Source organism: Nicotiana tabacum, chromosome 13, assembly GCF_000715075.1.
Source record: "Nicotiana tabacum cultivar K326 chromosome 13, ASM71507v2, whole genome shotgun sequence".
NCBI lineage: Eukaryota > Viridiplantae > Streptophyta > Magnoliopsida > Solanales > Solanaceae > Nicotiana > Nicotiana tabacum.
Genome location: NC_134092.1, coordinates 39,000,205 through 39,072,293, shown reverse-complemented (window position 1 = coordinate 39,072,293; position 72,089 = coordinate 39,000,205). Strand labels below are relative to the sequence as shown.

At 37.6% G+C, this 72,089-nt stretch overlaps 2 protein-coding genes across 3 annotated transcripts; both read left to right on the top strand.

The window, feature by feature from the left end:
• Nucleotides 1-34,217: 34,217 nt before the first annotated feature.
• Nucleotides 34,218-34,878, top strand: LOC142168078 (uncharacterized). The gene is made up of 2 exons (XM_075228738.1): nt 34,218-34,355; nt 34,675-34,878. The coding sequence occupies exons 1-2, from the start codon at nt 34,218-34,220 to the stop codon at nt 34,876-34,878; spliced, it is 342 nt and encodes a 113-aa protein (XP_075084839.1).
• Nucleotides 34,879-41,338: 6,460 nt separating this feature from the next.
• On the top strand, nt 41,339-56,345 carry LOC107807095 (OVARIAN TUMOR DOMAIN-containing deubiquitinating enzyme 11-like). 2 transcript variants are annotated; one of them, XM_075227923.1, is made up of 10 exons: nt 41,339-41,584; nt 41,967-42,195; nt 43,244-43,317; nt 43,917-43,971; nt 44,060-44,134; nt 50,038-50,111; nt 50,193-50,241; nt 54,340-54,424; nt 55,220-55,276; nt 55,852-56,345. In XM_075227923.1, exons 2-10 carry the CDS (start codon nt 42,013-42,015, stop codon nt 55,893-55,895), a joined length of 696 nt encoding a protein of 231 aa, XP_075084024.1. In that variant the 5' UTR covers nt 41,339-41,584; nt 41,967-42,012; the 3' UTR covers nt 55,896-56,345. The 2 variants fall into 2 exon arrangements, with proteins under 2 accessions (XP_075084024.1, XP_075084025.1); XM_075227924.1 differs by lacking the exon at nt 55,220-55,276 and having other exon boundaries at nt 41,340-41,584.
• Nucleotides 56,346-72,089: the final 15,744 nt, after the last annotated feature.

Here is a 72,089-nt window from a genome sequence, read left to right as displayed (position 1 = left end):
AGGTACCGTACAATGCTGAGTGATTGAGTGTGATGAGTGAGAGTTGAGACAGTCAGATTGAGTACTCTGAGAGCGTAAGTACATGTGAGTATCACTGTGATGCATTGCATTTAACATGAATATTTATTTATGTCGGCATAGAGATGTAACATACCTCATGCTAGATATACTTGGCACATTTTACCGGTATTGAGGTTAATTGTCGAATTTGAAATCATGTCTGTATTTTTGTACTATGTAAAAACTGATTATGAGATTTCTCTAAGTATTACTATCATTTTCCTAATATACCATACTGTTATTATTTGGATTTGGACTGTACCTTTCTGGCTTGTCATTGATTTCAGCCTAAGGTTAGGCCTGTTACTTATTGAGTACATTGGATCGGTTGTACTCATACTACTCTACACTTCGTGTGCAGATTTAGGTACATCTGGACCTAGTGGTTGCTAAACTTGGAGCATTATCTGCTTGGAGACTTTTGAGGTAGCTTCTTTGGCATCCGCAGACCTCGATTCTCCTTCATTTCAATTTATCTAGTACTGTTCTATCTTTCCAGACAGTTGTATTAGAAGTTTTGACTGTGTTGTCATATAGTAGCTCGTGTACCATGTGGCACCCGAATTTTGGGAATTTTGTATTTGGGTCGTAGTTATTCTTATCAATTATTTATGAGATTATTCACTGTTAAACTTATTTCGGCATGTTTACAATTTTAAAATGTGTAGTTATTTGTGATTGTCGGCATACCTAATATTGTGATAGGCGCCATCATGACATGTGAGATTTTAGATCGTGACCATTGTTTCGAGAATTAATGGTTGCAAACATTGATTCATGCCTTTTTGACTAGGTTCTTACTTGAGAAAGAGAGACCTAGTCTAGAAAAACTTAGCTAAATAGAAATTGGGCTAGTTAAGATTTTGGCTAGCCTAATTAAAGGTTTTGAACTAGAGATAAGGAAAATCCGACTTGAGCTCATATCAACTACTTGACTTGATACCCAATTGGGATTGAGAAAGCTAATCTGGGCAAAATCACTCTATGACCAAGAGGTATTGAGTGGGTAACTAGAGTTGAGAGCTGTAATATACCCCGATGACGAAACAAGCATTATCATAATTAACGCATTAAGGTAATACCTAAGTGAAGGTTACATCCCTATGCCTTTTACCCTTTTTGAAAAACAACAAAAATAATTACTCAATCTCTAGTTTCTTTTCTCTAGTTAATCTCTAGTTTCTTTTCTCTATTAATCATTGCATGGTTATCCATTTTGCTTCTGTACTTCAAATCTTGTTGTTCTTTCTGTTTTCACCATTTAATTTCAAAAGCCCTAATCATGGAGTCACAGACCAAAACGTGAAACTTGAATTCGTCTGGCCTTTCAAATCGAAGCAAGCATGAAGACATTAGTTGGCTTCATCATTAATATTCGATATCCAGAGGTCAAATGTAATGATCTTTGGGTATTAGGGTTCCGACCGATGGTCTCTCATGCTTCAACAGTTGATCTCTCACTTCCCATGCCCAGATAATTATCTATCACTGTTTTTCACCTATGCTTATCTCTGATTTTCAATCAATCGTGCTCACATCATCAACTCTCTGTCATCTTCCACCATCTAGTTTGAATATGTGAACCTAAGGCATTGAATTCCACTATAAATAGAGCCTTCAATGCTCTCACCTAACAGATCTTACAAGAGCTAAGAAACCTAATACGAGCACCAAAAACCACACTAAGATTTCAAAGTTTAAGCTCTCTTATTGATTTATGTTTCTTTTTTGTTTTTGTGTTCTTTCACTGTTTCAAAGCTTGAAATTTTGGTTTCTAGACGGCTACGTTAAACCTTTGTTTGGCATGTTGCACATAAGGAGGTCAGTATACCTCCACTCCTTCTTTTTTGATTATCTTATTCGAAATCATGAATACACTGTTGTATTTCTATTGACTGCTTTCGTTTATGATGTTTGTTATTAGCTTATAACTATTTGTTCCTGCTCATAATGATTTGTTATTGATTTATGACTGACTGATATACTTTTATGTGTCTTGAACCAGTATTGATTGAACAATTATGCGACCTTGATGACTGTTATTCTAAATCAAACAGCCTATGCAATTAAGATCCTTGACGTGCCTTAATGACTTTCCATATTTATCTAGACTTCATATTTCTTTAATGTTCTGCTATGGTCTTCATATCTATCACACAATTTTCGTTTAGTGTAGTATGTTGTTCTGTATTTGAGGTTGTTGTTTGATGACTTTAACTAGAACATACATGAATGCTTAAGGTTTAATCCTTTATCACTTAGTTGGAGTATATCAGTCTAAGTGTTTAAGTTGCTTTCTTTCTTCACTAGAATATTTTTTTAATTCTGAAACAACCTTTGAGTCATTACTGTGAAAGTCTTGTATCTTTATTTAACTGTTAATCACATCTGTGAGCCTTATTATATGAAGTAATCTCACTAAGGTAACTAGGCCAACTCTAATGAACTTCAGTAACTATTCTTGTGTGTATTCTGTCATGATCAAGTCATCTCTCATGAATTAAGCTATAATCATATTTGTTGTGGCTGAGTATTAATTATTATGCCAGTAGGTTGAATAGAACTCCATCATGTTCGGACCATCACCCCTTTATATGTACAGCTAAGTTAAACCTACTTAGTATAAAGTCTCCCTTGTCTTGAACTTCTTTAATGATATTATTGACTTGACTTTATAAGGTTTGAAACTCAACCATGTTTGTAAAGTCATAGCCTTGGCTCAAATATCTTATGTATGCACTTGAATGAAAGTTTTGCATCCATCTTCGTTTGTCCTTTATGTTCATGCTTGTGCATCCAGTATCATTAAAACCTGCTGAGGTTATCTGAGTCTACTATAATCCACTATTATAATCAATGAAAGACTTTGAGATTATCTGCTTTGCTTGAATATTGAAATGTGCTTTGACCTTCAAATAAAGACAGCATGAATGTGAGATATAGAGCTCTTTGAAAAGAAAGCAGTCGTGTCACATGATTAGGGAAATATTGGCCTGTCAATCAGCACAAACAGCTCTGTTAATGCTCTTAAGAGATTCCTAAATGAAGCTAACAACTCAACATCTAACACAAGTCAAGACCTAGTTTATGATCTCTGCTATTTGTTTTTAGCAAATCCACTAGGCAAGGTGCCTAGGGATAGTTTTTATATATATTTAAAACCAAAACAAAAACAAGATAATGTGATGCCTTACAAAAAGTAAGGGGATATCCTATGAGAATTACATAAGCCTAATACCAATTTTGAGAAAGAGATACTCAATACTGGTAATACAATTTGGTCTAATACTAACATGGCAAAGTGGTCTACTAAAATAGCAAAAACACTGCATATAAACTAGCCCTATGGAGTAATCAAAAATGTACTCATTTATCCTCCAAAGTTAAGAATTCATCGTCTTCAAGCGTATCCTCATGTATGTCCAGAATTTGGGCAGAGTTACTCGCGTGTATTGTAGCTGCTTTGGTTTCAGTTTTTCTTATGATTGTGAGTGTAAGTAGCAGCATAATGTTCGATCATATTTCCCTCCATGTTGAGAAGATAGCCTACAAACACTAACCATTGAAACTGGCCACAGTAATTCATACTTGGTGCATTTTGCATTGCCCATCCTTGTAATTTCTTGTTGCCCAAGCAAGTTGACATCCAATTGTCGTGTATGATTCATCCTCTAATATCCTAGATAGTAGTTTTACATGGTATTTCTTGTGAAGTTGACCCAAGGCTCCCACATAATTGCCCAAAAGACAGTGTGTTAGCATGATACCACTCGCAATTTTGGGTTCAAGCAGTCACCTCTATACCATGTGATTTGATATCCTATGTTGGTACTTGTATCTGCTAGCCAAAATAAATTAGAATTACATTAGATATTACACATTTTTGCCCAGGTTTTATGGCCATCAAGAAATCTGGGCAGTGGTGGCTTGAACTGGTCAGCTGCATTATGTCTTGTTGTCTCCATGCTTATGCTTACCATCAACACTTGTTCAAGGGAATGAGTACAAAGTGCTAATACCATGCATTGAATTTGTGTTAAATGGTAAGACATGGATACAGTAACATCTCCTGCAAAAAAGAACACATCGTTAGTAAAAAGACTGCTCACCATGCTCTCCTCCATAAGGATTTGAACATGATGAACCAAGCCAATGAATCCAGCCTTCTCCATGGTCTTACTATTCCTCTCCTACATAAGGATTTGAGATTGATTACCCATAGATTCCTCCAGCATTTTTCCACTTTGATCCTCCTCACCTACTATCTCCATATCAGTCAACTCCTGGCAACCTTTATCCATAAATATGGACATTGTGATTTGTCACTATTAACGAGCCTTCTACCTTGTGCATCTAATTGATCAAAATTGTTCACCTCAATAAGTCCATTATCAAGAGCAAGATTTGCTAAGTAATCTGCCAACCTATTACCCTCTCGCATAATATGTGAGACCCTAACATTGCATCTCTCCATGATGACCTTGATCTCTTCAATGTATGCAGCCACTAACCTAGGTGTCACCCACGTACCTTCCACCACATTCTTCAATAGCATGGAGTCAGTTTGCAATAATACTTGTGTATACATGATGCACGCAGTGTCTTAGTGCTTCTAGAATTGTGAGTGTTTCAGCCTCAGTATTAGTAGCCTTCTGAATTTTCTTTCCCCATGCAAACTTGACATCTCCTTCCTCATCCCTTACTACAAAGCCAATTGCGCTCTTGCCTGGGTTGCCCCTTGATACCCCATCAGTATTTACTTTCATCCACCCTTGATCAGGAAAATCCCAAACCACCTTTGTGACCTTCAAGCGTGGAGTATATCCTTCCAATAGTTGTATTATGTCTAGCCATTTGTGAGGTACATTCTGTAAACTTGGCTTTCTTACTCTGACCAGTGCTTGCAGTATAGAAGATACCTGATATATCACTCTATTAATTGATACAGCTTTACCATATTTATAACAATTCCTTCTCTTCCAAAGTTCCCACACAATTATTGAAGGTTGAGCTTGAAATATAGGTTTAAATCTTGGTATGACCTGGGAAGTCCAACATTTTGTTATTGCTTGATGTAATGTAAGTCCTCCATTGATATCCCTGCATTCGATAGAAAGTAGTACCTTTGTATATATTTTTTTGTGATCATGCACTCCTTCTGTTCTTCAATGATCTCATACATGTTTGCAATGTCTTGAAACTGCATTAAGCTCTCTCTCTCTCTCTCTCTCTCTCTCTCTCTCTCTCTCTCTCTCTCTCTCTCTCTCTCTTTTAAATCAATTGAACCTAGTCTGTGAACTCTAAAAATCTCTTGTTGCTACTGCTTAGATATAACAACATGCTTATTCTTAGTGAGATTAGTGTGAGGTTAATATTCTTAGAAAAAGGTGATCATGCCACTAATTTCAAAGATAGATAAGGCTGGTAGCATGAGATTCTGTTGAGCACTCTTAGGAGTTCCATTTTAATTTGAAACTTGTAGTCTTGTTGAACTCTTATTGTATCTTGTTATTTCTAACAGCATATGTAGAGGTCCTGACTATGACTATTTTGTTTAAATCCTTGTTGATGCTTTCAAAATCTTCCAGTAGTGTTGTTAACTTATGTGTACTAAAGACAGAAGTTGTGTTAAGCTAATCAGTGCTTAGTCTAATTAGGGGTTGTCAAGACAAATACATATGTATTCATAAATTATTGAAGATTTGAACTATGTGCTCTTTCTCTATCCTAAGATACATGATCTCAGTTATTTGGTTCTTTAGTGGTAACATGATAATATCTTTGCCTTTATGTGTGTTTAAAACGTAGCCTTTGGACCTGTTTAATATGTTAATCACCCACTTACTTTTGGAAATATGGTTATGAAAATGTAGATAAAACTATCTTGTGCCCTTATGATATTCTGTTTGGTCCTCATAAGAGAGTTGTATACTTCGGTGGTATGGTATTGTTATGGTGATTGGTTTACATTGAAAGTGCCTCATTGGCACTTAAACCTTTGGGGAAGAGTGAGTCATTAATGGTTAGGGGTATTTGAGAGTATAGTTTAACTCTTGATTGGGATGCTCTCCCTGACACAAGCATTGCCCTGGGCCCTAGAGACCCTTGTGAACTTTGAAGTGTCAGGGTATTCAAAAGGGGCTTTGATCTCGAGTGGAACTCTACCCTTAGCCCCTAATCCATTGATGTTCATTACTCCTTTTGGTTTAGTGTTTAATGATAACGAAAGATTTTCAATGTAAATCATTTACCATATATAACCTCTACATTAGTATGACCTTTCATAAAATTTAAGTACTGTTAGTTGCTATATTTTGCTCAAGTCATTTACTCATATATTTCATGTATGATGTATGTATTTAATATCGTTTCTAATGACTTTCTCTCTTTCTTTTGAACATGTACAACTATTGGGTCTGCCGAGTTCTCACAGAACTCAAGCCCAAACCCTGCATCATGCATATAAAATCTGGAGCATGTTGCTATCTATTCTGCTAATTATTGGGCCTACCTCTTTCAGGCACAAACCAGAGTCACTCTTCATCCTTTACTGCTTTATTCAAATATTCCCGCATTTCTCTTTCATCAACAACAGAGAAATCACAAGTTGAATCTTGTTTTGACTCATGCAAAATAGGGTGCAACGGGATTAGCACAACTAACCAATGTGTAGTGAATCAACTAGCCGGTGGAAACTTCATGACAATGCCTGATGCGGAGGCGTGTGACATTCTAGATGAGATGGCGGAAACGTCATCAGCTTGGCAGTCCCGAGCTACTGTTCATCAAGGTGATCATAATATGATACACCTCGACAAAGAGTTGCAAGACCATGGGTAAGCCATTTCCAAATTGATAATAACCATGACTCAACTAGCAAAGGCCCAACTAAATCAAGTGCAAGCTCCTAAGAAAGTTCATGCTATGAAGGGAGTTAATATTTTGGTGAACAAGAAGAGAATTAGAGGACCGAGGGTCTATGAATTCAAACCCAAGTGGAGAACTATGTGCAAGATGATAGCGTTTTTTTATCAAGATGATTCTTATAATGAGGAAGAAGAGGAAGTTCAATATGTGAATAATTTTCAAGGACAAAGAAACAACTTCCAAGGCTCAAATCAACAACACTGGCGACCACAAAATAACCATGGCAATTGGAATTACAACAATCAAGGAAACTGGCATAATAACAACAACCAAGGAAATTGGAGTGGAAACAACTAAGAAAATTAGGGAGGCAACAATCAAGGTGGTTGGGTGAACAATCAAGGCAACCGGTGTCGAGTTTTTAAAGGCCCCCAATGTATCAACAACCAAGCAACCCACCTCCTTATCCTTCCCATGGTTCAAGTTCTTCAGACAATGAGATGGGACATATTGAGAATATGTTCAAGCAAATGATGGAAAAAAATGCTGATTCGAATGCTCATCTTGCCTCTCACAACACATCAATCTTTAATCTAGAAGTTCAAATGGGGCAAATCTCTCAAGTTCTAAATTCTCATCCTAAGGGTGCACTACGAAGTGACACGGTGGTAAACCCAAAGGGTGGTAACAATACGGGGCATGCTATGGTGGTTATTACAAGAAGTGGAAGAGACGGGAATGCACCCACCTCAAATAAAAGGCTACTTGTCGATGATGACCAAGTGATGCAAGAAGAAGAGATCACAAAAAATATTGTTCAAGTAAATGAGGAAATTCGGATTGATATTGATGATAGTATTGAAGAGACTCAAGAGGAGGTGAACCCGTCTAGGGATCACATCATTGACATACCGGAACCGGTAGTGCAGAAGGAAAAGGCACCATTGCCTAAGCCTCCACCTCCATAGCCTCAAAGACTTGCCAAGCAAAATGGTGAGAATCAATTCAAGAAGTTCATTCAAATGATGAAGAGTCTTTCAATCAATGTGCCATTGGTAGAAACTTTGGAGCAAATTCCCGGTTATGCAAAGTTTATGAAAGATCTTGTGACCAAGAAGCGGTCGATGAATTTTTAAACTATTAAGGTCACTCATCAAGTGAGTGCAATTGTTCATTCAATGGCCCCTAACTTGGAGGATCCCGGTGCTTTCACGATTCCTTGTACAATTGGGAGTGCCTAGTTTGCTAAAGCTCTTTGTGATCTTGGGGCAAGTATAAACTTGATGCCCTATTCAATTTTTAAGACTTTGGGAATTGGAAAACCAAGACCCACTTCTATGAGGTTGCAAATAGCTGATCATACCATGAAGAGACCGTTGGGTGTGATTGAAGATGTTTTTAGTCCGGGTTGATAAATTTATTTTTTCGGCGGACTTTATTATTCTAGATTGTGAAATTGATTATGAAGTGCCCATCATTCTTGGGAGACCTTTCCTTGCTACGGGTAAGGCTCTTTGTGATGTAGACGCCGGAGAACTCACTTTCCGGGTTGGTGATGAAAACGTGGTATTCCATGTGTGTAAGTCCATGCGGCAACCAAATGGGAATGAGGTGTGTTCTTTTGTGGACTTGGTGACCGATGTCATTGTTGATGATACAAGTGCAACAATCAATATTGGTGATATGTTGGAGGCCGTTTTGCTCAATTTTGATGATGACGAGATGGATGGTTTCATGGAAGGTGTGGACTCTTTGCAAGGAATGGGGTCATACAACTATGCACCCCAGAAATTATCTTTGGATCTTGAGAATAGGAAGACTCCTCCTACAAAACCTTCTATTTAAGAGCTACCTACTTTGGAGTTGAAGTCATTGCCTTCACAACTTCAGTATGAATTTCTTGGCCCTTGTTCTACTTTACTGGTTATTCTTTCCTCTTGTTTGACTAACGTGCAGGTTGATTCCACAATGGCGGTGTTACAAAAGAGGAAGAAGGATATTGGGTGGACTTTGGTGAATATTCGGGGTATAATCCCTGCCTTTTGCATGCATAATATCAAGTTGGAGGATGGTGCTAAACCGTCCATTGAACATCAAAGAAGACTCAATGAGGCTATGTAAGAAGTTTTCAAGAAGGAGATTATCAAGTGGTTGGATGCGGGGTTGTCTGCCCCATCTCTGATAGTTCATGGACATCTCCGGTTCAATGTTTCCCAAAGAAGGGGGGCATGATTGTGGTTACCAATGATAAGAATGAGTTGATTCCTACAAGAACGGTGACCGGTTGGAGGGTTTGTATGGATTATCGCAAGCTCAACAAAGTTACAAGGAAGGATCACTTTCCACTTTCTTTCTTAGATCAAATGCTCGATAGATTGGCCGGCCGTTCTATCTATTGTTTTCTTGATGGGTACTCGAGCTACAACAAAATTCTCATTGCTCCGAAAGATCAAGAGAAAACAATCTTTACATGTCCCTATGGTACTTTTGCTTTCAAGATAATGCCATTTGGTTTGTGCAATGCACCGGCGACATTTCAACAGTGTATGATGGCTATTTTCACGAACATGGTAGAGAACTACCTTGAAGTTTTCATGGATGACTTCTCGGTGGTTGGGGATTCTTTTGATGATTATCTTGCAAATTTGAACAAAGTGATGGCTAGATGTGAAGAGACCAACTTGGTACTCAATTGGGAGAAATGCCATTTCATGGTTGAAAAAGGTATTGTCCTTGGCCATAAAATCTCAATGAATGGAATTGAAGTTGACAAGGCAAAAAATGAGATGATTTCTAAGCTTCCACCCCCAACTTCTATGAAGGGTGTGCGAAGTTTCCTAGGCTATGCGGGCTTCTACCGGTGCTTTATCAAAGATTTCTCTAAAGTGGTGAACCCTTTGTGTAAGCTTCTTAAGAAATATGCCAAGTTCAATTTCAATGATGATTGCATGAGGGCTTTTGAACTATTGAAGCTCAAGTTGACAACTACACTTATCATTACCACTCCAAATTGGAGTTTGCCTTTTGAACTCATGTGTGATGCAAGTGATGTCGCGGTTGGGACAGTTTTGGGGCAATGTATCAACAAAATTTTCTATCCGGTCTACTATGCTAGTAAGACCATGAATAGTGCCCAAGGCAATTATACCGTTATGGAGAAAGAGCTCCTTGCTATTGTGTTTGCAATTGAGAAGTTCCGCTCGTACTTGATGGGTGCCAAATTTAGTGTCCACATAGATCATGTGGCGCTTTGATATCTTATGAGCAAAAAAGATTCTAAAGCCCTGTTAATTAGATGGGTTCTCTTGTTGCAAGAAATTGATATTGATATCCAAGATAGGAAAAGTTGTGAAAACCAAGTGGCGGATCACTTGTCTCGTTTGGAGGAGGAGGGGAGGCCGCATGATAGCCTTGAAATCAATGGCACCTTTCACGATGAGCAACGTTTGGCAATTTTAATGAAAGAGGTGCCATGGTTTGCAGACTTGGCAAATTTTCATGTGAGTGGAATCATTCCGGATGAGTTCTCTTCAAACCAAAGGAAGAAGCTCAAGAGAGATTGTCAAGATTATTATTGGGATGAACCATACCTTTTCCGAATTTATACGGATGGGGTGATTAGAAGGCGTGTACTGGAAGAAAATCAAGCGATATTCTTAGGGCTCGTCATTTTTCACCATATGGTGGTCATCATGGTGGAGCAAGAACGGCGGCCAAAGTTCTTAGTTGTGGTTTCTATTGGCCTACTCTTTACAAGGATGCAAGTGATTTAATGAAAAGATGTGATGAGTGTCAACGGGCTGGTGGAATCTCAAAAAAAAATGAAATGCCTCTCACAACCATCTTGGAGATTGATATTTTCAATGTTTGGGGCATTAAATTTATGGGCCCTTTTATGAGTTCTTGTGGTAACACTTACATTTTGGTCACGGAGAATTATGTGTCCAAACGAGTTGAGGTCGTTGCCTTACCCAAAAATGAGGCGAGAAGTATAGTGGTTTTTTTGAAGAAGAATATTTTTACAAGATTTGGTACTCTACGTGCAATCATAAGTGATGGGGGGTCACACTTTTGCAGCAAAGCTCTTGACACTTTACTTAGCAAGTATGGTGTTACTCACAAGGTCACGACCCAATATCATCCACAAGCTAGTGGGCAAGTGGAAGTCTCCAACTGGGAGATAAAGAGTATCTTGTCTAAAACAGTGAATGCTAATCGGACGGATTGGTCCAAGAAGCTTGATGATGCGTTATGGTCTTATCGGACGACTTACAAAACACCTATCAAAATGTCTTCATACCGGTTAGTGTTCGGTAAATCTTGTCATCTTTAGGTGGAACTAGAGCATAAGGCAATGTGGGCTGTAAAGAAATTAAATCTTGATTCGGATGTAGCCGCTAACTTGCGGGTTGCACACTTGAATGAATTGGATAATTTCCGGTACCATGCATATGTGAGTTTGTCCTTGTACAAAGAAAATATAAAATATCTTCATGACAAATACATTTGAAACAAAGAGTTCAAGGTGGGAGATCTTGTATTGTTGTTTAACTCAAGGTTGAGGATGTTTCCCGGGAAGCTAAAATCCAAGTGGATGATCCATTTGAAATTGTTGGTGTGACACCTTTCGGTGCATTAGACTTGAAGAACAAGAACAATGAAGTATTTTGAGTCAATGGTCACCGGGTGAAGCATTAGTTAGTCAAGGTTAGAGATAGCCACATGGTGGCGGTCATTTACTTCACTTGAGGATGTTTTGACATTGGTCGTGTCGCGACGTTAAATCAGGTGCTTCATGGGAGGCAATCCATGTTCTTTTCCTTTTTCTTTTGTAGTTAGATGTTATTTGTTGTTCTAACTTGATTTGAAGTGTACTACAGGGTTGAGTGTTACAAGCAAGAAAGGTGGACTTAAAAAGGCTAAGTGTTGAAGGAACTACGGACCGTACTTTAATTGTGCGGAGCACAAAATTTCGTGTGCCACAGTAGAAGTGCTTGTGCGCCCGCACATTTCACATGCGGACCGCACAATTGGAAGCTTTCCAAAGTGTCAAAATGCAAACTCTCTGAAGTTTGAGGCTGTCAGTACGGGGCTAATCTACGACTGCAAGAAAAATTATATGACCGCACTCAAAACTGTGCGGACCGCATATGAGGATCAGAAAAGTCAGGCCCAGGTGAAAAAGTGTGGGCTAAACTTGGATTTGTGCGGCCGCACTCGGTCTTTTTCCCTCTCAATGACTCTAAATATAAATAGGAGTTTTGATTTCATTTTACACTTTTCAACCTCCTCACAATCACTATTGCTCTGCAAGTTTTACTGAGAAATTTTCACCGTCCACCACACACACCTACTTGTGGTTACACACCTAGTGCACTCACTCTATATGGTATGCTTCATTTCATGTTAATCTTTGTGTTAGTTTAATTTTTGAAATTTTAGTTTCTATTTAGGCCATATGTTATTAGAGTTCATCCATGTGTTAATGTGCGGTAGATTTGTACTGGGTAGTTGTTAATACATGCTAAAATGGGTTGGGTTAGTCAAACTTTATGTGTATACTATGTTTCCATACTGATTTGTATAGGTAATTGCAAAATCTAAGTGAAAAAGACTACTGTTCGTGAAAATTTGAAATTTGCAGCCGCACTTGAATTTGTGTGGTCCGCAGTTTATTTATTCTGGGCAATAGTTAAAGGCGAGTGCTTCTGCTGTCGCACTTTAATTGTGCGAACCGTAGAATTCTGACAGAGGCTGCACTTAGGTCTACATTATCTATCAGAGATCTACCTCTTGAGTAAACAAATGTGTGGACTGCACTTAAAATTTGGCGGACCGCAGATAAATTCTGCGGCTGCAGAAAGGCCATTGCACTGTCTTTAGAGAAGAGGCACTTGAGCCTCTAAACTGTTTTGTAAGAAGCGCGGCCGCACTTGAAAATGTGTAGTCCGCACTCCCTTTCTGTGGCCGCACATCAGAAATGTGCGGACCGCAGTTCCCATTTCCTACAACATGTTAATCTATAGTAACCCTACTGTGTCCATAATGCTCTCCATTGCCTACATGAGGCGACTCTTCTAGGGGTTGAGTAAAGGTACCTTGCACCTCAGTGTGACCAAAACCATCAGGAAGAAGTCCACAGCAGGCAGAGAAAGGGTGTAGACCTCTTTGAGTCTAGTTTTTATGTCCCATCTAGGGAAGCTTCTGAGGAAAACTCCGTGTCTATTCCAGAGGAGTAGGAAGTTGCAAAATCTAGGCCACATGGGAGATCTGAGCCCATGGATGTGGTTTCATCATCTCACAACACTTCTGAGGGTTCGGAAAGTTCTATCCAGGCTTCCGAGCCAGCAGCTGTTCCAGAGTCAGATACGCAGAATGTTCAGGATATCCCTGATGATGGTAGAGGGGAGAGGGTACATCCACTAGTGTTGAGAGGTCAAAGAAGAAGGAAATATGGGAAGACAAGTTTGTTAGTTTGGCTGCTTTCCCTAATTTCCGGATGTGGTGGCCGATGAGATCATTGACGCATGAGAAGTAGTTTCTGTTGAAGGATCTAGATAGATACAACTCTGTAGTGTTGAGGAATTTTAGATCGATGAAGGGTTGGATGTTGTTCACTGAGAGTAGTAGTAGATTTCAAGAAGCACCTTGTCCGCGAGCTCTATGCCAATATTTCACACATCCGTAAGGCGACAAAGGTGACAAGAGTATGCAACCTAAATGTGAGATTTGATCAGCACACAATGAACGCGTACTTGGGTTTTGAGGACTTAGAACCATAAGAGTACCTAGAAAAGTTGGCTTTGAAAGAAGAAGCCCATCCATAGCTTGCTGAGATCTTAGCACCCGGGACCACCTCCACCACGGATCAGTGCTGGGGTTTCCATTCAGCGGAACACGCTAAGCTTTGAGGAAAAAGGTTGGCACACATTTGTGTATAGCAGGATTGACCCTAGCCAGAATGAGAACATTTTGCCTATTCCCCGTGGAGTTCTAGTGGCTTCTATCATGGCCGAGTACCCGATAAATGTGGGTGCCATGATGTCGGCCAACATCACATTGGTAGCGCAGCAGACTAATATGGCTTACCCCTATCTCAGCACTATCACAGAGTACCTTACTGATGCAAAGGTAGAGCCAAGAATAATTGATATAAAGGTGAAGCCGAATAAGCCATTTGAGTGGTTCTCGCTGCAGGATGCGACCAACACAAAGAAGAAAATCCAGCCTTCTACCACTACAGGCCAGTCTGATGAGCCGGCAGTGGTAGTTTATGATACAGCTGATATTCCATCTACATCAACTGAACCCTCTTCTAGTGCCGCTGCTATGCCTCCACCACCATCTTCAGCTCCATCCTCAGCTCCATCCACAGCTCCTAGGGCATCCCCTACTCCAGTTCTAAGGTCGGTGCCCATGCCTACAGCTCTATTTTCTGCTATGCGAGTTTCCCAGACATTGGTGAGTCTCAATAATTAGATGCACGCAGCTACTTCAAAGTTGTCTGAGATATCTAGTACTATTGCAGGGCAGTCATCCACACAAGCACCGCAGGTTTCTACTGACCTTGATGAGATGTTGTGCATGATTTTGGAAAACCAGAAGTTGATCATGGACACTCTGGTACAACATGGGTCAGCTATTGAGGACTTGACCAAAGAAGAGAAAAAGCTGAGAAAGTCCCAAGAAAGCAAGAAATCAGTTGACAAGCTTAGAAGGAGGTGACCCGACTTGCAACAACTGGGGATTTACCATTTGACATGCTGCTTGACCGAGACCAGTCTGCCCTAGATCCATCTGTACCGGTTGCACTAGTTGGCCAGTCTGATGAGCCATGCCTTGCTACTGACACTACTGATGCAGTGCGTGCGATGTTTGCTACTCCCGGCACTCCCAGATATGATGATGATGATGATGATGATGATGAGATATAGTTGGCCGAGCCAACGAGAGTTGATGTTGGTGGGGAGACTGAGATGTCCAAGGATGCTTAGAGAGTTTCATCGCCCTCTCTCTTTTCACTCTTAGTTTGGTAAGCATTGGGGACAATGCTTACTTTTATTCGGGGGAGGGGGAGGGGGGAGAGTTTATTTGATTCGCACATTTGGATACATTTGGACTGCAATAATTGGATAATTCTGTTTCTTTTCTTATTTTTAATTTATCTATCTTTAGTTATTTATTGCTTTAATTAGCTTCTTTAAATGTTTACTTTGATTTTTGTTTTGTTAGTAGCTTTCATGTTTTTCGTAGTAGTATAGATAATAAGCCTTTGTTTTTTTTAATGCAACTGTTCTTTCCAAAGGTAGTTTTGTGTGAACCGGGTGACTCTTTCCGAGGATGGATGGTGTGACAACGTACTTAAGGGAATGAGTCCATTTTTGTGTTTAGGTAATAATAATAGTAATAGTAATGAATAAAAGCCTTGATCAAGTCATTCTCTAAAAAGAGTTATTCATTCTTCATTTGGAACCAACACACTTAACTGCGTGCTTATGGTTTGAAACAAGATTTTTAAAATACAATAGCTCTAGTTAGTGACTTTGAGACTCTTGATTTGACTTTCATAATCATTGAGTGGTTTATTGGACTATTGTGATCTTTAACTTGATTGTGTTTGTTGTAGTCGAATGTGCTTCAAGGCGAAATCCGATGTTTTCTTGGTTTGGGAGATGATTGTAGGCTTTCCTTGGTTCATTTGAGCTTTCTATTGCCAACCAATGTTGTTATCCCTAGTTAACCTCCTTTGAGCCTTTAGCCTTAATCATTTTGTAACCATGTTATAAGCCTTTACCTATTTTGTCGTAGTCCTCTCTTGGCACCTAGACCTTCCTTAACACTCTTATGTAATAAGTGGCTTAAGGCATAAGTTTGGGGGGGAGGGGGGAGTTGATTAATTTGAAAGAAGTATCAAGGCACCAAAAAGAGGAAAGAAATGATCTCTATAAAAAGCGAAAGCAAGAAAAGAAAAAGAACAAAAAGAAAATGCCAAAAAGAGAATAAAAAGGAGGGTTGATGAAATCAAAGAAAAAAAGAGGCATCTATCTCTAGTATGAGCATCAAGGGAGAAAAAGAATGAATTGAACAAGAAAGAGTGATGTCAAGTCTCTCTTGCCCCCAAGAAAATGAAAATGCCTCTAAGAGTTGGTAAATGTGAGCCAAGAAATGAAAATGTGGAGTGCTTAAGGAAGGGTGTAACCACTTACCCATATGACATCCTACCCCAATCCAAAAGCCTTCATTACAACCCGAAAGAAGTCCTACTTGATTTTGAACCAAGCTTACATTAGTGGTAATCTACATGAAGCCTATGGTACTTGAAGCCTTACTTGTGACATTCTTTTCTGAGAGAAGACTGAACATTTCATTGATCTAAAAACTGAGTGCTAACTCTTGAAGTGAGCTTGGCAAATGGAAGGTAGAGGAGGAAGAGTTTGGAGTCCACCGTGATCTACATGATAGAACAAGAGTCCTTGATGAGCAAAGTCAATTCTTGAAGCTTAAGTGTCACATTAGAACTATATGTGCATAATATGTTATTTGTCACCTTGTTGAAAATGCATGAGTATTGTGGATAATTGTTGGTCCCAACTGAGTAAGAATAGCTTATCATTGACTCTCTGAAATGACCTTTCACTCTAAGGAGGTTTGAACTAATCTATTTGCTTGAGGACAAGCAAAGACTTAAGTTTGATGGAGTTAATAAGTGTGGATTTTGACCACTTATTAATACCTTCTTGCTTTAGTTTTAGTCCGAAAGTGTTGATTTATGTTCCCAAAACTAATGAAATTGTGCAAATTAAAGGAATGTTGGAGAATTGGACTTCAATGATCTAACTAAAAAAGGAGTGTTCTGGTTCATAAGGAAATAAGGAGCGCATCAGGCCAAAAGTGTGGTCCGCAAAAGTAATTCTATCGCCACAGAAGAAAGCGTGGACTGCAGAATTCTCTCTGCAGCCGTAAATCTGGTGTTGAGGCTCAGATAATGGTTGGAGCAAAGTACGGACCGCACACACAAATTTTACGGCCGCAAAACATGGTCACACTGACAAGAATTCAAAAAGTTCAGAGTGTGTACAAAACGACCAAGAGTGAAACCTTGCCAAAAGTGCAGCCGCAAAAGGAAAAGTGCGGTCGCAGAAGCTGAAGTGCAGCCGCAGACCAAATTGTGTGGCTACAGAATTCCTCAACCCGTAGAACCTAGAAAAGTGTGGACTGCACATGGAATTGTGTGGCCGCCGAATATCCCGAAGGGCATTTTTGTCAGGGAATTTTGGACCACCATAAATAGACGGGAATCACTTGTTTAGGGAAAGTTTTATAGTTTTTTGAATTGTAGCCATTGTAGTTTACTACTTTTGGTAATTTGTGACCAATTTGGGTTAAAATCACATTAGTTTATCATTTTAATTTTGTATTATGACTTTAATTAGTTTTTCTTCTTTATTTTCTTTCAATTCTATTATGAGTAGTGAGATATTTTGTAGGGTTGTAACCCAACCCTAGTGTGTAAACCTTATGGGTAATTAATCTAATGCTTGTTTATGATTGGGTGTTTGTTATTTAGCCTTGTTCATGCATTATTTCTAGAATTAATGGTTGCAAATATTGATTCATGTCTTTTGACTTGGTTCTTACTTGAGAATAAAAGACCTAGTCTAGAAAAATATGGCTAACAAGAAATTTGGCTAGTTAAGGTTTTGGCTAGCCTAATTAAAGGGTTTGAACTATATATAGGGAAATACGAATTGATCTCATATCAACTAATTGACTTGATACCCAATTGGGCTTGAGGAAGCTAATTTGGGTAAAATCACTCTATGATCGAGAGGTATTGGGTGGGTAACTTAGAGTTGAGAGTTATAATACACCCCGATCATTATAACAAGTGTTATCGTAACTAACCCATTAGGCTAACACCTAGGTGAAGGTTACATCCCTAGGCCTTTTACCCATTTGAAAAACAACAAAAATAATTACTCAATCTCTAGTTTCTTTTCTCAAGTTAATCATTGCTAGTATAGATTGCATAAGTAAATTACAAAGCCATCTTGTTTGAAAGTGTAATTGAGCTATTTAATCTACGCTCATCAAGTGTACACACTAACACTCACATTTAATTCCCTGAGAAAATTGACTCCGGCTCATTATTGGGTATTATTCTTCCAATGATCATTTCCACTCATTGTTGAGTGTAGATTGGGCGTGGATCAGGTTGTCCACTCATATTTCTCTCTTGATGGCGGACACGCAGGTTGTGAGAGATTGATGGGTTTCTAGTTGATTGTGATGTGGGATCCTATGTGATGAGTTATTGAGCATAAAGGTAGAAGCTTGACCATTCGAGTGATCCTTTATGCAAATTCATGCATTTACATGCATTAATTACGCATATCATCTACATATGCTAGTTGATGCATTTTACACATGCACGAGACTTAATAGTGGGTTGTTGGACACTTGGAAAGTGTCAAATTACTATAAAAAGAGAGTTATCATCATACATTGAAACGTTAGACTCATAAATGTGATATTTGAAAACTGATATGGACTTGGATCATTGTTATGTGAGTATGAGTATTTGAGCGCACACACTACTTGGTACATGTCTCTTTGTGTGCGGAGCTGGTGCAAGTTATATTTGCTTGATCTGTTTAATTGGAAAAGCTTGTTTATTACCTTTCCCTAGTTGTGCACTTTTATTATTGATATCTATTATCCTGTGATTGCCTCCCTGGATATTTCTTTGTATTGTACATGTTATTGAGATGCACGCGTCATGTAAAGTGAGTGTCTTTTGACTTAAAGACCTCGTCAATGCTTCACCGAGGTTAATCAAAATAATTATTGAGTATTGGGTTGTATTTGACTAAATTCGAGTTATTTGGTGTTGGATTTGAATGAAAAGGTGTATTTGACTAGATTCGAGTTGTTTGGTCGATTTGGACTTGGTTTTGGAATCTAATTTACATATTTGGACTCGTGAGATTATGCGTAGTCGGGATCTACCCCTTGACTGGGTTTTTGACCATGCAAGCTTGGGTTGACTTTTGGGAATTTGATTAAAGATTGAAGCTTTATTGTTCGAAATTGATTCATATGGCTTTGTTTGACGTTATTGAATTGTATTTGATTAGATTCGAGTTGTTTGGTGTTGGATTTGAATGAAAATGTGGTTTATTGTTGATTAAAGCTTGTCGGGTGTAGGTAAGTCTCTTCTTTATTCTTGTAAGAGCGAATTCTCCCTATTAGGCAATATATGTGTTATTTGCTACTTGCTTTATGTGCTTCGTATATGCGAGGTGACGAGCGTATATCCGAGGTTAGGTTATGACCATAGCCAGTTAAAGTTGGGCATATATTAGGCCTTATTGAGACTTTATGAATTGTTATCCATGCCATATTGATGCTTTGACTACGTGATGAATCTTAAAACATGCTTAGAGAGTATGTTAGGATTATGACTTGATGATTTGAACTTTATGGACTTCTTTCACCGTGTTGGACTTTCTACTTTAGCCATATTTATGCAACTGCCTTGTTTGACTTATGATTTGAGATTATTGGCTCTTGTTATTCATATTTGATATCATGATCGGACTTTAGAATAATAAATGAATATGTTGAAGTTTTGAAAAGTTGAATTATATGAAAAGCTATAACTATCTCTTATTCATGTTATTATTCATCCATATTTTTATAATTATGCCCTGGTGCATCTTTATCATATCATCTCATATGCATATACATGAGTTGGAGAGTTGGATGTTGAGGAAAGTTGAGAATTTTGGCACCAAAGACATTATGAGAGGATATGATTATTGATGAAATTCCTATTGGACCGGGTTGCATGGTGCAACAAAGTTTGGATATGGATTCGTCCCTCTATAGTCAGGTGATTATCCATGTCAATTTGAGCCTTGTGAGTGCTAGCACCATATTGGTGCTTGTTTGGACACTTGGCCAGTATCAGGAATATGGGTTTGTGTTGTGAGATATCTAGATTGCATCCTGAGCATGCATTAGTAGCCTAAACTCATGCATTGGCTCTTATATACATTGATATTTGATCATGAGCGTGCATCAGTGTGTGCGAAGTTTGTTTGTAATCCAAAATGTCTAAGTGTTATTCTGACGTGTCCGATGAAGTTGGAATGTTTAAAAGTTAAGAGATGGATTTGATCTTTGATTCTTGGTTTTATCATTGTTTTTTATCGTAGGAGCATTGCAATAAGATTGGATAAAGTATTTGGACTTGTTGGTATGGTTGGACGGGGTCCCGTAGGGCTCGAGTGTATTTCGGGGTAGTTTTGGATCATTTCGGATAAGTTTGCTCTATTGCTTTTTTGGTGCCTCTGATGAGCTTCACGATCGCGGAAGCATCATCGACAAAGCGTAGTGTGTTTGGGAAGCTGTGAGCTTTGCGCTTCGCGTTCGTAAGGTAACTTTTGTGTTTGCATAGTGTTGGCAGACTGGTCTCCGCATTCGTGTGGAAATGTTCGCATTCGCGTAGAGGGAGAGCGTGGCCGGGTGCTTTCCTTTGCGGAGTGGAGGATGCGATCGTGATGGAGTGGGAGCATTAAGCTTTTGCAATCACGTGGGAAGTGTCGCGATTGCGTAGGAGAAACTTGGGCAGCGACCTTTTTTTACTTCGTGATTGCCTGGCTTTGGGTCGTGATCGCGAAGGGTACATCTGGCAGAATATTTAAGTGCACATTTGTCACCACCCAAAAATCCCTCCTTAGGAGTCATAATGGCACCTAGTCTCCAAACTAGGTAAGTCGATCTCTCAATATTGTTTAAAATAATTAAAGCATGAAATAACGAAAATGGAGTTTAACATAAAAGCAGAAATAAGAGTAATACAGCCCGAAGCGCCACAGAATCTAACCAGAACTCGTACTTGGAGCACTTAGCATATAGCTTTTGTTCCCGCAAGGTCTGAAGCACTATCCTCAAATGTTGCTCGTGCTTCTCCATACTATACGAGTAGTTCAATATGTCATCAATGAAGACAATGACAAATAAGTCGAGATATGGCCTGAATAGTTCAATATGTCATCAATGAAGACAATGACAAATGAGTCGAGATATGGCCTGAACACCCAATTCATCAAATCCATAAATGTGGTCGGAGCGTTAGTCAAGCCGAAGGACATTACTAGAAACTCATAGTGCACATATCTAGTCCGAAAAGCCGTCTTCGGAACATCTGAAGCACAAATCCTTAGCTGATGATACCCAGAACTCAAGTCAATCTTATATAACACTCTAGCACCCTATAACTGATCAAACAAATCATCAATATGTGGCATTGAGTACTTATTCTTGATAGTGGCTTTGTTTAGCTGGCTGTAATCAATGCACATCCGTATACTCCCATCCTTCTTCTTCACAAACAATGCCAGTGCACCCCAAGGTGCCACACTCGGCTTGATGAAACCCTTCTAGAGCAACTCCTCAAGTTGTTCCTTCAACTCTCTCAACCTTTGGATCCATACGATAAGGAAAAATAGAGATAGGATGTGTGCCTGACACCAAATCAATGCCGAAATCGATATCATGATCTGGTGGTATGCATGGTAGATCAGCAGGAAATACATCAAAAAACTTCCACACCACGGGCACTGAATCTATCGTAGGAGTCTCCGCAGTAGTATCCCGAAGATAAGCCAGATAGGCCAAACAACCCTTCTCGATCATATGTCGAGCCTTTAAGAAAGAGATAACCTGACTAGATGTACTGATAGATGAGACCTCCACTCCAATCTAGGAAACTCTAGCATCGCCAAGGTAATAGTCTTGGCATGGCAATCAATAATGGCATGCTTCGGAGACAACCAGTCCATGCCCAAGATGACCTCAAAGTCGGTCATATCAAGCAACAGAAGATCCTCTTTGGTCTCGTAACCACAAAAATTCACTACACAAGACTGGTAAACCTGATCCACAACAACAAAATCACCTACTGGTGTGGACACATATACAGGAACACCCAAGGACTCACGAGATACGTCCAAAAAATGAGAAAATAGAGAAGATACATAGGAATAAGTAGACCCTGGATCGAATAGTACCGAAGAATCGCTACTATAGATAGAAATAATACATGTAATCACGGTGTCTGAGGTTACTACATCTAGTCTAGCTGGGAAAGCATAAAATCTAGTCGGAATGCCACCTGGATAGCCTCCACCTCTAGGGAGACCCCTACCCACCTGCCATTCGCCTTTGGCCGGCTGGACAGGGGTGCGGCAGCTGGTGCGGTAATCATGGGCTGATGGCTCTATTGTACTGCCTTCCCGAAGCCTCCTTCTCATGTGACCAAGCTCCCCGCACTCATAGCAACCTCTCGGTGCGGAAGACTGCTAACCCTGGGTCAGACCCTGGTGACAAAAATACCCATTGGAAGAACCCTGAATAGTCGATGGACGGTAGGTGCTCTCTGAAATAGCACTGAACTAGGGTCATGTTGGAGCACTCCGTGCAGGCGGTAGTGCTGAATACATGGGACTACTAGACTGGCCCCTTATGAACTGACCTCTGCCCCCAGACGGGACGCCACTTAATCCACCAGAATATCGAGGCCGCTTATCCCTTGATGTATACTCTCGGCCCTGGTTGCAGATATGCTCGATCCTCCGAGCTATCTCCATAACCTGCTCGTAAGGAGTCCCCATCTCAGCCTCTCGGGCCATAGAAACCTGGATACCATAGTGCAATCCCGTAATAAACCTCCGCACTCTCTCTGTATCTATGTGGAGTATCATAAGTGCATGGCGAGACAACTAAGAGAATCTCGCCTCATAGTCAGTCACAAACATTTGACACTGCTGGAGCCGCTCTAATTGACCTAGTAACTCTTGCCTCTGTGAGGGTGAGATAAATCTCTCCACAACGAGACGAGTGAACTGGTCCCAAGTCAAGGGAGGTGAACCTACTGGCCTGCCATAGAGATAAGACTGCCACCATCTACGGGCCTTTCCCTCTAGCTGAAATGTGGTGAAGTCCACTCCACTGGACTCTAATACTCCCATATTATGCAGTCTCTCCTTGCAACGATCAATGAAATCCTATGGGTCCTCTGGCCGCTCAACGCCAAAGACCGGAGGACGAAGCCTAGTCCATCTGTCCAGCCATTTCTGCTCCCCAACGGTAGCGGTCAGTCTGGTCTCTGGTCTAACTGTTGCAACCGACTGAGCCTCGCCCGAAGGTAGTGTACCTGGGGTTTGATAAACAGTAACAGTTTGCCCTGGAGAATGAGTGGTAGGGGTCTATGCTCCCACTCCCGCCTGAGATATGGCCAGATCTGCCAGAAATAGCCCGGCCTGATTCATAGAATCCGTGAACCGTAGCATACGACCCATGACCTTTTGAAATCCCGGTACGATCATAAAATCCATTGGGGCAGTCTCAGCTACAGAAACCTCATCCTACTCCTCAATAACAGGATCCTCTATCGGATCCACTGGTGGTACAACGAGAGCAACTCTAGGATGCCCCGTCCTCTAGCAGGAGTTGTGGCCCTCCCCCGGCAACTGCCTCTCCCTCTAACAATGGGGGGAGCAGTCGTTGAGTATAGCTGTAGCGCGAGTTCTCACCATATGTGAGAGAATTAGAGAAAGATATTTAGCAGAACATCAAATATACGATAGGAGATGAAGAAAGAGAAGTTTCCTAACACCCTATAGCCTCTCAAAGATAAGTACGGACGTCTCCGCCCCGATCTGCAAGACTTTACTAGGCATGCTCATGACTCGTGAGACCTATGTGAATCTAAGGCTCTGATACCAAATTGTTATAACTCAATTCCTACTATAGGTCATGACGATGCCCAACGCCGTCGTTAGGTAAGCCAACCATGAACTAACAACTTAATTATTCATTTTATTGCTTTTGAAATCATGGTTTTTATTAAGTAAAGGAAATTAAGCGTAGAAAACCATAGAGATATGAAGCATAAATAAAACATAAAATGAATGGTGATAATATTAGGCAAAACCATAAACATCTACTAGAAATTCCCAAAACTCGGTGTCACAAGTGCACGAGCAATCAAGTAGAATATACAAATCACTATAGCTATTGTCTGAAATGAAATAGACAAAAATGAAAACACAACGGGAAGGAGACTCTAGGTACTGAAGATCAGAGCATGGAGAACATTTGACCACTATGTCTCCGGATAACAGGGATGCGCGCCCGAATGGCCACCAGATGTACCTGCCTCAGTACCTGCACAATTAGTGCAGAAGTGTAGGATGAGTACGTAAATCAACGCGTACCTAGTAAGTATCTAGTCTAACCTCAAAGAAGTAGTGACAAGGGGTGTACATCGACACTTACTAGTGGTTAATCAATAAAGTACATGAAATAAAAATAGACATGAAGCACAACAGAAATAATGGAATAAGAAAGATTGTAAGTAACATGATCCCTCAGCATATTGACAATATAAAATCTCCAAATATCATGTGCTATCTCCGATAGATAAGAACCATCAGGTAAACATCAAATCTGAAATCAAGAAGGAAATATCATGTATATTCTGACTCCGAACAATATTACGTGCGAATTATGTTGAGGCCGTACGGCCCGATCCCTAATAATCGTGTACACTGCCGAGGGTCGATCGGTGCGAACCATAGATGCATCTCAAATATATTGTTGTAGTCGTACGGCCCAATTCTTAATGTTATTTCATAGCACTACCGAGGCGTACGGCCCGATCCACATGAATAGAAAAACTCTTCGAACTATGGGTCTTACAATTACAACACAAGGATGAGCACATAAGGAAATCATGATTTCACCAACAATCAAGTATCCCACCAAAACTAAAGGTAATGAAGCTCAGACCAACATAATCCCTAATCAAATTTCAATTATAAATTTAAATAATTAAACTAACAATTTGAGTTCAAGTAGTACAAATATTGTATGGTAAAGTCCTAAGTCTACCCGGACATAAGCATGATTTTAGCTACGTATGAAATCTCGTCACCTCGTGCGTACGTAGCCCCCACAACAAGCAGCACATAACAATTAAAGCACCTATGGGGATAATTCCCTCTTACAAGATTAGGCAAGAGACTTACCTCGCTTCCAAGTTCACTACTCGGATCTCCAACCTCACGAATTGCCTCAAATAGATGTCGAGCAATCCGAAACTAGCCAAAGGTCGTACGAACTAATCAATAAATGCCCAAAATTTTATAATTTAACTATTAGAGTAATTTTTCAGCCCAATTTGGAAAGTTCATAAGAGTCACCCACGGGCCCACATGCCCGAATTCTAAAAACTTTCAAAGATAAATGTTACCCATGACATTACGAACTCAAATATATAATTTATACTCAATTTGATAATCAATTTTGTGATCAAATCCCACTTTTACCAAACCCTAGGTTTTTCTACATAATCCCTTAGTTTCAACAATTTCTATGTTAAAATATACCATTAAACTATGTATTAAACTCACATTATAGTAATTTTCATAGCCCTACTCAACCACAACTATGAGAGCTCACCTCCAAGCATCTTGAAGATGTGTATATCAACAGATCCTTCAATGTCATGCAGCTAAAACATGATCCCCAATGTCTGACCATTACACAATTGTTGTAGCACTTAGTCGAGTTATCCATAGGCCCTATCTATAAGCACCCTCTACAACACATTCCTTTTCTTGGTGATACTAAAATATGTACTGTTATTTCTCTCAAGTAACTCAAATCGTTTGTGTCATCTCTGATCTTGATCCATCTACCTAAAGACAAACCGCACCTCTCAAAGCAACCAAAACTAGCACGACTTTTCATATCCATCATGATACCATATCTAAGTACCAGAATCTCATTATCTACCCCAAGTCACAAGTAGGATAGTCCTCAAGCTCTTAGAAACCCACTTACTCAATAATCAACCATGAAACCGAGTCTCCCCAAGCTAACCAGGTCACACAGGTTTCCACATCCAAAAGTCCTACCACAAATGTAGTTGTAATGCCCTATTATACTGAAGGAATTGATCATTTCTATTACCATACTAATCCAAGCCATAGCTATGATGATCTAACTTCTTTAGATAACCTTTGACCTGCCTTCAAGGCATCTCTTTCTTTCCAATACAATGTGGTTTATAAGCAAAACTCATAACAAGTGATCCCAACATGAAACTATGTCATCCCAAGATCCGTAAGCCACTTTATTCCTTTTTTGTGCATCCAAAGCACCTCAAACCTAAATGTCTGATCTGTAGAGTCCTTCAATGAATCTGAAATTATTCTTTTCACCTCCCCAACATTATATTGTAAAACCAATGATGATGTAGAAATACTCCAAGTCTCAGGTACAATCCAATGCAAATCTCAATTCTTTAGCCACACAACAAAATCTGCAAATACGTAAGTACCAAATCCTGAAACTTAAACCCACTAGAACCATTCTCGAGAGTCATATATTCTGCTCTAGACTCTGATGCTTAGTCAATACGCTCCAAATGGCTTGTGCGTTAGCATATAAATACTCTAATAAGCAACCTTATCCTTAGGCAATTGAGTAAATACTTTCTTTTTGCACACTATATCCACAAAGAATATCAAACTTGAGCCATTCCACCATCTTCATATATCAATAATGTATGGTACACTATGCATCCAGCAAATTCCTTACCCAAATCATCCTCGATGTCACCCTTATCAAATTATAGCTAAATCCACAGTAGTATCCTAGTCCAAAAATCACAACAACATATGCCCATATACCCAGTTGTCGATGGTGGACTCTCCCACTTGGCTTGAAGTCATAATAACATCATCTGATAATCCATAATAACTTTTCCTCCCTAGTATCATGATCTCGCATTGTTACTCAGTTGAATTTCTCATAAGCTCATATAGCACTAGTTATCACACATTCCAATCTATCAGCCCAACATATACTCATCCTTGTGACAATCATGCCAAATTCCTCAAGCGATCTGAACTCTCATTATAGTAAATACATTCCCCTGGGTGGAAGGAAAAACTCTTCATACAAACCTCATAAAAAGTCATACAGCCTCAAGTCTTCTCACAAAAGATAATCCACATGTTTAGTCTCAGATCGGCACCCTTCGATGACCTTACCATGGTTACAACCACTATATAATCAATTGGCCTTTCCAAGTCTATACTCGTCTACAAGGTATAAGAATCCATTTCATTCCACTAATAAACAACTGAAAGGTCCATCAATGCATCCACAACTCAAGACTGTATTAACCACCAAGATGATAATCAAGCATCCTTATTCCTTTTTGCATCTCAAGCAAATCCTTCTAGCCACTTCCAAACTATCTAAGCGTAGTACTTAATAACGTAATACTCATCATATAGCTATCTTGACACTCACAGAGCCATCAATCCCACCACTAGGGACACTACCAGTTATAAGAATCCAAAGCCACATACTCGCATAACTGAATTTGTCGAGCCAAAGCTACGATCTAAACCTGGTCTTAAGTCCTTTAGACTATCCTACCTTAACAACATAGAAATATCTTGCATCTCATCCACGACATCACAAATTGTCGATGCACAACTGATATTAAATACTTAACATCGCATACAAATAAACTGAAAGAAACCAAAAATATATACTTCAAGCTTAAATAAGTTTGCACGATGAGGAAAGAAAGAAAGCGATGTTTCCTAGATGCCTTCTAGCCTCTCGAAGATAAGTATGAACGTCATCATACTGACCCACAAGACTCTACCAGGAATTTGCTCATTACTCGTAAACTTATAAACCTAGAGCTTTGATACCAACTTGTCACGACCCAAATCCCACCTAGTCATGATGGTACCTAACACAACATGTTAGGTAAGGCAAATAACATATAACACAACTCTAACGAGGAATCATCAATAAATAATAAATATAATTGTGAAAATCAATACAACTATTCCAAGGACTGGTAGTACAAGTCATGAGCGATTAAGAATAGGAATACAACACTAACATGAAGAAGGATTCTATCATCTGTTTGAAATGTACATAAGTAGAATTATAAGTCCTAAACTACCATGAACAAAGTGGTAGCTTGCATCTGGAATGCTAGTATATCTTCAATGCTAGCCTTCATCATCCACAATAGCCCAACTCCAAAATCTGCATGCAAGATGCAGAAGTGTAGTATAAGTACCACCGATCCTATGTGCTCAGTAAATATTTTGACTAACCTCATTGAAGTAGTGACGAGGTTTTTTAAGTCAAAAGATACTCACTTTATATATAACCTGCAGCTCAATAGCATGTATAATAACAAAGAAATATCCAAGGAATGATCAAATAACATTGGATGTCAATAATAAGGTGCCCATATAAAAAATAAAGTAATAAACGTGCCTTTAAATAATCAGATAAAAGCATGTACGAATGCGCCAAATCCGCGTATCCACACAATTTGCATCAAATAGCCTTAATTCAAATACTTATACATGATCATTAAGGACTATGCATGATAAAGTCCATTTTCTCTTAATTTCCAAATAGCATTTATATGAATGCGTCTACATGAGTTCAACATGTCGTTGTATGATAATACTCACCCTTTTTATCAATATAATACTCTCCATGTGTCCAACAACTCACTAGCAAGTCCCATGTATATGTATAATGAATCAACTAGCATATGCAGAAGATATGCATGAATAAAGCATGTAAAATGCATGAATATTCACAAAGCAATTACTTGAACAGTCAAAGCTTTCACCTTTATGCTCAAAACTCATCACATCGGATCCCACATCATAATCATCACAACATGTGGGTATGTTATCAAGAGAGAAACATGAGAGGGAGATCCTAGGGGGATAGATCCATATCCACAAGCTGCACGGCAGAAACCTCGTACACTAGACGACAGAAACCTCATGCTATAATAATATCAATAACACAATATCCTCACGGAAGAAACCGCGTGCCATAGTAATCACAATATTACAATAACTGCACGGCAAAACCCTTATGCCATAACATATCAATATCACAATACTGCATAATAAAAACCTCGTGCCATAATTATCTCGTTTGCACAGACAACTTATGTGCCAAATTTTGGTCCATATCAGGGGACCATATGCAGGGAAGTATGCATGTGAATAAGAGATGAACTATATGCATGATATATGCATGTATGTAATGCATGACTATAGCTTCTACATGTGATATATCCTCCAAATAATCATTATGTTCAATATAAATAAGGGAACTCAAATAGTCATACAACAGTTTGAGGCATATCACAAGATTAACATGTGTGAATATGTGTTCATAATACAATGTATGACTACAACAAATCAAGTAGATAATCAATCTTAAGAATGGCTCATCATGCCCAAAATAAGGTATAATTAACCTAAACATTATCTCTACCATAGTTTATTGTGTCTACGTATTCATTTGATCGAGTAAGACATTAAAGTAAAATACACAATCAAACAAGGCATAAAATAGTCTAGAATCTACCCCCGAGCATGAATAAACATGATACAACATATACATTCATCACTTTGTATACACATCACTCCTGCATGTAGAAAATAATATTATTTATTAGTAAGAATTCCCTCAACTAAAGTTAAGCAAGGCATTTACCTTATCCGACTAGTCATCAACCCCAAATTATGTCTAAACCTTGTTCTTGACCTCGAATCACGTATTTCTAAGCCAAAAATTCCAAGAAAGTCAAACAATGATATAACGAGCAATCCCAATCAATAAAGCCTTGATTTTTGAAGAATTTTCAAAAAGACAACAAAAGCCAACCCGGGCTAATCCAAAACTAAATACCAAATCTCGATGACCCATAACCTGTCGTGTCAAAATATGTGATTAGATTTGAAATCCAAGTCCAAATCGGTACTCCAATCCTCAAAATTCACTCTCTTAAGTTGTAGACAAAAGTCCAAATTTCACTTTGAAATTCCTATTTTTAATGTAGAAATCTACGGGGATCAAGATATATGATCAAATCTAGGTAGAAATCACTTGCCCTCAAAGTATCAATGAAATTCCTCCCAAAATTCTTCTCCTCTCGTGCTTCCCAAGTCAAAATAGTGAAATGTGACTTTTTCTTAAAAATCAGGACTAAAACTGCATCTGACCGAAAATCCTTAATCGCGACCGCCAAGTCAGATGATCGTGATGCATAAACTAGCACTGCCTCCAACCCTCTTCTATGCCATCGCGGGCACGCCTTAGCGATCGCGAAGGCCAACTGGCCTCTCCTCTATACGAACGTGATCGACCCTACATGAATGCGAAAGCCAAGCTTGCCTATCCAGACTTCCTCTTACGCGATCGTGGTCTCTTACACATGATTGCGATGCACAACACACCCCTGGCCCAGCTCCTCTTCATGAGCGCAGCGCCCACTAAGGGATCGTAATGCGTCACTTCCAGCTCCATTCCGCAATCGCCACCCCTCTTTCACGATTGCATAACAAAATTTTGTTGCCACACCTTCCTTCTCCGCGATAGCGAGATACCTCATTGCGATTGCGATGCCCTGCAACACATCAGTAAACCAACAACCCCAAAATGACCTGAAATGATCCGAAATCATACCGAAACTCACCCGAGACATCAACCACAATCACTATCAATACCAATACCACCATAATTTTAACATGGAATTCGATCACGACCCGATCGGCTAGGCCATCTCATTACAGACATCAACCACAATCACAATTTAAATTACAATTTCCAGCACAATCACCACCATGTGTGCGGCATCATGTTCGATCACGATCCGATCGGCTAGGCCGTCTCACTACAATGTCTTGTGGATTGACATCATCCTTTTCTATCAATCAATCTCATCCCAATTAAAGGGGAATAATTTTATCACATCAATCTCATCCCAAATAAGGGGAATAATTTTATAAAATCAATCTCATCCCAAATAAGGGGAATAATTCACAAAAATAACATAGGTACAAATGTATTTACCTCATCATCTTTCACATTATATGAATCTCCACTAGTATTTTCAACTAATAACATCAACAATATTCCCTTGGCTCTTTTGGTCATTCACAAGATTCTTTATTCAAGGCACAATGGCCGTATTTGACATTCCACACTTTTATTTCTTCCCTCTCAGGTATCATCATCATAAATATCAACATATATAATATTCCGAAAATTTCAACTTTAAGTTCATTAGAAATGAACAACTTAAGCACAATAGATTTCTTTCCAATAAATGGAGTAAAATAATTGGCAATTGATGCGCAAGTTAAAATCATCAACAAGTAACACACCATTTATTCTTGAAATATTTTTTCCCAAAATGGGAAATATACAATTTCCACTCACGAATATGTAAGAACGCAAAACACATTGAAAATACTCACAAAGCATAGCATTTGTTAAAACAGCCACAAATGGGCATAACTTGAGTACATAAGCTTTTAGACAATTCTATTTTCGAAGTCGATTTGGAATAGTTGAATCAAGGCTCATTTCATAACATTTCTCACATCATTTCATTTCATTGGCACCATTGACCACACGTATAAATTTTCACTCTTGGTATATTGGCCACACTTTATATCCCCAATTCACTTATTTCACTTCCAACCATCTTTATAAATTATCAACAATAAGACATTTCCAATCAAGATCTTAGATACACATATGAGCAATTAAGAGCCTTAAGCATATTGAGATTTTCTCATACAATTTGGCATCATAGCCTTCATTTGAAACATGACTCAAAGACACAATATTTTAATACACATATCATTCTTGAACACATTCCCAAAGGATAACATAATGTGATAGGAACAATCGTAACACGTTTTGAATACATAATTCTCGACACGTTGCTTATTCGGGACAATCGAATTTATTGGGAACATCTCTGAACATAGAATAAGGAACTTGAGACAACTATACTTGAAGCTTATGGGAATATCATGGAATTCAATTCTAAGAGAGTAGTTTAGCCAACTTACCTCCCTTTGAGCTCTCTTTAAATTACTACAACATTCCGGAAATTCTAGCAATCCCAATCTATTTTGAGACATAACAAAATTGAACACATATTAGGAAGATATTCATGGTTTCAGCTCATTTGAGAATTTTATCAAACACTAGGTGTGCAAATTTGGATACAAGGTTCTTCTACAATATTTCCTTCATTCCACAACCCAATCTTTACTTATTTTAGCTCAACAATCTTCCCACAAACCTTATTGGTACAGCATGTATAATTAATACTCTTACACCCAAGAATCATACTCCTAATCAAACATCTTCTACCCAAATCCGAAATTCAAAACTAGGGTATGAAACCTTACCTCGTAGATGAAGAACTTGAGAGATTTCTTGTTGGATTTCAAGGCTTGAGCAAGATTTGATGAACAAGATACTTGAGCTTCTTCCTCTCTCTAGAACACTCTCACTTCTCTCTAAAAATATCAGGTTTTAGCTCAAAAATGACTTAACCCCTCTCTCTACCCGGTCTTGGGGGGTATTAAATGAGCTCTTACGTGCGCGGCCGCACACCTGGGCAAGTGGCCGCGCACCTAAGGCAGAAACTCTCAAATATGTGCAGCCGCGCATCTGGGCGCGTATTTGACATAGGTCCAGTAAAATGGCCATAACTTTCTGTAAAAATATTCAAATGATGAACGGTTTGATGTGTTGGAAACTAGACTCAAAGGGCTTTAATTTGATAGATATATAACCACCTAAGTCATTATATTTAGGGATTTCTATGCATTTGAAGTTGGGTCTTGTGCCAATTGAAACATCCTTTCCATTTAATGTATCCAACTTGTTCCACACAAGTTCTTACTATTCACAAAACTCCATAGTATGTTCCAACACACCTTAAACATACATTATCAATTCAAATTTATGAGGATCTATCCCATAGGTCTCCTTTAATACTCAAACACGTTATTCCCAAATACCGTTGGCGCACTTTAAAATCTTAAATCATTAGAAATTTTTTTTTACGGGGCCTTACACAAAGTATCATCATAACAGAACATACGCCAAATATAATTAAAGTAGGCCAAGTTTACCAAGACAGGCAAACAATTGTCAGTACAATGAAGCACTATTCTGTCATGAATAAGTTTCAGTTTAGGGTGAAAAGGTCTAGTGCAAGAAGGTAGGAACATTTTATTTGTCAAATTCATATTGTGGATAAGTTATAGTTTTTTTGTATATAAATTATTTAAGATAAGTTTTTATGCATAAACAGCCTCGTATTTTATAGCTACAATTTTCATAACATTTTTTGAATTGTTTTTATTCTGTAGCTAGTGTCTCGTATGTGTTGGTGACAATTGTACGTGTCACTTTAAGTCCACTAGCATAAATGAATCAGCATTGTTCAAGGTTCGAAAATTCAATAGCTTGCACACATGCTCTTTGATGGACAACATATACATACAATGTAAACCAACTGCCATGGTAGTTGGCAGCATGGCGATGCCAAAATATGCGGATCCTAAGACAATATACACACAAAAGACATACAAATTAACATGTTGTCTAATCATGGTGTGAACTTAACATACATGCAAGCTTGGAGAGCAAAGGAAAAGGCTTTGGAATTTTTGAGAGGTCATCCTGCTGATTTCCACAACCGCTTGTCGAGTTATTTATATATTCTGAAGAAGACTTATCCAGGGTCGGTAGTGAAATTACAGAAGACTGAAGATGATTGTTTCTTGTATGCATTTGTTGCATTTAGTACGTCCATCAAGGGTTGAGAGCATTGTAGGCCAGTTGTAGTAGTTGATGGCACCTTCTTGAAGTCGGCATATAGGGGAATCATGCTAACAACTAGCACAATAAATGCAACAGGTAATGTAGATTAATTGTAAAAATATTGTTATAAAGTTATTTTTGAGACTGTATTTTTTATATTCTCAAGTTTTATTACAGATATTAAATTTCTTTTTGCCATATGTGTGATAGGTAGCATAATACCACTAGCATACGCCATTGTTGATTAAGAAAATGATGCATCATGAAGGTGGTTTTTTGGGCAATTCAAACATGCATATGGTGAAAAACCAAATATATGTGTTGTTTCGGACCGGAATGAGAGTAGCTTGAAGGCAACATCTACTGTTTATACTGGCATGCCACATTATGCTTGCATATGGCATATTTGGACAAATGTAAGGTGAAAGTTCAAGAAGGGTCATCTAAAGTTAAGCGAATTATACTTTGCCACGGTACGATCATACACGCTTGATGAATTTAATAAAAGAATGTCAAATATTGAAGAGATCGACACACGTGTTAAAGCATACATATACGATATTAGCTATCACAGATGGTCTCGGGTATATGCTACAGTGAACAAAACATGGACGACGACATCAGACATTGCAGAGTCATTGAATGCGGTAACCAAAGATGCAAGAGAGCTGCCCGTAGTAAAACTATTATAGTACATGAGGACTCTTCTTGAATGTTGGACTAATGAAAAGTTATTGAATGCAAAGGGTATGTTCACATACCTTGGAAAAAATACAACAAAGAGTTGGAGGACAACAGTACATTATCACAGAAGATGAGAGTAAGCTATAGCCAATAACATCAGATCATTGATTCCATCAAACTAAATATATACTATTAATTGTAGAAAAGTTGTTGTATAATTGTAGTTATTTTGTTTTGTATCTGTTGCTGACAACTTGTTGTGTGTTTGTAATGAAATTGTAGGTGAGGGCTTTAACATATTATATCCATATTGTGATAGATGGTGTTAATCGCTTCATTGTTTGCCTTCAAAATAAAAAATGTAGTTGTGGACAATTCCAGCTTAATGAACTTCTTTGTGCACATGCTTTGGCGGCTTTGAGGCACAAGAACGAGTCTTATGAAAACTATTGTTCTCCTTATTACACGAGGGAGAGCCTTATGTAGACTTATGAAATACCAGTAGACTCGCTGCTTGACGAAAGCAAATGGAATGTGCCATAGCATATAGCTGAAGAAGTTGTAAAGCCACCTACCGGGAAAAGGCAGCCAGGGAGACCTCAAAAACAAAGATACAAACCATATGATGAAGTAAATGCAAATAAGTATAAGGTTTCATGTGGCAACTGCGGAGTAGAAGGCCATAACAAAAGATCTTGTAGGAATGCTCCCAAAAGAAAATAAAAATTGATACATTTTAAAGTTTTTTTTTTCTTAGTACTGTTGATGATAATTTGTCCTTTAAGACATGAAGTTGTATTTTTTTTGTTCTAGAGAATTATTGTTGTGGTGTAAATGTGTTGCTAATTTGAATAAATATTGTCTCATAGAATGAATGCTTGCTAAACAGATTTCAACTCTTAATTCAATTGGTTTGTAGTTGTTTTGTTCAAATACTAGGTTTATTTATTACTTTCAGCCTTTCCTAACAACACTGCTAAATTGAATATATTATGTATTTTTGAATATTCATTGTAGAAATAATTGTAGTTAAGTTGTAAACAAATTATATAGTACCAATATCGAGATCAAGTACTAACAACTTTCAACCAAAGAAAAAGCCACAAATGTTTTATATTCTATGTAGTAGAATTCTGGACAAAATAACAACACAAAAGGTAAAACAATTGTAGCACAAATCTGCTACAAATAAATTGCATCTGACTCCTTCTTAATAAATAATTTGTCAACAACTTTACTACAATCCAGCTGCATCTAAACACTTTAACTATAATTTTTCTACTAAAAATGGCAACTAATTCTTCTTTTTCCGGACTTGTGTTCTCTCGTTCACAGCTGGTGCCCCTTTTCTTCTTGCTAATCTTCCTGTCACCTCACTTTCACTAATTGCACCAAGCTCTTACTTTTTTCTAGCATAATCCCAAAGGAGCGCTCCATAACGTCGACGGTGTTGATCAATATCAGAAGGGTCTTCCTTTGAAATCTATAGCTCTCCAATGCTGACATATTCTGCAAATGCCGCCACGTATATACCACAGTCACTGCAAAAAATAACAGGGGACAAGTTTTAGCATTCAATGTAAAATATAATTAGTTAAATAGATAGAAGGAAAGCAGCACATACAGTGATCCTTCTTTTTGCTGGGGTATCTCACCGACCAACCACTGAATATCAATAGGGTCAGTAACACATTTTTCAATGTATGCCTTTGTGTTCTTGTAGTTGATATCTGGACACTTGCCATAGAAGCCGGTGCATGACAAGTAGATGGGGATCATAATAGTAAACTTGTCGACAACAGATTCAACAAATTTGTGATTTCGTGAAGAGACCATAGAATCATAAACATATAGAACCCTATTGGTGATGTCAAACACAGCCAACAACCAATGAAATTTCTCCACTATATTTATTGGCATAATCACAAAATCAACTTTGTCCCATACAACATTTGCAAGTAATCGATATCCCAATATGTATTCTGCCACGACGTCCTGGGTTTGACAACAACAAGCTTCTTATCGGCAGGAGCATTAATGTACATCTCATAAATTTGTTCAATTCTAGTCTTGAACATACAGTCAGTGGCTGTAAACCGTGTTTTATTTGCATGACCATACTTTCCTCTCTTCCTCAAATAGTATAAAATAACATCAATGTGCTGCAAAAAATAGATTTTATTATTATTTCTCAATATTTCATACAATTTTCAAAAAAAAATCTACGTATTTATAAAATAACAGAATACTACAGTTAATCATTAAATTCTGTCAGGGTATGTGTGTACTGTGTTGTTGAGTACTTGTCCGGGATGTGCCAAAGTATAAAACCAGTCCTTTTTATCAACTTTCTCCACTCCAATATCAAACCACGGGTTAAGCTGGTTATCTTTTACAGTATAAGGCGCCTTCCTCTTATTTAGAGACATAGCAAGTACAATTATTATTTAGTTTCAGTTTGAAATCCACAAATTGTATGCACTCTATAATATGAAAAAATTGTATAATCTAACCTCTTTGAAACCGTGTCGGTATCTAAATATAACCACTTATTGAATTCTTCTAACAAGTCAGGATCAACATCGTCTCCAATAACCCAGTAAATGGATGCTTGATATTGAAAATTGTAGGAGGTCCAACAGAAGTACTTCCCCAGAACTGAAATAAGGGAGAAAAGGGGATCCGGCATACTTTCCAGGAACCCTTGTTCTTCCCTGATGCACAGGGGTTGTTTCATATTCATTTACCTCTCCGAACTTAACAATCTGTGAGAAGTTCTCTGGAAGCTCAAAATCATCAAGTATTATTTCCCCTTTTCCATATCTGGAGTCATTGTCTGAATCACCTATATTGATGTAGTCGGCTGGTTCACTTACAATATTTAAAACAAAAGAACAACATTGTATGTTGGTTGCATTAGTTCTTTTGGGAAGATGAAACTTATATGAAAGCTGTTGTTTTTTTCCTACAATTATATTGTAACATATAATACCAGTAAAATCTTCATTGCAGTCGTCTCCTTTTTGTATATCATTTGCTTGTTGAATGGGAGATTGCAAAGGCACAATCTCTTTCTCCTCATTTAAATGCTCTCTTTCTATGCCATGTTTTGCATCCTATTTTGGAGAGTCCACATGCATTGTTTCCTTCTCTATTACAACAAATGTGTACAACTTAATAAAATTGTAGATCATTTATAATAAACATAAACTACACTGTAGATAAATTTTAGTTTAATTATAGTTAATTTGTTTTGGATAGTCCACATGCATTGTTTCTTTCTCTGTTACAATAAATGTGTTCAATTTAATAAAATTGTATATCATTTGTAATAAACAGAAACTACACTGTAGATAAATTGTAGTTTAATTGCAGTTAATTTGTTTAAATACTGTCCTATAGCTCTGATGTAATATGTATTGTGCAATATGGAGATAAAATGTACTAAATCATACCTGCAGTTTCTTCTTCCAATGTCCCTTGAAATTGGGAAGATAAGTCAACACCTACAGGAACATTCTCCTCATTTTGAATATCAGACATGTACCCTATATCTAAGAGAATAATTGAAAATATAATGTAGATTATTTATTTGTAGTTGTTGGTAATTTAGGCTATATGTAGATATATTGTAGATATAATATAAATATAATATAGATTAGTTGTCATCAAATTGTGTTATAATTGTTAAAAAAACTTATTTTACTGCTGCTGGCCAATATTGGTTTAGTACTACTGCCCGGATTCTGTTGTTTGTTCTTTTCTTTGTAATACTCATCATTTTTCGTAGAACTACCAGTAAACTGCATTGGGAATTTGTTAGGCTATGTACTTTAAGAATACTATTATAAACATAAACATGATAAAAATTGTTGTCCAAAATGAATATATTTGAATGAAACCTTAGCATCAATTGCATGTAACACGGACTTGATGGATCATTGAGTAGCAATCGAATGTTACCTAGTTCTTCAAAAACCTAAAGAATAAAAAATCTGTTATAATATATATATATATATATATATATATATATATATATATATATATATATATATAAAGAAGACTAAAAATCAAGAATTAGGTATACCTCTTTCTTGAAGGTTCCAAGGTCTGTACCGACCTATGTATTAAAATAGAAAGAGTTTAAAAAATAATTTGCATAACATAAATTAAAGAAATCAGTTAGGATTATCTTAATAGGTTACCTTATCAACATCTTTTCTTAATTTTTTTAATTGTTTTATGATATCTTTCTTGTCATATATTTCCATTGCCTGCTTATGTCTAGATGGAGATGGAGATGGAGCATCTGTCGGATGCTCGGCCTTTGTTTCAGCCTCTTCAAGGGTGTATTCAACTTTGTCTGGCAAATTCATTCTTGAAAGCTCTTCTGGGGCTTCAAGCATGTTGGTGAACTGAGAGAGAAAAAATGTGAGGGACCTAGTCATAATATGTATAAAATGTGTAGATAATTTGTATTAAATTGTCTATCCAAAAGTGAAAAATATTTACCTTGATCTATGATGGTTTGATCATTCTATTTTCCAATGCAGATATCTATATCTTGTCCTTACTAGTTGTCCAGTTAAGTATGCGGGGGATCGAATTACCAACCCTTGTAGCTATATCAGTGTTGACTGTAGAGAAACACTCATACAACCATATTTGCATAGCGAGTGCAAAACCTCGAATGAGATAAAAATGCACAGCATGGTTAAGCTTGTGCCTAACGGACTGAAGCAATTGTGTATAAGCTTCGATACCCCATGCGAAATTCGCATACTGCCCCGAGTCCACCAAGTAGAACCTAAAATGGTCTATCAAACTATTATCTTTCTCTGAAGGACATAGGAAGAATTCTATCAGATAGAGAATGCACAGCTTGACTACATCCTTATCAGTCACCCAACTACGGCTGGTTACAATTTATTTCAAGTATGACTTCTCATCTTTTTCCTTGTTCGAAAAATAGCTCCTCATTATTTTACTGTCATACGTAGTTGTGTAACCAAAGTCCGTTACTTCTGTGAAACATCTAAGGCCAGTGGTAAGGCAAACTCCCTCAACCCAAAGTTCAGCCTCTCACCCTTTATCTCTACTGTAAAAAAAATCAAATCCGAATGCGTTCAATTCATACTTCATGAGAAGGTGAATTGCATGATTTTGGATACATATTTTGGGCAGGGAAAGAAAATGCCCAAAACATGTCTTCTTAAACAACTTTAACCCATTTTCAGACAATAACACATTAATTTGGCCAGGAACAGCAGGGTTGGATAATGTTTGAAACCTAGTGATGCCATAATCAATATCATGTGGTGCAAAACATGTTCGATTCTGCACCAAATGAAACAGTAAGTTAAAAAAAAAATTGTTTGAAGACCAAAAAATAAAATAAATACAATTCTACTACAAAATAGCTACAATCAGAAAGACATAAATACCTTGAATACAAGTAAGTTATAAAATTAGTAAACATATATAACAACTGACTACATTGAAGCTACAAATTATGTTTAGAGCAAGAAATTAGAAAGTAACAATAAGACATAACATATACAATTTATTTACAGAAAATGGAGCTAACATCTACAAATAGATCAACTAATAACCAATAAAACTAACTAAATAAGGTAGTACATCCCCTAACAACATGATTTCGAATAATAGGCTATAAATGTTCGATTCTACACCAAAAAAAATAGTAAGTTAATAAAACTTGTATGAAGACAAAAAAATAAAATAAATACAATTCTACTACAATTTAGCTACAATCAGAAAGACATAAATACTTTACATACAAGTAAGTTACAAAATTAGTAAACATATATAACAACTGACTACATTGAATCTACAAATTATGTTTAGAGCAAGAAATTAGAAAGTAACAAAATGAAATTAACATCTACAAAATAGAGCAAATAATAACCAACTAAATCATGTAGTACATTCCCTAACAAAATATTTTCGAATAATATATAAGAAATCTACAATTTCGAGAAAAATGTAGAAAAGTTGATAACCAACAATAAATATACACAATGTAGACAAAATTTCTACAAATACAAAAAAACAAAAAATATGTATAGTCATGAAACTGAGAACACATTTTGTAACTTTAAAAAAAAAAATCAAAATTGTAACTACCAAAATTTTACCTTCTCCAATGACTTTTGGGGTATAGTTTTAGGTGATTTTTGAACCTTCTTCTTTTTTGAAGGTTTGATAGTAGGAGAAACTTTGATTTTTTTTTGCAGGTTTCAGGATGACTTCTTCTTCGACGAAATCATCATCACGAGCAATTTCTTTGCCCTTCCGATTTACTGATTTAGCAGATGTCGTAGCTTCACCATCATCCTGTCATGCTTGAGTTTTGTTCGAGCTTCTGACCTAACTTCACGAGGGAAAAGCTTGGATTTCGTCTCTGCTTTTGCATGAGCCGATTTTACTATTTTTTTGGGTGAATAATGTGATAAAACACCCAAATCAAAAGTAGGAATATCGCTAACATTAGCTTTTTCTGGGCTATTCTTCGGAACTTCTTTCTTCTTCGTTGTAAGGGAAGGAAAAATTTAAGCTGCTACTATTTTCGTAGGATTTAGAGAGAGAATTAAGAAAGATTGAGAGAGATTATAAAAGATTTTTGAAGAAAAAGGGAAGGGAGCGTTAATGGAGGGAGAAAGTACATAATCGTGGGGGTATGGAAAGAGAAACGTGGGTGGGAGTGAGATATGTACGTTAGAGAGATTTTAGGAGTTAATTGATTCTCATTAAATTCCTAAAATATATATAATTAATAAATTGTATATGGCTATATAATTAAATTAAAATTTGAAAAGAAAATAATAAAAATTTAAATAGTGTATAGGAAGCTTGTTACCGTGAAAATGATAGGACAAGTTTAGGACGAGGTAATACCCCAAGTAAGATGTTTCTATCTCGTGTTTTGTTGACCAACATTTATCTCTTTGCTTGTCGAGGTGATGGAATGACGTCTAATCCAAGTGTTCCCACGTTCACAAGACTCACAACCAACTCTTCGCTTTCCTTTGCCATCTTTCCTCTACTTCGGCACCCACCCCTCTCCCTTATGCTTTCTTTTTCTTGAATTATCAAAATCTCATTATTACTTCCTTTTTTCTTGAATTATCAAAATCGCATTTGTTTCTCTTCCTCGTCACTAGGCCAAAAGGTGCTTCGAATTTTGCTCTATCTAGCTCATGAATTGATTTATTTTTTCTTTACTATGAAAGAAGGGCTAAAGGAATCGAGATCAAAATTCACATCCAAAATTAGATACATTACTTCGTATTCCAATTGTGGGTCTTTCATACGGACAAGTATCTGATAGATCCTCGCAAAGATTACAGTTTTTCCATTTTCTGTTGTTGGGGTTTTTTTTTTTTTTTTTTCGGAGCTTATGTATCAATCCTAATTTTATTTGGATGATTTAAGTTATATGCTACTTAGCATTTATTCTAATTTACCAATCAATGCTATTAAATAAAGTTACTCCATATCTTTTATGTGACCTGATCGTATCCTAATTTGATATGGGGATTGTTGCTTGCTAGGAATTTTTGTTGTATTGGTCTATTTTGAGAAGTTATTGATTGTAATATGACTGAATATGGAAACTCAAGAGGAAGCTCGAGTTCGACGGCGTCTAGTTTGAATAGCAGTTCACAAGGTACTGAGGATGATCATGCCATTGCGAAAATATTGGCTGAAGAAGAAGAACAAAATGCTTTGAGGTATGGGGGCAAGCTTGGCAAGCGACTCTCTCATTTGGACTCAATCCCGGTACATTTGATATTTGCTGCTTGTACTAGACAAATTTTTTATGTTATCTCGAAATTATTATTCTTTGTAGCAAGAATTATAATAATAAGAGAATTTTCTATATGTATGAAGAAGTCTTCTTTTGTTTTTCTGTTTTGACATAGTTCCAATATTGTTATGTTGTACGTTATCAAGAATCAGCTTATTTTGTAAATATAGAGTTTCTTCTATACATCAAAACAACTATGCCTCAGTCCCAAACAAGTTGGAGTTGGCTAATGTGAGAACTTATCATGAAATTGTCTAGTTTAAGCCAGCCTACCGCAACCCTGCTCCTTTATTCCAGCTTGGGACTAGCAATGTGAGCAAGCTCACACAGGCGGAGTCATAGTTTCTTCTATCATTCATAGAAATATAGTGGTCTTATGACATTTTGTTCGTATGCAATTATAAAAAATATGTTAATGAGCTTAGTTGCTCGGACTGTTCACTTTCAGTGCCGCACCCGGTCGACACGACGTGGGTGTAGGTGTGGGATCCGTACCGGATCTGGTCAACCAATTTTTGTTACTTTGACCAAAATCGACGGAGAAATTCGGGACAAATACTATAATTTTTGAAAACAAAACAAAAGTTAGGATGATATTGAAGAAAATGGAATACCTTGTATATTGAAATTTCTATGTCAGTCCTTTTCCTTTTATCTCCTTCTCGGATTCTTCTCTTGTTCAATATTTTCTTCTTCTCGGAATACCTTGTAAGTTTTCCACGTAATGTCTCATAAGTTAGACATTTTTATAACTCTATTTTTTAATATTGGAATTATTTTTAGCCATTCCCCGCACCTGGATCCGTACCCCCGAACTTAAAATTTAGATCGTGAAGGGTCTGACCTCTAGATCCGCACCCGTATCGGACACCCGCACTCGAGTACGAGCAACTTAGTTAATGAGTTTTTGTACAGAGTTGCATTGATGTGAGTAGTGATATAGTGTGTGCTGTACTTGTTATTTTTTTAGCATATTCTACTTACCATCACTTTCCACTTATAATCTTACTGTCTTTGCAGCATACTCCGCGGGTTATTGGGCAGATACCTGATCCTAATCATGCAACACTTGACCATGAGAGGCTCTCTGGCAGGTTGTGTCTCACTTTACTTATTGTGTCATAAGCTTGACATTCAACAAATTCGTAGTCCCTATCCCATTAATTATTTTTTTTCGGTCTGTATATGCTAGGTTATGGCATTACATCAAATTTGCTAGAAATTTAATTGCCTAGCCATTCTTTTTTCTTTTCTTTCTCTTCATAGTATAAGAACAATATTGATCTTGAAACCACAAACTGAAATGGACAAGCCAGATATATGACCGCAGGGGTTCTAATCGAAGGGCTGGATTTTCCATCTTATTTGGTTTCATAGAATTTAAACTGCTGTATGCTCAAACGATGCAACCTGAGAATAGATATAGCCCTCTGCTTAAAAATTTTTTTTTGGGGTGTCGCTCTACACTGTATCTTTCTCCAGGGGATAGTTAAAACTGCTTATTTGTGATCCATACTTGAAATCATAATTTATGGGAAAAGTCAAAAGTTATAACTTTAGTCATGCTTGAAACTCCACAGTAAGAAAGCTATTTAAAGAGGCCGGACATGTTACTTTTAGGGATCTCTGTACTTTTTTGGGTATTATCAGCAAGAAATGCGCTTCTTGTGAATTAATGTTATCTATCATTCAGGTTGGCAGCATATGGGCTTGCTGAATTTCAAATTCAAGGCGATGGAAATTGCCAGGTTAGTCTCCTTTAACTAGTCTACCAAGCCATTGCTACACTTGATAGACGTGTGCTTTTTATGACTATTTCCTTGACTTATTGGACAGTTTCGAGCCCTTGCAGATCAGTTGTATCATAATCCAGAGTATCATAAGCATGTGAGAAAGGAGGTTGTCAAACAGGTGTGTGTGCATTAAATTTTCTTTTCATCTCATCACTCTTATAAAACAAGATGGTATGAAAGCTACTTCATGATTATGTTTGACGATCCTTTTTCTCTAGGATGATCACATGTTCCAGCTTAGGTTCTTTTTCCTTGATTCTAGTAAGATTATTAGTTTAACCATCAGAAACAAACAGGTTTTTGCTTTTGAAGGTTGTGTACCTGAAGGATAATTCAAAGTGTCAATAATGTTTGTAGCCTTTGTGCTTTTCGTAATCTCATGTTTGAATTAAATGCAACAGGCTATCTTTATCAGAGTTACCTATTGCAAGCATAATGGCCACTGAAAATAGGAAAATGCCATTTTTGCTAGATTGCAGTTTTCTGATTTTAAATATTCTGTCATATTTTTGTGATCTATTTGCAAACTCAAAGATTTAGTTGAACGAGGGAGTTTTGAGATTTACAAGATCATTTACAGAGTTTCTGGATGATAGGAATACCCAAATACAAAGGTTGAGATGTAGCTAAGGAAGAGATGAAATAACAGGTAAAAATTTATAATTGCTGGTGTTCAAGGACTTGGTTTAGTAGAATCAAGGAAAGTCTTTCGTTGTTAAATCCATGTCAAAGTGACTGAGTTTAACAAAAAAATAGGTATTGCGCCAACCGATAGCAATTCCAAAGATGTTTTAATCAATTTAGTGCCGGCATTTAGATCAAATTGTGTTCATGTTTATGCAAGAAGAGGCAAGTTCTAATGCTAACTGAAGTTCTTATGCAGCAGGAAGCATGAGTCATTCTGCAGAAGCTAACAGCGGACTGAAAAGAAACTAAAGAATAGCAACTGGAATAAATTCTTAAATTCAAGCAGAAAAGGAAAAGTTGGAAAAAAGAAGTGGCAATTGATTCCTTTAATACATGAATTATGGCTCCTAAAAGTTAATCAAATATCTGAACTTGTAGCTTTGCATAAATCCTGATTAAAAGAAAAAGCAAATTTCCTAAAATGTTACCCTCGTTGTCAGTGGCGGATCCAGGAATTTAAATTCGTGGGTGCTGAACCTTTTTTGGCATAAAGTTATTACCAATCACATAGTATAAAAATATAACTATTTGAACATGATGATGAAAAATAACAAGAGAACACATAGTATTAATATTAAGGACGTCGTAAAACAGTGATGGATAACACAACTGACGAGAAAAAAGATTTATGGGTTTGTCCCTTCGGGAGGAATTGCTCATCTTCGGGAGGGTTGAACTTTGGAGTCCTTTTTCTTTTTCTTTCTTTATAGTGAATTAGATTTTGTAAAATAAGAAAAGATAAAACAAAGTCAGCAAAAAGAAATTTAAGTAGTATTGGGTAAAAAAAGGTGGTTGGTGAAAACTGGAAAGAAAGAAAAGGAGAAAGTAGCTTGATAATATAAGAAACAAAAAACAGAAATAATTGGCCTGTTTCTAAAAGGCCTCTTCGGAGACAGAATCGAACCCTCGACCTTCAAACTTTCTTAAACCTCCGACTCTCTTCCACAACCAAAGAACCCATCAAACTTTTTGCTTCATTGCTTTTGCAGTCTTTTATATTCATTTCCTCAAATTTTCTATACATACTTTGCGTTGAGGTTAATGGGTGCTCGAGCACCCAAATTTAATATGTAGATCCGCCCCTGCTCGCTGTGTTCAAACTTCAAAGACTTAAAAACCCTCCTCAATCTATGGATATGAACCTGTACACACATGTTTTGATAACTGAGAAATCCTCAAGTATCACACGGTTCGAAACTCGGCGGATAATGGGTCAGGCACTCCCTCTACTCTTCTCCACTTAAATACCAAACTTCTGTATCCGGAAGCATTCAAACCCATGGCATGTGTCTAAACTAAGCATCACGCTCTTACTACTAGACCAAAAGCCCTGGGGGCGTGTTTTGGTATTAATCAGTCCAATCACTAAATCAACTACCCTCAATGTCATATAGTTGAGGTCGCCTATATCCATTCTTCTCTAAAGGAAAATTCGAGGCTTTCTAAAACAAGATATCTCACACTTATCCTTACCCTTAACATATGTAGAAAGACTTTTGAGGAGTAACTTCCGGGGGCGTATCTAAGGGGAGGGGTATGGGTTTACGTGCACCTATGCTCCTCTTCCTAGATCATATATAACAATATTATATCTTTTCAAGGCTACTTATATATATGTGTGTGTGTGTGTGTGTGTGTGTGTGTGTACACATAAAAAATATATATATATATATATATATATATATATATATATATATATATATATATGTGTGTGTGTGTGTGTGTGTGTGCGCGCGCGCACACCCAAGCTCAAAGAGTCCTATGGTTTAATGATTATTGGGTGCACCTTTACAAGTAAAGTTGGGATTTCAAATCCCACGTCTATCTTGTTTTTTCCTTTCTTTTTCTGGAATTGAGCTCGGGGATTTATATCTCACGCCTGTCTAGTTCTTTCCTTTCTTTTTCTAGAATTGGGCACTCCGGAGGACAGACATGTCATGTGTCCCCTCTTGCTTTTTAATTAAGTATTTTTTTTCTTTTTCTGTTGACTTTGTTTGGTTTATTCTTTCAAAATACTATAGTCTATGGCTGTCCAACGGGACGGGACGGGACAAAACTAACTGGAAGGGATGGGACGGAATGGGACGGGACAGGTTCGCGGGCCTTAAGTGCCGTTTAAAAAAAAAATTTAAGCATTAAGTTTGGCAACGACTATTGTTTTGACAATGACTAAGTTTTTATGGTTTGCAACGGCTAGTTTTTTGACTTATTTAATAAACTTAAAAGTTAAACGGAAATTAGGAAACTAAGTAAAGAATTATAAAATATTAAAACAAAAGACTTTTAATGAAATTTTTTAGTAATTATAAATTTATAATAGAGTTATAATTTATTTAATATAATTTCAAGCCATTAAGTAACTAAGATATTCGGTTTGAAATTTAAAAACATCATTTCTAACCGTGGTCTTAGAAAAACCTTGAAAAGCAGGATTATAAGTTTTTTGTATATAATGCACAAAAGCAGGGTGAGAAGGAAAAGTAAAAGGTAAGCCACAGACAGCCACCATTTTTGCTAAGTTCTCACGATCTCTATCTTTGTTATAGGGGCATAAAATAGTACTAGAAGCAGGGTCAAGCTGCTGTTGTAAAAAATTAGAACCCCCGCCAGATCCATTAGGAGTGCCAGTACCGGTGCTAGGATCCGGTATTTATCCGGCTTCTATTTTAGCTTGTATCCATAAAACTTTGTGGTCCCTATCTAAGTGCCTAGTTAAACCCCCCGTCCCACCACTTTTGGTGTGCGCAAATCGTTGCTTACATATTTCATATGTAGCACGTTGATTGACTTTATCAACAACAACAACAGCAACCCAGTATAATCCCGCTAGTGGGGTCTGGAGAGGGTAGTTTGTACGCAGACCTTACCCCTGCCCTAGGGTAGAGAGGTTGTTTCCGATAGACCCTCGGCTCCCTCCCTCCAAGAACTCCCCACCTTGCTCTTGGGGTGACTCGAACTCACAACCTTTTGGTTGGAAGTGGAGGGTGCTCACCACTAGAGCAACCCACTCTTGTCATGTTTAAAACATTTCCATACAAGTGATGTTTTGGGACGTTCACCCTTAGGCTTACCCCTTACAGGAGGTACAGGAGGTAAAGCTCCAGACCGAGATTGACTCTGAGTTGGAGCTTGTGTTGCGGGACTAGTGGGTGTTTCATTTAATTCTTCTTCCTCATTTTCTACATCCTCAATAAAAATATCATTGCCAAATTGTCATTGTAAAGTTTCATGATCTAGTTGTTCTCCGAAATTAATATTATAACATGCGGGGATTGGGAAAATAAAGTTTCATCAAATTTCATCTATATGTTTTCTAATTCTAGGAGAAGGGTTAGGATTAGGATTACTACTACTTTCACCTTTACTACTTTTTTTACTAGTTTTTTTAAATACGCCAAATACATTTTTAGGTGCCATAATTTAAATACGAAATTAAATTTAAAAAGTTAACACAAAAATTAAACACACAAATGAAATACGAAAATAGAACACGTAAAGTAAACACAAAAATTAAGCACTAAAATGATGCGCAAAAATTATATATTAAAATTAGGAGATGGAACGAGTGCACCGTAATTAAATATTGAAACTTGAAGAAATTGCCCAAACTATTGCTCCAAATACTTGACGAATTAATTTGAAGCTTGAAAGTTGCTCCAAAAATTTGCCCAAATACTTGAAACTTATCACTTGATTGTGAGTGAGAAAGTTGAGAGAATAATATAGATAGAATGTAAGAGATTTGAGAGAGAATGATTGATTTTTGTGGGAAAAAATGAAGAAGGATGGGGTATTTATAGTAAAGGTAGGGCTAAAGTGTAATTTAATAAACTTAGGGGTTATATTAAAAGTTTGGGGGTAGGGGTGTTTTGGGGGGGTGGGGGCCAAATATGGCCCTTTTTGGCCGTTGGGAACTGCTATTTTTGCAATTGAAGTCGTTGCCCAACGGCTATAATTCAAAAAAAAAAACAAAGGGACGCGGGACGGGACGGGATAAACGGGACGAAATGGCTATCCCGTGTCCCGTTTAACATGAGCCCATCCCGTTTAGAATTAAGTGCGCCGGGACAAGACGGCCCGTCCCGTTGGACAGCCTTACTCTAGTCTGACACAATGAAATTCATGTTCTTTCTTTTGTCACCATAAAATTTGTATAATTAGATCAAATGCTTATAGTAAAACTAGCAGCGGTGGATAATGTAGCATATAGTCGATGGGTTAGAGTAATCCCAGTATTTTCAACATTAAGTATAGATATATATGTGAGAATTCACTAAAATTGCAAAAAGAAAAAAAGAACTATAATTTCAAAAGTGTAATGGATTCATGCTCAGAACCTCAAGGTTGAACCCCTCATCATATGGACAATATGGTTAGAGAGGAATAAGAGATGTTTGGAAGATAAAAACAGCATTTATCTTTTGTAAAATATAGATGCATGTACAATTTGTATGTCTGGTGGAAGGAGAGTATGTTAGAACATTTAGCACAGCTTCTAGACTTCTTGGACTTGTTAATGAAGAAACTGTAATGGAGTCATTGTAAGACTTTTTGTCTCTAGTTTTGCATTACCTCCTCCTTGGTACTAACTTTAATAATTTGACCTTAATTTATCAACGAAAGAAGGATCAATATTGATCCCAAAAAATAGGATTTCAACCTTTGCCAAACTATGATTAGGGAATAGGAGCCCTTTCTAAAATGTTTAGGGAATAGCCGAATAGGAACGATGTCAACCCCCTTCCTAAAAAAAATAGGAACTATGCCAACCCTATTAACCCCAGATTTACCTAATACTTTGTATCATTGTCTTACCTCATTCCACGTACTTTTTTGGTTTTCTTCATTCTTTCTATGATAAGAACCAACTTTTGTTCCTCTTGAGTATAACACATGAATATTTAAATTTTAGAAGTATAAGTTCAGGAAATAGGTCAAGATCTCTGCTGCTATCACATCAAACAACTATACATTGGATTATTGTCCAGTGACATGCAAATGTTGTTAAGTCAATTATTCTCAGATCAAATATTGTGACAACATTGTATGGTCAATATGAGGTTTTCTTTAGTAGGTCTCATTTTGACATTTCTCTTCGAGTTTTCCTTGCACTCATCTTTCGAAGGATGGCTACTTATACACAATAGTAGGATACTAAAAACCATTTTGTTTTCTCATAACAGTTCGCAATATTTTATAAGACTTGTTAGTTTATGAGGTTGACCTAATGGCTCGGAATGGTGCCCCATAAATATGATCCTTAAGATTCCAAATCCATTTAAGTTCTAACTCCATTTATCCTATGTGCTTATCTTGGTTTTTGTTCTGTTTCAGCTAAAGCATTTCAGAAAGTTATATGAAAGTTATGTTCCCATGAAATACAGAAGCTACCGGAAGAAGATGAAGAGGTGAATTCTGGTTTCAATCTATAGTCTTACCTGGAGAAGACCTTACAGTCCATTAACTGAGGTATTTCTTGTTCAACCCAGGTTGGGGGAATGGGGAGATCATATCACTCTCCAGGCAGCTGCAGATAGAGTAAGTGAGATTCTCTTTTCTTTATCAAACTGCTTCAGTGACATAACTCAATACATGTGTAAGCAGGTGTGGATCATTGTAAGACAGCTTTATAACTAAAAATGTGCTCTATAATAAGTAGGATGTGTGCCCGTCCGACATCAAATCAGTATAGCATGTTTGGGTGGTTTATAACTTACAATTGTTTTGGTTGTTCCCTAGAAATAACAAGGACATGGAAACTTTTCAGAGGAAATCCTGTTAGATGAGCAAAATGTAGCTTTCTAGTAAGAACGAAATCCTCTTAAAAGCGTGAAAACAAATTCATTAAGTTGTCTTGTTAAATTTTTCTAGATGAGCAAAAATGAATTTCAGTAGTTTTCTAAACTAGGAATGGAATCAAATTGCTGATATTATATCAGAGCAGAGCAGTTGGAGACTAGTCAATACTGTGAGAACTAAGTCCCATGTCAAACTGTGCTACCATGTGCAGGTAGAAGTCACATTTACAACCCATAAGGTCGCCTTTATAATATTGCTAGTGATCTAGATTAAATTAGACGAAGATATTAGGGTTTGTATAAGTACTGTGATTTTCTTTATAACCATAAGTTGATACTGTGATATCACATCCTACAAACATATAACTTTACTTTAACTGGAGAGTCCTTATAGTCATTGACATAAACTGTCACCATGTGTACTTCATAGAGTCGGAGCACCTGTCCCCCATCTACTAGGGCATCTCGTCGTGGTGCTGTACGAGTCGACTAATATGAAAATTTGCTATCAATGATATAGCATAGCCGCCATTCACAAATGGTCAAACTATAATCCCTCACAGCCCACAGGCACGTGTGCTTTTAGATAGACGCTACGCCTTTTGGAAGAGAATATACTCTCAGTCACTGAGGTTCTCCCAGAACATTTAACTTGGAACAAGTGACCATATTTAGGTCCATATCATAGAATTAAAATAAGATGGCTGAAATGGAGGAATGCTACGGAATTGTTGTGTGATAGAAGATATATAATAGAGTGAAAGACAAGTTCTGTAGGATGCTACAAGACAAACTGTTATTTGAGAATGAATGTTGGTAATGTTGTAGATAGTATACAGATATTAAGAATGCGCGATCATCAAAATTAGACAAGATTAGTATAAAGAAGATGAATGTTGGCCTAACTCAACTCAAAAGCTAGCTAATGAGGTCAGGATTGCCCCATGATCATATAAGGAGATAACAATTCATCCACTCAACCAACATGGGATACCTAACACCCCCTCCTCTGGCGCAGGAATGGACATTTGGTACATGGATAATATATCATGGGGGCCCAACTTTGGATAAACCGAGAATAAGGATGAGCATGGCTATGGTATTATGTAAGGAAGATGGACACTAGCCTAACTCAACACCAAAAGCTAGCTCATGAGATGTGGATCGTCCAAGACTGTATATGGAGAAACAATCCATTCCCTTAAGCAATGTGGGACACGTAATAATTAGAAATGATCATATCAAGTAGGAGGAGCAAGTAACACATACAGGATAAGCACCTATGTTGCTCGGACTCGTCAAATATGTTGTCGGGTGCGTGTCAGATCCTCCAAGAGTAGTGCATTTTTGGAGGATCTTAGACGAGTGTGACAACATTTCTAGAGAGTCCGAGCAACATAAAGGATAACATAAAAGAAAGTCGTTTGAGATGGTTTGGTCGTGTTTTATGTAGACCTCGATTTGCAGAGGAGTGAGAATATAATGATTAAATGTGCTAATAGGGAGACAAAATAAATCTAAAATCACATAAAAGAAAATTGTTTAGAAAAATCTACAATCTATCATAACTAATGTAAAACTTATTAAGAGTAAAACACAAAGAAAGTAAAGGATCCATATTGGTTATACCAAATAGTTGGAATTAAAGCTTAGCTTTGTTACACTTAGATTAATTATGATGTTTGTTAGGAGCTTTTAGTTTGGTTAGAGATAGTATGTAATTGTAGGAACAAATGTGAGATTTAGAGAATCTTTAGTTTTAGAAGCCCGTAATTTGTCTTGAAACGCATATTAGTATTGGAATAAAATTGTTCTGAATAGAACTGAATGGATAAAGACTTTGTATAGGCAACCACGACGATTTCGAGATTGAACCTAGGTAGGTTATTGTTCTCTATCTTTCCTTCAGGGTGAAAGGATAGTGATTTGAAGAAATCAATCCCTTAACGAAAATATTGAAAATTAAAAAAGGCAGAATGGCCTAACAGCTCCTAAAACTTGCACTGGATTTTAAAGCTGGCCTATCAACTTCTGTTTTTCCCATTTTAGCACTTCTATTTGATAAAAGCACAACTAATAAACACCTTTGAATGAGCGTGTTTCTCAATCGTGTTGACAGAATGGTGCATCACATACTTGTCCTTTTATTATTTGACATGTGTAATTTGTGGGTCCTACCTTTTAAAAAAAATCAAAATACTAGTAAAAATTTTAATTTCTCCTTCTTACTCTTCATCTTCATCACAGTTCCACCAAGACAGCCCCCATCCTACTGCCACCATTTTCAACCATAAGAATCCAAATCTAATCCGTTCAGATCCTAATATATATGCTAACCAAGTTTTAATCCAAAAATTTGCTTGGACGGACCATCAGAATCCTCTATAACAATCCCAAAATCACTCTAGCGAGGTTGTCACCGGAAAAATGCCTTTGGCAAATCCAAACCAACCGAGCTCCTCGAATACTTCCTTTCGCATGAAAATCCTCCTTCTGTCCTTCTCTCATTACTGTCTCTTTACGGACAGCACCATCCAAAGAAATAGCTACTTGCTTGAACCTTTTGCCACCGCCCACTTGTAGAGACCAAACAGATTAAAACACCACAAAAATTAAAATAAAGAAAAAAAGGAAGAGAGGATCAATGACCAGGTCGGAGCTTTTAACAGCAACCCCATTCATAAACCATCATCACCCCCTTATTTCACAAAAACCAAACCCCAGAAAAAATCAAACCCTTTGATGTGAAGAGAGTCATTTAGGAAAAACCAGACCCCATGGCTGGTTGCGGAAGAGGTTTTTTTTATTTTTATTTTTTTTGGGGGGGGGGGGGGGGGGAGGGACTTAATGAAAGAGAGGAAATGAGGGAAAGAAAGGGGAATGGGACGTGGGAGGAGACGGAAGAAAGAGTGAGAAGGGGAGTAGTATTTTTCTTCTTTATTTTTGTCTTTTTATTATTTATAACAATACTAGTGTGATTTGCACGTATTTTGGCCACGTCAACTACGTCATCACCCACATAAGCATGGTCGACAGTCAAAAGTATTTATTAATACTCATTTTATCAAGTATAGAGGTGTTACAATGGAAAAATTAGAAGTTGATAGGTTGGCTTTAAAATTTGATGCAAGTTTAGGGGGCTATTAGGCCATTCTGCCAAAAAAGTACGTGTAGTTTATATGGTAGATATTTCTAGATTAATTTGTCCAGATTTATTATATTTGATTACTAGAACAGTGTAGAATATTTTATATGATATTCTAGGATATTCTCTACTTTACTGTATGAGAATAACTATGTACTTGAATTTAACCAGATTAGGATTCTTACATAAGGAGCCTGTATTGTGTAATATCAATAAATAAAGTCTCCAATATATCTCCTCCCCTTAATCCATCTACACTAACAATAGAACATTGACACGGGACCAAGCGTAAAAGCGACTTAGAAAGCAGGACATCTAGTGGCTATTTCTTTTCCTAAAAACCCACCTTGTGTGGATGCAGAATTTCACGAATGTGAACTTGTTTATTCTTGCCGCAAAGTTACAGTAAATTTTGGAGAACATAGAAGGTTCGAGAATCAAAGGTTACATGATCAGGGACCTATAATGGATATAGAGAAATTATATTACATTTTATCAAGTTTTATTAGCCTCTAAATCACTAGGTTAGATCTGGAGATTTTCCACCTAAAGGATTTCTAGACTCTTGCTTTCTGAAGTTGCTTTAACGGTTTCTTCTTTCTTATGCTGCTTAAGCTTCCTATATACACATCATTTGGTGGGCCACTCTGCTGGTGTCATAACTCTTTGCGTTCTGTTGGATTTTGATTGCAGTATGGAGTAAAAATATGTTTGGTCACTTCTTTTCGCGAAAATGGCTACATTGAGATCCTTCCTAAGGGCATACAGCCTTCTAGAGGTACATACTTCTTGTCTGTTTTACACACACATAATGCAATGCGCACGTACTTGCATAGATAGCTAGCTAGCTGTTACTACCAACAGACATAATCCTCTGCAAATAAACTAACATCGGATGATGTTTTGTGTTTGATAGTTCTCTTCATGTACTCCTCCATTCCAGTTTATGTGAACCTATTTCCTTTTTAGTCTGTGCCAAAAAGAATGGCCCCTTTCTAAATTTGGAAATAATTTAACTTAAACTTCCAATTATATCCTTATGAGAACCTTCTATAGGCACACAAATAATCTGGAATGTTTAACCCACAAGTTTGATAGCCACACAAATGTTATGGCTTGTTTAGGACCACAAGTTATAAAAGTCTTTATTTCTTTCTTAAACTTCGTGCCCAGGGGCTCACATAAATTGGAATGGAGGGAGTACTATAGTAACTGAATGCATTCTCCGGAGGAAGTTCAATTTTAGATCATGTTTGTTTGAGGATGTTCTTGAGCTGATCTTTTTTAAATAGGCAAACATTCTGTTTGGTGATGATCTAGGAAAATCTAATTAAATGATTAAGTAACGTTGGCTAGGTTCAAGACGGATCATTGTTTGTTTCAAATGCATTGTTCCAATACTTACCATGGAAGAACCGTGTAGTGGTGAGCAAATTATGCATGTTCAATGAATACAAAAATAGGACTGCTTTATACTCTGGTTTGCATTCTTAATTCGTCCTAGGGTGTTGAATTTTCTCTCATCTTTATAACTTATGTGTTCATACTTTTAACAGCTTTTCTTAATTTTTAGAATTGTGGCTGAGTTTCTGGAGTGAAGTGCACTACAATTCTCTGTACGAGATTGGAGGTATATGCCCTGTTCTCAGAAACAGATTCACAATTTACTCTCGATGGGTTCAATCTTTAGTTCTTACCACAAAATCCTCTACACGTTTGAAATGATGCGTTTCAGAATTAAATATTTGTTGAAATCTTAGTGATTTTCACGCGCGCACACACACACACACACACACACATATATATATATATATATATATATATATATATATATATATACACACATGCGAACTCATTTGACTGGGCACGAAGTTTAAGAAAAGAGAGAAGACTTTTGAACTTGTGGTATAAAATGAGTCACATATATTTTGTGTGGCTATAAATCATTGCATAAAGGTAAATTGTTTCCAAATAAGGAAAGAGGTCATTCTTTTTGGCACGGACTAAAAAGGAAATAGGTTCACATAAATTGAAACGGAGGGAGTACATACATACATATATTATTCCTTGTTCAGTTGGACCAATTGAACCCATATTCTACCAGGCTACCAGCCTCTGCCTGTCCTGTTTCCGTTCTTCCTTACGAAATTGCCTATCATTGGTTGCTGATATGTTTGTTGCTATTCTTATCTGGATGTGCAACAGAGGTGCCTGCTAGAGTGCGCAGAAAGAAGCATTGGCTTTTCTAAGGCTTTCATCAGCAAAAGTATTCAGAGCTGCAATTTAGTATAATGCCTCGAGGAAACGCATTTTGCATAGAGAAGATCCAAAATTTCAAGTCGCCGTGTGGAGTACTACTGCAGTCACTACTCTTTAGTGACAATGAGTGAGAACTTAATATGAGTATATGTTCTACAATATTTTCACTGCCTATGTGAAAGTGTAACTGGTCCATGTCTGGATATATGAAAAGGGTTACAAACCAGCATAAAGAATAGTCAAATTATAGGGAAACCTTGTTACATTGGATGAGGAAAATAGTTACTGATAATTCATATGGTCGACTTTATCTACTTTGAGATCGAGGTGTAATGATATACATATATAGCTTGACTGAAATGTAATAGGTACATTCCTACACTGACTACTTGTGTTTGCAAGATGCTACAGGATAATGCATATGGCAAAATTTCATCCTCTTTTCTCTCGCTATTCCTCTTATTTCTTGATCACTAACCTCAGCGTGTAGTATTTGCTTGTTGGCTTCAGTATAGCGTAACCAGAAATTTGCATAAGGAGATTCAATAAAATGTAAAAATGTTAAACATAAGGTAAGAACGTATGTCAATGGCATTCAATAATTTAGATATATATCTATAAAAAAAAATGCTTTTACCCTTTTTTCCATGGTATAAGTTTGCTATGGAGGGTTTTCAATTGAACCCCTCGACTAAAGTTTGGTACACCCCTGGTGGGAGAGCAATCCCATTAAGGAATATGTTACTTTCCCAAGAGCCCGGAACCAAAATGTTGGTTTTTTGGACTCCAAATGAAAAAATAACTGGTGACCTTTTTATATATAGCGCATGAAATTCATTCGCTATACCTTAACGGCACGTTTGTTCATTAAGGTATAACGCATGAATTACATGCGTTATACATGTTAATTGACTGACCCACAATAATCGGTGGGTATAGCACGTAAATTAAATGCTGGGCTATACCCTTCAATTATTGTACCCCTCGCATAGATTATTTGCTTATTTAAGGAGCTTCATTCCTTCTTCAAAAATTCATTCTTCAGCATCCTTTGTATTTTTCTTACTCATTCAGAAATATTTGTGTATTTAATTTTTTCTGCACTTTGTCATAACGTTTGAAGTGCGAAAAATTAGGATTGCAAAAAATTAGGGTTGCATTATATTAGGGGGGTGGGTTTGTCATGGAGAATAACTCAGTACACTATAGTTGTTCTCCACAGTGTATTGTTAAGTTATCACTCACATTGGAGTACGATAGATTGGTATCTTTGATATGTAAAAGAATGAGTGTGAGTAAACGTTCGGTTAATATTTATGTAACCGGAAGATATCCATATTCGTTACTCCGCAAGGGATTGCTTGTTATGCTGAGTTTAACATCGAAGACGATGAAACTCTGAAAGATTTTTTGAGGACTCCGGATGAACACCGGGAACTTCTTGTGATAAAAATGCTGGAAATGTACGTCAAGTTTGAAGACGTCTGCAATATTGAGGTTCCGCAAAATAGGGATAACCCTCAATCTTCTAGTGGTGTTTTTGGAGCAGTTTTATCCAAACATGTTCCGTTTGAAAGAGTCTGGTCAGATCTAAACTTATCTCCACGAGCAAATGAGGAGCGATGACATAATTTCTCCTCAAGTTTACATAATTCACACACCGAGTGGTAAATTTTAATTTTTCTTGTTCTAGTATGATTTATTTTTATGTATCGTATTCGTACTAACACTCATATCTTCCAAAGGGGGTACCGTCCAGATATGAATTTTACAAGTTATGAACCAACCAACAGTTGGAATATGCCCAATTTTGGTGGTTTGGATTATGCTGGTCCATTCGCAAGTCATCAGCAACTCGATAATGTGCATCATGGGCTATCAACAGATTATGAATTGTAAGTTAAAGAGATAAAGTTAATATATAATGTTGGGATGACTTTGAGAAACTCATTATTTTATGTTGTGCAGCGAAAATGAGCAACATGAAGGTCCTGTCATGACTCAAATGTCTGTAAACGATATATTTAATCAGGATCCGGTAGATGCACAGAGTCAGGAAGATGATAGTGATTATGACAACAATGATGATGAGTCTGGAGATGATACACCCTTCTCTGATGAGGAAACACGCTTTACTGATAAGAATGAGAATGAGCAACCTGATTTGACGAGGGAGCATGATGCCATCAATGAGCATACTCCATATATGCAGACTCCACCTACCGTTAGACCTAGAGTGTACGAGTCCCATGTGCCCTTTCATTCAAGGGAGATTCCCTACCTTGATCAGTTGCCCGGTATACCGGATGTGAATTCCCTCACAAGGGATCTTGATGACATTTGGATAGCAATGTGGGATGAATCTAGACCAACGGAGCTATCAAAAAATATACTTTTTGCTGATAAAGCGTGCCTTAGCATGGTGGTGCGAATTTACAACATAAAACACTATCGTGAGATCGAGGTTCATGAGTTATCTACGCAAGTATATAAGGTTATTTGTCGTAGATGGTTTCAAGGCTGTAAGTGGATGTTGCGGGCGAGAAAGTTGAAAACAAATATGTGGATGGTGGAAAAATACATTGGCAACTACACTTGAGATATGGACACATTCAACGAGAATCATTTTAACTTGAATGTTGACTTGATTTCTCTTGTCATGATCATCTATACGTATGGAGTGGAAGGTCTGGGACAACAACTATCCATCCCATATTTGTGAAGACCTATGGCCTACCCTGGAGCAATAGTAGCGAGGGAACAACAAGTCCAGGATGCACTTACGGAGGATCCATCACGATGTCTGTAAATTGAATAATACTCCATCCATTTTTATTTATGTGAACCTATTTTCTTTTTAATCCGTGCTAAAAAGAATGGCCCCTTTCTCTATTTGGAAATAATTTACCTTTATGCAATGATTTATAGCCACACAAAATATATATGCTTCATTTTACACCACAAGTTCAAAAGTCTTCTCTCTTTTCTTAAATTCCGTGCCCAGTCAAATGGGTTCACATAAATTGAAACAGAGATTAATTAAAGTATTTATATCTTTAATCGTTTAACATCTTAAAATATTTTGTGATATTTTTTATATTAATATTTAATCGATAAATTTTCTATATTATTACTTAATTTGATAAATAAAATATTTATTTATCTGTTAGTTTCTTAGAGTTTTCGACTAAACTTCGGCAGGGTTTTATTTGAACTGTCAATATTTTTTCAGATGTTTTTGGGTTTTAAGAAAATTAAATATTTAATTTTCTAAACTAATCTCGATATTTTTAATAATCATTCATATAAAAAATACTATTAAAGTTTTTTTTTGCGTTCATAACGATTTATATCTTAATTTAATAATGTTAAACAAACAAAAACTGCACAATCTCTTTTATGTACTATCAATTTTTTAATAATCTTATTCCTGATTAAAATAATACTAAATACTGAATTTGTTTAACTATTTGATATTATTTTTAAAACTTTACTATTAATTATTTATTTCATTCATAACAATTTGTTTGTTAACTTTTATATTTTACACAAAATTTCGGCAGCGTAGTTTATGAAGATACATAGTTTTTATTCTACACTAAAGAATCCTAAAGAGCACTAAAGTCACACTACTCTAAATGGCCATAAACAACAACTAACATAAATTAAAATTTATTATCAGTTCTATTACGCTAAAGGACACTACATAACACTAAAAGGCACTACATAACACTAAAGGGCACTAAACAACATTAAAGTCACATATTATTGTATGTACAACACTAAAGTCACATATAACAGTAATTATTCAACAAATGAACAATATACAATTTTCATAATTTTTTGCACATAAATAAACTAATCCGGATAAAAAATAAAAAAATAAAAAATTCAAAAAAGCGATCACAAAAAGCATACAATACAGTAAAAACAACTAATTAGTCAATTATATACATGGGTTATACTACAAAAGTGATTCGAAATATCTCTTTTTCGAGTTTTTTGAATTGAGAAAGAATGAAGATTTGACTATCGAACCGAACAATAAAAGAGTTCCAGTACATGACAATGCCTTGGATCGGGTGTAAGATCGCTAAAATAATGATGGGACACGAATTTCGGGGAGGGTGGGCTCTAATAGAGTTTTAAGCTTTTAAAAATGGGGTAGGGTGGGGTGGGGGGAGGGGTTGTGTTTTGTCCCGAAGAAGGAGACTGGCTCGTTTTTTAAAATAGGTATACATCATATTATTTGATTTGGGGGGGGGGGGGTTGTGTTTTGTCCCGAAGAAGGAGACTGGCTCGTTTTTTAAAACAAGTATAGCACATATATTTGATGTGCTATACCTATCTGTCTTTTCAAGTTCAGGTATAGCGCATATAATATATGCGCTATAACTGTACTTTGACCGCCTTTTGAAAATCAGGTATAACGCATAATTCATGTGTTATACCTTAACGGACAAACGTGCCGTTAAGATATAGCGTATGTATTTCATGCGCAATATATAAAAAGGTAACCAGTTATTTTTTCCACCTATTTTGATAGTTTGAGTCCAAAAACCCAACATTTTGGTTCCGAATACAGGGTAATCTTTATTCTCTCATTAAATTTTCTTCTTGGATCCGAGGATGAACTATCTAACATCACGTGGCTTTCTTTTACTCAGCACAAAAAGGTTGATTGATCCATCAGGAATAAAGTGCGTCGACCGATCGAAGACTTGCTTAAGCAACATATGTTAAAAGGACTTTATTCATATTGACCTTTCTCAGACTTTTTCATCATTTGAAGGATTACTCCTCTAGTTTTTATAATTATAGAAACGTCCCTTTTTTCTACATTAACTAATTGCATAAACCTCCCTTGGGTGATTTCTAAGCATTTTCATATGATAAATAATACAAAAAAGCCCTTTGGTCGACACTTCAATTCACATCCTTCATTTTCTTCTTGAAACTTCTTTCTATCTTATGACATCTACTAAATATTGGCATATGTTTCTCCTATAAATGACATCTACTAAATAATGTTATATTTTGCTCATATAAATGACATCAACTAATAATGGTATTTTTCGCTCATATAAAGTATCAGAAGTACATGTTATAAGCAAATTCAAAGAGAAACCTTTTTAATTCTCAATGTCAAAACCTTTTTAAGTTTAAGGTAAATCTAGAGGTTTTGCTCAATTTATGTGAACCTATTTCCTTTTTAGTGCGTGCCAAAAAGACTGACCTCTTTCCCTATTTGAAAACAATTTATATTTATACAATGATTTATAGCCACACAAAATATATGTGCATCATTTTACACCACAAGTTTAAAAGTCTTCTTTCTTTTCTTAAACTCCGCGCCCAATCAAATGAGTTCACATAAATTGAAACAGAGGGAGTATATTTTTCCTTTTGATCTATATTGAACTGAGCCTTGATCTTTCATTCAAACTATGGTCGAGAACAATGAGAATTATCTGGGCAACTAATTACAACAAGTACAAAAGTAGGAAGTTGTCTACGAATAGCAAAATATAAACAAAGTAGACGAGTGGTCTTGCAACTAAAATTAACCAAACTTCAATGAGTAAAGCCTTCAACTGTTACTTTAGCACCAGGATTTTGCAGCATGAATCGGTGTAAAAATTTATCCACACATAATATTTACAACAAAACCAATAGTAACATGACATATGTCTTATGTATATTTTTTTGTTATCTAACTATGATGAAATAATTTGTGAAATTTATTATCTAACTATGATGAAATAATTTCTTATGTATAAACATTGCGCGTAAAATTTCACGCATCAAGAATTCAAGATGAGTAGCCTTTCATAGTTAAACGTGCCAAAATTATTCATTTGAAAATTTATCTGGAATTGATTATTTTGTTAGTTTAACTTTTGTATGATTTGAATATTAAAAGGAACTGTAGTAGTCCTTCATAATTTCTTATGTTTCATGTGCAAATTCCATTTTATTAAATTCATATTTTTTAGTACTACTTCCATTCTTCATACTAAAATCTTTCTACTTTATTTATTTGTTTATTTTAGATGTGTAACTCCATCCAAATTATATAAAAAAATTTGATACTGTTTTATTGTTTTCCTGAAACATATCGTAACTAGGATAAAAATATTTAATCTATCTATATCTATATCTATCTATATCTATACTATATTAAAAACACGAAGGCCCTATCGAAATGTCGTTCGTTTTTTTTACCTTTTAAAAATAATTTTACATTAGACAAAATAGTCATTTTATTATTTTTCCTAATATATAAGATTTTAAAATTAATTTAACTTTGCCTATTAAACATCTCCTTATAACTTGAACTATGTAAAACTCCTAATATTTAGAAATTTAATTAACATAACCAAGAATTTTTATATGGTTAATAACTCTAATATGGTATCCAAATCAGTCTAGAACTCTCTTACCTCAAAGTAAAAGTACTTCTAATAAATTCATATACTTTTTCTCTCTTCTCCGATCTCTCTTTGCTCTTCTTTTTATGTATCCTTTCATTTCTAATAACCTTTCTATGAGAAGTAAACTTTTAGGGTTGCCCACCCCCACCCCCACCCTCACACAATTATATAGTTTCTTATTCAATTGTTTGAATATAATTCAAATCCATAAATAATTGATGTTAACATTGAGTTTTACTTTGTGGAAGAGAATTAGATTCTCATGTTAGTAAAATCGGTTAGTAATTGATGATGCATTATTTTTACTCTATAGTAGAGATGCAATTTTATTTTTGCATTTTTGAATCAAATTGTAATGCAGTCATATATTGATTTCATAAATTTTTGGTATATTGTTGGTTATTTAACTAGAAATAAAATTCTTATTTCATATTTATTGTTAAAATCCTTTATTGGAGATGAATTATTTGTTCAACGATTAGAAGTTGATTTTCGCTTTTGTTTTAGAAGAAATTTAACTGTAGACCAAGTTAAGGAGTTTGAGAAGCACTTTGCATTGGAGCATTAGGGTATGTTATGACTTTATCAAATATAGGTTTTGAAGATTCAGAGAGCCAAGAAAAGCTAGAACCCAAGAACTAGGAAGTTAGAGTAATTCACAATATCATAACGTGATATAAAACTTTTTACTGTAACTCAAATCGGTAATATTTTTGCTTTAGTCTTAATCTATAAATTATTTTTTATATTGATTAGTTATAGGAGGCTCAATAAGTTGGGAACAATTAAAATATCATATTTTGTATTTGAACAATTTATGAAATAGTAGTTGGTAAAAAATCACTTTAAATTTTTATTCTATATCCAGAAGGAATAAGGTGTCTGGCATAGTGTTTGAAGATTTGAATCAGGGTAAAAGTATGTTGTATTTTTTATTTGTTATAAGCATTTTTTGTGCTTAATTCTTTTGTTGTCATTATATTTTATTATTTGGTGGTATATATATATGTTTGATTAAAATATAGATAATCAATTTTATAAGGAATTTGCAACAATTACAAAAGATAAAGTCTACAATATGCGAGAAAAATTTGATTGAACCTAGAATATCAAATTCAACACATATTTTATTTTCAACGTTTTTATTATACATCTATTGTATTATATGCTCGAGCATATTTATGTGTGTGTATAATAATAAAATATTAAAAATGTGATGATCCAAAAGGTCATCTTATGTTTTAGAACTCGATTCTGCGCTCTTAAGCCCTAAAAATCTCATTTTATCCTCCTCGATTTGCGTGCCCAGTCCGAACGGATTTTCGTAAAACTTTTATGTTGAAAATAAGAATTTTTGCCTTAAAAGTTAATTTTAGTTGACTTCTGTCAATATTTTTGGTAAACGAGCGCGAATCCATATTTTGACGGTCCAGGTGGGTTCGTATCAAATTATGGGACCTGGACGTATGACCAGAATCGAATTCGGAGGTCCCTAGCTCGAGTTATGAATTTTTGATGAAAATTAAAAGTCTGAAAATTAATTATTTTTAAGAATTGGTTGATGTTTGGCCTTGTTGATACCATGCCAGTATTTTGGTTCTGGAGTCCGATATGGGTCCAATATAATATTTATGACTTATCTGTAAAATTTGGTAAGAAACGGAGTTGGTTTGACGTGATTCGGACGTCCGGTGGTGAAGATAGAAATTTTAAAGTGTTATTGAGAATTTCATTTGATTTGATGCTAAATTCATAGTTGTAGATGTTATTTTGGCGATTTAATATTTTTCGACTTGTGTGCATGTTTGGTTTGGAGCCCCGAGGGCTCGGGTGAGTTTCGGATAGGCGACAGGATGTTTTGGACTTAGAAAATCTTGTATTTTTCATGTATCTGGTATCTGGTATGTTGTGCTTCCCGATCGCGCAGGCACTCTCGCGATCGCGACGGGGAACCTGGGCTGGGGAGGATTTTACTCTACGTGAACACGAGACCATGGTCGTGAACGCAGAGCATTGGGGGGGGGGGGTTGCTCTACGCGAACGCGACCCGTCAAACGCGAACACGGAACTTTAGTTAGGATGGGCAGGAGACCTGGGAAGCTCTATGCAAACGCGAGCCCTGTCTCACGAACGCGAAGGTAAGGCAGGCTAAACCTTCGCGAACGTGTAAAGCCTCCCGCGATCGCGTAAGTCCTTAGGAGGCTGCTCTTCGCAAACGTGACAGTGTTCACGCGATCGCGATGAACACTGCCGCCCAGCACTTAACAGAATCCAAAAACGGGAATTTGGCCATTAACTCATTTTCTCAATAACCAAACGAGCTAGAGGCGATTTTCAAGAGGTGTTTTCTTTCCCAAAGTGTTGGTAAGTAATTCTAAACTATTTTCTTTCAATTACCCATTACATTTTATAAATTATCAACCTAAAATCTAAAGTTTTCATAGTAGAATTAAGGATTTTGGGTAGAAACTAGGGATTTCGGAAATTTGGAGATTTAGACCTCAAATTGAGGTCGGACTCCAAAACTAATTATATATCCGGGCTCGGCGGTGAATGGGTAAATGGATTTTTGTCCGAACCTCGTGTTTTGACCAAGCGGGTCTGGGTCGATTTTTTGACGTTTTGGAGGAAAATTTGGAAAATCTAAATTTATGCAATGTAATTTATTCCTTTAGCAATATTTGATATTATTGAGTCATTTTTGAATAGATACGAATGGTTTGGAGGTGAATTCTAGAGGAAAAGCTGTGATTGAGTATTAAGTGGCCTTCGGAATGAGGTAAGTGTTGTGTCTAACCCTGACTTAAGGGAATTAGGAACCTTAGATTATTTGGTAGGTGAAATTTATGTGAGCGGCGTATATGTGAGGTGACGAGTACTTATGCGCCGACAATTTACCTGTTTTCCCTCTTTTCTCCCGTTTTTCTTATATTATCTCTTTCCTATGCCTAATTGTTACGTGTTTAGACTAGTGTTGTTAAATTGATCGTTCTTGTCATGTTTGCGGATTCTCTAGTGATAATTGAGTATTTATTTCAAAGTTGAGATTGATATTGTGGAACCATATATTGAAGTAAGGCTTGTACCTGTTATTCTACCTCCCTATTGTTATTTATGCATTGTATTATGGTAAGGGAGAGTGTTAATGCACGAAGGGTAATGCCATGCCATATTGTGAGTGTAAAAGCACGAAGGGTGATGTCGTGCCATATTGTGAGAGTTAATGCACGAAGGGTGATGTCGTGCCATATTGTGAATATAAAAACACGAAGGGTGATGTCGTGCCATGATATGGGAGTTAATGCACGAAGGGTGATGCCGTGCCATTTTTATTGATTTTATGGTGAGATTGAGAGTAAAAGCACAAAGGGTGATGCCTTGCATTTTTCCTTTACTGTATTCGTGCTCCTGTTGATTCATAGTATATTGGTTGTTCCAGCGTGCTCTTTATTTCGTATTTCCCCCACTATATTTCCCTCTCCCGATAATTCTTGTCTAGCTCTTCATTACTGTTATTTGTATATACACTGTTAAATTATACAAGTTGATTTGTAGGTGACTTGCCTTAGCCTCGTCACTACTTTATCGAGGTTAGGCTCGACACTTACCAGTACATGGGGTCGGTGTTAGTGATACTGCACTCTGCACTTTCTGTGCATATTTTGGGACCGGCTCGGGTTGATCGAGATTTTAGCTGTTGGGCCTGCTATCCGGAGACTCAAGGTAGATCTGTCGGCATTCATAGACCTTGAAGTCCCTGTCTATCCTCATGTTTTACCGTTTCTTTCATTCAAATAGTTGTATTTCTTTCAGACTATTACTTGTAGTAAATTCTAGAATGCTCATGAATTATGACACTAGATCCGGGTGGTAGTAATCAATACAATTTTTATATTATTCTGCACTTATTATATTTCATTTTAGCTAATTATTGTTATAAACTGAATGGAAATAGGGATTTGGTTTGATGATTCTCTAACGTTGGCTTTCCTAGCAAGAGAAATATTATGCGCCATCACGGTCCCGACAGTGGGAATTCCGGGTCGTGACAAGTTGGTATCAGAGCACTAGGTTGCCTAGGTCTCACGATTCACGAGCAAGCTTAGTAGAGTCTGGAAGAATGGTACAAAGATGTCTGTGCTTATCTTCCAGAGGCTATGAAGTTTAGGAACAAATTTCACTTCTATTCTTCTTTGTCGTGCGATGTAATTTTCTCAATACTGATTGAACTCTTCTACTCTTATACAATCGCAGAGCCCGAGCAGCAGCCCCAGTAGTGGAGCCTCAGATAGAGCTTGAGGAGGAGGTTCCAGCCCAGACTGTTCCTGCCGGACCAGCTCAAGTTTCAGAGGGGTTCATTGCCACTTTAGTACTTCAGGACGCTTTGGTCCGTTTGGTGGGATTTATGGAGAGTGTGGCCCAGACTGGCGCATTTCCCATGGCACCAGCCGTCTCTCAGGCTGGAGGAGGAGCCCAGACTCCCACTACTCCCGCTCCGGAGCAGATAGCTCCCAGTATCAGGCTCCAGCAGCTCAGCCAGTCGGAGTAGTTCAACCGGTTGTTGCGGCACAGGCCAGAGATAGGCCAGCTATGTCTTTTGAGGCTTTATGGAGATTGGACAGGTTTACCAAGCTTTTCCCAGTTCACTTCAGTGGTGCTCCTTCAGAGGATCCTAGGAGTATCTCGATAACTGTCACGAGGTTCTACGGAACATGGGTATAATGGAGACCAATGGGGTCGACTTTGCTGCATTTCAGATGAATGGTTCCGCCAAGAAGTGGTGGAGAGATTATTTGTTGACCAGACCAGCTGGGTCGCCTTCTCTTACTTGGGACTAGTTCTCTCAGCTCTTCCTAGAGAAGTTTATGCCTATCACATTGAGAGAGGAGCGTCGCCGTCGGTTTGAGCGTTTCCAGCAGGGCAGTATGACTGTTACTCAGTATGAGATCCGTTTCATGGGTTTGGCCCGTCATGCTATTCTTCTGCTTCCCACCAAGACAGAGGGGGTGAAGAGGTTTATTGACGGACTTGCTCAGCCTATCAGATTGCGGATGGCTAAGGAGACTGGGAGTGAGGTTTCTTTTCAGGCGGCTACTAATGTCGCCAGACGAGTCAAGATAGTTCTTGCTCAGGGAGGTCAGGGGTCTGACAAGAGACCTCGTTATTCCGGTGAGTTCAGCGGTGCCTCATCTAGAGGCAGGTGTACTTTTGGTAGAGGCCATCCTCCCAGGCCATTTTATTCAGTACTCCAAGCATCCCACGGTGCCTCAGGTGGTCGTGGCCCTCAGATGCATTATTCTGATCAGCTAGCCTACAGTGCACCACCAGCTCCTATTAGTGCACCTCCACTAAAGAGTTATCAGGGTGGTTACTCAGGTCGACATGGTCAGTTTCAGGGTCAACAGTCATAGCAACCGAGGTTATGTTATACTTGTGGTGATCCGAGGCACATTGCTAGATTTTGCCCTCGGGCAACGGGAAGCTCACAATATTAAAGTTCTCGTGCCATGGTTCCGGCACCAGTTGCTGCACCACCTGCTCAGCCAGCCAGAGGCAGGGGTCAGGCAGCCAGAGGTAGAGGCCAGACTGTTAGAGGTGGAGGTCAGGCCGTTAGAGGTGGAGACCAGCCAGGTAGAGGCCGTCCCAGCGACATAGTTCAGGGTGGTGGGGCCCAGCCTCAGTGTTATGCTTTCCCAGGCTGAGTCATCTGACACTGTTATTATAGGTACTATTTCAGTTTGCAGTAGAGATGCTTCAGTTCTATTTGATCCGGGGTCTACTTACTCCTATGTGTCATCCTATTTTGCTTCATATTTGGTTGTGCCCTGTGATTCTTTGAGTGCTTTTGTGTATGTGTCCAAGCCAGTGGGGGATGCTATTATTGTAGATCGTGTTTATCGTTAGTGTGTGATCACCATTGGGAGTCTTGAGACTCGTGTAGACCTTCTACTTCTCGATATGGTTGATTTTGATGTCATGCTGGGTATGGATTGGCTGTCACCCTATCATGCTATATTAGATTGTCACGCCAAGATAGTGACCTTAGCCTTGCAGGGGTTGCCTCGATTAGAGTGGAAAGGGACTCTTGGCCATTCTACCAGCAGGGTTATCTCTTATGTGAAGGCTTGGCATATGGTCGAGAAGGGGTATCTAGCTTATTTGGCTTATGTCCGCGATTCTAGTACGGAAGTTCCTTCCATGGATTCAGTGCCAGTTGTTCGTGAGTTTCCAGAGGTGTTTCCTGCAGACCTGCCTGGGATGCTACCCGATAGGGACATCGATTTCTGCATTGATTTGGCTCCGAGCACTCAGCCCATTTCCATTCCGCCATATCGCATGGCCCCGCCAGAGTTGAAAGAATTGAAAGAACATTTGCAAGATTTGCTTGATAAAGGATACATTAGACCTAGTGTCTCGCCCTGGGCTGCACCTGTGTTGTTTGTGAAGAATAAAGATAGATCGATGAGGATGTGTATAGATTATCGGCAGTTGAACAAAGTCACCATCAAGAACAAGTATCCATTGCCGAGGATTGATGATTTATTTGATCAGTTTCAGGGTGCCCAGGTGTTTTCAAAGATTGATTTGAGATCTGGCTACCGTCAATTGAGGATTAGGGCATCTGATGTCCCTAAGACAGCTTTTCGGACTCGGTATGGGCATTTATGTGTTTCTAGTGATGTTATTTGGGCTGACAAATGCCCCAGCAACATTCATGGATTTGATGAACCGGGTGTTCAAGCCCTACTTGGATTCCTTTGTGATTGTGTTTATTGATGATATCTTGATCTACTCCCACACCTGAGAGGAGCATGAGCAGCACTTTCGGATCGTTCTTCAGACTCTGAGAGACAGCCAGTTATATGCTAAGTTCTCAAAATGCGAGTTTTGGTTGAGTTCAGTTGCTTTCTTGGGTCAAGTTGTATCAGCAGAGGGTATTCAAGTAGATCCTAAGAAGATTGAGGCAGTTCAGAACTGGCCTAGACCCACATCAACTACAGAGATCCGTAGTTTCCTGGGTTTGACGGGCTATTACCGTCGATTTGTGGAGGGGTTTTTATCTACAATAGCCCCGTTGACCAGATTGACCCAGAAGGGTGCCCCGTTTAAGTGGTCAGACGAGTGTGAGGCGAGCTTCTAGAAGCTCAAGACAGCTTTGACTACGTCATCGGTATTGGTGTTACCCACAAGTTCTCGATCGTATACGGTATATTGTGATGCATCTCGAGTTAGACTTGGTGCGGTATTTGATGCAGGGTGGCAAGGTTATTACATATGATTCGCTATAGCTGAAGGTTCACGAGAAGATTTACCATGTTCCTGATCTAGAGCTGGCAGCCATTATTCACGCGCTGAAGATTTGGAGGCACTATCTTTACGGCATGCCATGTGAGGTATTCACGGATCATCGGAGCTTGCCGTATTTTTTCAAGTAGAATGAACTCAATTTGAGGTAGAGGAGGTGGGTGAAGCTATTGAAAGACTATGATATCACCATATTGTATCATCCCAGGAAGGCCAATGTGGTGGCCGATACTTTGAGTAGAAAGTCAGCTAGTATGAGTAGCCTTGCTTATATTCCAGTTGGTGAGAGGCCGCTTGCATTGGATGTTCAGGCCCTGGCCAACCAGTTCGTGAGGTTGGATGTTTTCGAGCCCAACCATGTTCTAGCTTGTACAGTTGCTCGGTCTTCTTTGTTTGAGCGCATCAGAGATCAACAGTATGACGATCCTCATTTACTTGTCCTTAGAGACACAGTGCGGAACGGTGGTGCCAAGTAGGTTACTGTTGGAGATGATGGAGTTTTGAGGATGCATGGCCGTATTTGTGTGCCTAATGAGGATGGACTTCGTGATTTGATTCTTGAGGAAGCCCATAGTTCCTGGTATTCTATTCATCCGGGCACTGCCAAGCTGTATCAGGACTTGCGGCAGCATTATTAGTGGAGGAGGATGAAGATAGACATAGTTGCACATGTAGCTCGATGTCTAAATTGTCAGCAAGTAAAGTATGAGCATCAGATACCTCGTGGTTTGCTTCAAAAGATAGCGATTCCTGAGTGGAAGTGGGAGCGTATCACTATGGATTTTGTTGTTGGACTCCCACGGACTCAGAGGAAGTTTGATGCGGTTTGGGTCATTGTAGACAGGTTGACTAAGTCAACGCACTTCATTCTTGTGGCAGTTACCTATTCTCCGGAGCGGTTGGCAGAGATTTACATTTGTGAGATCGTCCATCTTCACGGTGTGCCCGTGTCTATCAATTCTGATCGAGGTACGCAGTTCACCTCGCACTTCTGGAGGCCAGTACAATGTGAGTTGGGTACGCGGGTTGAGTAAACACAACATTTCATCCTCAGACGGACGGGCAGTCCGAGCGCACTATTCAGATCTTGGAGGATATGCTCCGCGCATGTGTTATAGACTTCGGAGGATCGTGGGATCAGTTCTTGCCCCTTGCAGAGTTCGCCTACAACAACAGCTACCAGTCGGGCATTTAGATGGCTCCCTATGAGGCATTATATGGTAGCGGTCCTGGTCGCTAGTTGGGTGGTTCGAGCCGGGAGAGGCTCGGTTGTTGGGCACAAACTTAGTACAGGATACCTTGGATAAGGTCAAGATTATTCAGGATCGACTTCGCACAGCTTAGTCCAGGCAGAAGAGTTATGTCGACCGTAGAGTTCGTGATGTTGTATTCATGGTCGGAGAGAGAGTGTTGCTTCGGGTATCACCCATGAAGGGCGTAATGAGGTTCGGAAAGAAGGGAAAGTTGAGCCCTAGGTATATCGGACCTTTTGAGATTCTAGAGAGGGTAGGAGATGTGGCTTACAGGCTTGCGTTGCCACCTAGTTTAGCATTTGTTCATCCTGTATATCATGTGTCCATGCTTTGAAAGTATCACGGCGATCCGTCCCATATGTTAGATTTCAGCTCTGTCTAGTTGGACAAGGATTTGACTTACGAGGAGGAGCCGATGTCTATTCTAGCTCAGAAAGTTCGCCAGTTGAGATCAAAGAGTTACCCTTCAGTTCGAGTGCAGTGGAAAGGTCAGCCTGTTGAGGCAGCTACTTGGGAGTCCGAGTTCGATATGCGGAGTAGATATCCCCACCTTTTCACCAGCCCAGGTACTTTTCTATGTCCGTTCGAGGACGAACGATTGTTTTAGAGGTGGAGAATGTGATGACCCAAAAGGTCATCTTATATTTTAGAACTCGATTCTGAGCTCTTAAGCACTAAAAATCTCATTTTTACCCTCCTTGATTTGCGTGCATAGTCCGGGCGTGTTTCTGGAAAATGTTTATGTTGAAAATTAATGAAAATAAGAATTATTTCCTTAAAAGTTGATTTTAGTTGACATCGGTCAATATTTTTGGTAAACAGGCCCGAATCCGTATTTTGACGGTCCCAGTAGGTCCGTATCGAATTATAAGACCTGGGCGTATGCCCAGAATCGAATTGGAGGTCCCTAGCTCGAGTTATGAATTTTTTATGAAAATTAAAAGTTTGAAAATTAATTATTTTTAAGAATTGGTTGATGTTTGGCCTTATTGATACCGGGTCCGTATTTTGGTTCTGTAGCCCGGTATAGGTCCAATATAATATTTATGACTTATCTGTAAAATTTGGTGAGAAACAGAGTTGGTTTAACATGATTCAGACGTCCGGTGGTGAAGATAAAAATTTTAAAGTGTTCTTGAGAATTTCATTTGATTTGGTGTTAAATTCGTAGTTTTAGGTATTATTTTGGCGA

Bases quoted from the DNA above. Each gene is read 5' to 3' on its own strand.
- LOC142168078 (XM_075228738.1), top strand. From the start codon at position 34,218: ATGTCAAATATTGAAGAGATCGACACACGTGTTAAAGCATACATATAC. The intron at 34,356-34,674 runs GTAACCAAAGAT...ATGAAATTGTAG, and splicing joins TTGCAGAGTCATTGAATGCG to GTGAGGGCTTTAACATATTA.
- LOC107807095 (XM_075227923.1), top strand. From the start codon at position 42,013: ATGACTGAATATGGAAACTCAAGAGGAAGCTCGAGTTCGACGGCGTCT. The intron at 43,318-43,916 runs GTTGTGTCTCAC...TCTATCATTCAG, and splicing joins CATGAGAGGCTCTCTGGCAG to GTTGGCAGCATATGGGCTTG. The intron at 55,277-55,851 runs GTATATGCCCTG...GATGTGCAACAG, and splicing joins TTCTCTGTACGAGATTGGAG to AGGTGCCTGCTAGAGTGCGC.